Genomic DNA, 71093 nt, shown 5'->3' with positions numbered 1-71093 from the left:
TTTTGTTAAAGCGTAAATGTTTAATATATGTTTTAATAATAGAGTTTTAATTCCTTTTTTTGATCTTCCTCTGTGCTCATGTTCTTTGGCCTAATTCTAATTTTATATGGCTTGTCTGGTTTTATTTCCTTTGGTAAATTAATTTTAACATTGTTAAGAAAAGTGCTATATAAATAAACTGTGTTGTTATTATTATTATATACTACTTAACTCACACAATTGTCCTTGTGATGAGTGTCTTCCTGTTTACGTAGTTTATTGCTCTTGGTTAAACAGTGCTATAGATGTTTTTAGTGTCCAACTCACAAAATGCTTTACTAGCTAACCCTAACCCTAGTTTAAAATTAGTAGGTAATAAGATATTAGGAAGGACTTAATTTTCAAATTCGGTAATGGATTTATGAATAGCTGAGGCAACACAGTCCTCCAGGTGTATTTTAGACTGGAACTGAATATTTAATTAAATATGTGACCTGAAAGAGTCCACTCTATCTGTTTAAATTCTCTCTGTAAAATATAACAGGACCAAATGCTCATAATGTCTGTGTCCACCACAGGAAAAAGAAATGGAGAAACAAAGGCTCTTGTACCAGCAGTCCAGACTTCATAATCGTGGTGCTGCAGAGATGGTCCTGCAAATGATCAGTGCCTGCAAAGGTAGTTTTGCTTGCCATCTTCAGGCAACACTTAATTTTACCCTCGCCAAGTTTAACACTTTTTAATGCAGGTGATACTGGACCAATGGTGACTACAACCCTTAAGCTGGGTATCTCTATCCTTAACGGCGGAAACTGTGAGGTTCAACGGGTATGTGTTCTGAAAACATTATGTAATTTTGAATTTGAGGTTACCTTTATGGATTACCCTCCTCCCTTTTCTGTCAGAAAATGCTGGAGTACTTGAAGGATAAGAAGGACGTAGGTTTCTTTTTGAGTATCCAGGCATTGATGCAGACATGCAGGTCAGTTTTTAATTGATAAACACAATTTTCAACTTTTAAATAGTCAAGTAAATTTACATAGAGTGGAGAGTGCATATCTAAAAATGTATTTTGTATGATCTCTGCAGTGTCCTGGATCTAAATGCCTTTGAGAGGCAGAACAAGGCAGAGGGGCTGGGCATGGTTTCCGAGGAGGGCACTAGTAAGTATTCATACTCTTTTTCAACCACATCACTTTTTCACAACTAATAGGGCAGAAGATACAGCAGGCAAGACATCACACCACAACCGTTGTTTAATATTATCATGTAATAGATTATGTGCATTATTTCAAGCCGCAGATTACATTGTTAAATACACTTACCTCACCCGTTTTATTTCACACGACAGTACACAATCACCAACGAGGGGACACAAGGGAAGATGGCACACATTTTCTCTGAATGAGGAATCAAATGCTGTAGACCAAAACAACAAAGTAAGCACATTCTAAGTAAATCTGAAAGAGGGGATTTTAACCCATCAGCACAAGTAATGATAGCAGCACTCAAATTAACAACATTTGCAACGTGGGCTACATTTAACACCCTTTAACATCTAAGCAGATTACCTAAAAGTAATTCATGCAATTGTATTTAAAAATGTCTTATCACCTTGCAGTACACGTTTTGGTGACACAGAATTTGCAGCTGTGCATAGCATAAACTAGTTCAAAACCATGCTTATGGTTAAAAAAACAGTTCCTACCCCTACATGTGTAAGGGGATTGCAGATCAGAGACAACCTGTGCTAAAAACAGCTATAGTTTTGAGCAACATATACATTTCAGAGGGATAATTATGCAGCAGACAACTTGGCTCTATCCAGTGTCAGATCTTACAGTATAGTGAGTCAGAATGGTTATGAAGAACCCAAATCAAGACTTGGCTGGTCAAGAGATGTTTTGTTATGTACTGTAAATATGGAATATTGAACCATTAACATAGAAAATCAATTAAACAATCAAGATAAGACACAAATTAATACATTTAATTCTGAGCTTCTATTAATAATTTTCCTCTAAATGTTTTCCACCTACAACATTCATTGTACAAGTTATTTTGTTTTAATTGAATGATTAGTTTTTCAACATTTAACATAGTTTTTTTTATATTAACTCTTGGATAAGTGTTAAATGATTAGATTTAAGGATTTGCCAATGTTTCTGTACAAAGTGTTCGAAGTTGGGCCCTCCTCCCCGGCTCAAGGAGGGAGAGAGAGAGAGAGAGAGAGAGAGAGAGAGAGAGAGAGCGAGCAGCGGTGGTGGAGCAAGCTATTCAATTTCAATTCAATTTTATTTTTAGTATCAATTCATTACAAAAGACACTTTACAGATAGAGTAGGTCTAGTACACACTCCAGAATTTACAAGGACCCAACAGTTCTAGTAGTTTCCTCCAGAGCATGCAACAGTGTGACAGTGGCAAGGAAAAACTTCCTTTTAGGCTGAAACCTCGGACAGACCCAGGCTCTTGGTAGGCGGTGTCTGACGGGCCGTTTGGGGTTAGTGGAAATAACAAAAATAGAAAAAAATAGTAGTTTGTAGCAGTTGTTTGTAGTAGTTCATGGCATAGCCGGGCACTGTGCGGCATTACAAGGCACAGCAGGGCGTAGCTGGCCACCGCAGAGTGTAGCAGATGAACATGGCATCGCAGAACGTGGAGCGGGACCATGGCGACAGCTGCTACCATGATTTTGGAGCCTCTCTGATCCGAGGGAACATGCTGGGGAAAAAAGAACATAAGGACTCCGGGGAATGACTCCCCAGAGCTAGGTTAGTAACAAGCATTTCTGGGACATGGATGCACATAAATGAAAGGATAGAAAGATAGAGGAGAGAGGAGCTCAGTGTATCAAAGGATGTCCCAAGCTGTCTTGGGAAGCTAGAGAGTAAATGAAGACAGGGAGTGCCGTCAGCAACAACAAAGCAGGGAATCAGAGGAATTAAACCTTATTTTCTGATTATTTCCCAGCGGTAATGTTCAAAGCACAAATAAACACAACCACACTACCGCACAACACATTGCTTCCCCTGCTCCTAATGTCTCTTGTTTGCGTGACAAAGCGGCGGTATTGTGAATATGAACGGGCTGCACACCTTGCATGCTGTTATTGGCTGGGGGTTATACACCAACGTAGGCTCTTTGTTGACGAAAACTTCCCCCACACAGCAAAATAAGAAGAATATACAGGCAGAGGAATCTTTTGCTCATATATCAGCCACAGGCTTCTGTCAATGAGCTGTTATCAGGTTGTCATCTATCTGTGCACTCTTGCTTGCTTAGTTGATGTGAAGTATCTTCAGCTGTACAGAGGATTGTTGGTCATAAAAGCCAGAGAAGTATTTCCGCTTGCTTACTGACAAAAACGACTGGATGCAGTAGGACACATTAGAATTTTGCATTCTGGATTGGACATACTATGTATTGGGCTAAATCTTTTTTCTGGCATGCTATATAATATGGGTATGGAAACGCACCCAGGGTATTTTAAGCAGAGAAGATTGTAGATGATTAGCAACTTGCTGTCCCACACTCCGGTAGTTAGAGTTCCGACAGCAGCCATAGGCTTCTTTCAGTAAGCTGTTGTCAGGCTGTAATCTGTCTGTGCAGTCTTGCCGGCTTAGTTGATGTGAAGTGCCTTAGGCTGTGCAGAGGATTGTTAGTCAGAATAGCGAGAAAAGCATGTTAGCTTCCTTACTGACAAAAACCAACCGGATGCTGTAGGACATTGTGGTATTTTGTTATACTGCATTGGACATACTTAATCTTTTTCTGGCATGCTATATAGTACACGTATTGAAGCGCACCCGGGGTATTTTAAGCAAAGAAGATTGGAGATGATTAGCAGCTTGCTGTCTGACACCTGCACACCTGATCCCACTCCTGTCATTAGAGCACAACACAGACAGAGACAGTTCTAACCGGGTTTTAAAATAGGATCTGACTGGTTGGATCCCAAGGGGACCGCTCTAAGTACAGGTGAAACCACTCTCAAGACTCATTGAGATCCAATCACTCCAACCAAATCTGTCCACATTCTTATTGCTGACGGGTGTGTGTCCTGGGCCACTTTAAGGGCCACCTAATCAACTGTGAGCGGCACTAAATACTCAGTAAAGATATTTCTCATGTCACAGAAACCACTGAAAGTGGATGATGTGTTTTGGATGTTATTATCACACCGCCGGTGATGTGTCGCTGGTTTTGTTCCTGGGCTGCCTGCTCTTAAACCCCGGCTGTCTGGAGCTCTGTGCCTCGCTGTTGCCTTGAAAAGATTCCTGCAAATAATGCAATGTAATATAAAAACTAAACTTCAAACCACAGGGATTTAGTTAAAAGCTACAAACGCGTTAAGAACGGAACACATAGACATTGAAAAACCTCTTTCTCTGCACAGTTCCCGCTGCCCGTCAGACCTAATGTCCGTACACAGACAGTGCCTTTTTCATTAACGTTAGTCATTGGACATTTCTCATGGAGGATTTATGTGAGAGTAGAAAAACTGACATTTATAAACCCACTCACACACAACCAGCACATATGCAAACGGAAATGATGTACGTGTAAATTTGCATAAAGAGCGGGGAAGTAAGATGCAACAGTGACAAGTGGTTATTCAAGATGCATTTGTTGTGACCAGGTCAGAACAGGCCCAGAGACACGGGAGAAGCTCCTGGCTGGGGGTAGACCATTATCCTGATTTTAGGATGTAATTTAACACTTTTTTTGAATTTGAATTCTTTTTAGATGAGAAAGTGATGGCAGACGATGAGTTCACGTGTGACCTCTTCCGTTTCTTGCAGCTGCTTTGTGAGGGTCACAATAACGGTGAGAATGACTCAAGTTTCAAATGAGAGTAAAATGTAATTCATACCAAGTTATGAATTTCATTGAAGCGAACATTGTCAAGGGTTACTAGTCTTCATATGATCTTTACTTTGCTGCAGATTTCCAGAACTACTTGCGGACACAGACAGGCAGTACAACTACCATCAACATCATCATCTGTACCGTAGATTACCTCCTCCGTCTCCAGGTGCAACTTTTAATTTTGCCAAATTATTTAGTTGTTGTGGTACAACGGGATATGCGATTTACTGTGAAGCTATAGTTTGCCTTTTAATCTTGAATTTTAAGTTAATTTATAGTTCCCAAAGGCTGTTTATTTGGTAGCTCAGTAATCAAGAAAGATGAACAGGACACTGTAAGTACTTTGTATATAGCATTTTAAATAGAGTAAAAAGGGATAGACTGTATTTGATTGTTGTTCTATTTATTATTTATAACTATATATTTATTGGAATACTCTACTGACCTGTTTTTTTTTTCAACCAAGGAGTCTATCAGTGATTTCTACTGGTATTACTCTGGGAAGGACATTATTGATGAACCAGGGAAAAAGAATTTCTCCAAAGCCATGACAGTGGCAAAACAGATTTTCAACAGCCTAACTGAATATATTCAGGTACAATTTGAACAAATCAGGCATTTACACTAGCTGGTTGTTTACTATGTATGTAACACATCGGTTCTTTCTTCAGGGCCCATGCACCGGCAACCAGCAGTCCCTGGCCCACAGCAGGCTGTGGGATGCTATTGTCGGGTTCCTTCATGTCTTTGCCCACATGATGATGAAGCTGGCACAGGTACGTTCAAACAATTTAACAAACTATACTTGTTAAATTAAATTGTTTGCTGTAAACATACAAAATAAGAAAATAAAGGAAACACAAACTCTGTGTTGCTTTTGTGCCATGTGTGGACTGAGATGCCTGACCTTAAATATACAAATGTGATCAATTTTGTGAGATAAATCTGTCATACAACTTTGATCTTGACATATTTTACTTTCAATGACCATGATGAAAATCAATGCTTTTTAGAGCAAGGTGTCACCCCAATTGTACAATGATGCTCCTGTTCTGTTTCATTTTGGCTCTCTGTAGTTATCACAAGTCGCAACAGTGAGACTCAAAAGAGCACTTATTGTGCATTATGTTAGTGGAAGTTCACTAAATTGCCCCATCCTTTCCAAGCCTTCAGGATTGTCTTTCTGTGGAGATATAGTAATTCTCCTTACATGTGCATGCAAAAAACTGTCACACACCTAATAATAAACATGCTTGTAATTTGCTTGTTTACTGCATACAATCAGCCTGAATATTACATTTAGAGAGCAGCTTATTTTTACTTCAAGAATGAACTGGTTTCAAAGTGGTTCTTCACATTCATATCAATTCTGAATAGAATTCTTTCACCAGAAGACATTTTAACATGTCACACTAGGACAATCACAACTGTAAATACAATGAATGATGGCTGAATTCCATTATGTGCTTCAGTTCAGGGTCCTGGAATTGTGCGTGCTGGCTTACTGTCACACTTTTACATGGCAACTTGAATAGAAAATTGTTATCTTTAACATTGTTAGTTATCAACTTTTTTTCCAGCCAGTTCTATACTGTTTAGTTTTTGTTAATATTATAAAAATAATAAAAACAGTAATTATTATAAAATAAAATTCACTTTTTAACAAACCAATCGGAGTGAAAGTGTGGAATTACATTGATTTCAGACTACATGGTGCAACTTTATTGCTAGAAATAAAAGGTTTTCCACTCTATGCAGTGTAGTCATCCTCTCTCTCTATTGGCATATCCAGATTATTAGCACAACAATCTGCATGAATAACCCTTTAATGAGTTAAGATCCAGGCCACAATTGATCCATGAATTCCCAGCTCAGCATGCATGTTAGGAGTATGCTGAGCTTAGAATTTATGGATGACTAACACAGAATTACTTTCCTGTGCACGGTCCTTCTTGACCTGATAGTCTAAGAATGATCAGCTGTTCTGTCTGTCAGTTTGCATATTTGAAATACTATAGTAAACCAGTAACTGGGAATGTTGGAAATGTGTAGTTCCAAAAAGTTAAGAAATAACTGAATATGATATTTAGTGTGTTAATATATACTAGCCCAAACATTGTTTTACTGTCAAACAAAAGAAAATATTTGTCAAACACATGACTATTTGAAAATGTAATTTTTGCATTTGTTTAACAACTGAATAATGTATCTATTATTTAAACTGTCTTCCACATGGTCAATGCAGGGTAAAGTATGTATCCATTTTATTTATCTATTAATGTGATATTGTGTTTACTAGTTTTCAATTTATTCAATGTTGGTTTCCCTTATCAGGTAGTTTTATTCCCACCTGCTTCTAAAGATTAAATAAAATTTGATTTGAAATGTCTCAATTAGGGGTTTGTATATCATAGATCTAAAAAGGCATTAAAAAACAAACCACTTCGTGTGTCACAATTAAAAACGTATTCCATTGTGAAAAGCAAAAAGCTAAAAACATTTCCTTTAGATTTTTTTACATTTAATTAAGACACATTAATGCGTACTGTACATACAAACAAATAACGTAACAATATGTAGTATATTTAACTTTTTTTATTTGATTTTTAATTAGTTTTAATTCATTAGCGTTTGAAATCTAGCAGAAAAATTAGAACTCAGCAAGAGCCCGTATCTTTCCAAACTAAACTGAGCACAAGGTCGAAGGTGGAAGGTTTTAAAAGGCAGATGCTTTGGCGCCGCGCAATCTTGTTGAAAGGCTTTTATTTAGAATAGCTACATCAGATAATTCTTGAAAAGTCACCAAGATGATTGTATTTGCATCAGGAATGTAATGCAATGCTTAAATGTTTTGCAATAAATAAATAAAACATGTAATAAAACTCAAATGTGATCTGAAACTATTGTATACCACACAGATAAATCATTAAACCATATATGTGATCTTTTTATATAGATTTGGTAGTGTATTTTGGACTCTCCGAAATTATCTAACTATTATAACCGAAGTTCAGCATTTTTAAAAGCAAAAATGTACTTATGTCTCATAACTCATAAAGAAATATGAAAAGTATGTATTGTGTGAGACTTAAACATTCCCCATTCTGCAGTTACTAAATCATCTATATCTCAAAGTACACCGAATTATTGTGAAATTCTACTACAAATGTCAAATCAAGACTTTACATAAAATATTGAATATGAATTTTCAGACACAGTAAAATTAGTTTTACAGCAAAACGTTTTGCCTTGTTAATAAATTACAGGTATTATGTACAGTGTGATAATTTTAAATCAACCATATTGTAATTGACAACAAACATTTCTTTTGCTAAATCACATAATTCATAAGAAAAAAAGCAGGTGACTACAAAACTTCCTGAGAGAGGGACTGACCTTTAACCTACACTGTTGAATTATACACTTATTTGGTGTTGGAATATACATTTTAATGTGACATCCACTCTGTGTGTACACATTTAACAATATTATGCCATTATTGCCATTTTCATTCACTAATAAATAACCTGAATAATATGCTTTTTTATTTGTGTTTTGTGACTTCTGGTGTCTTTGGTTATGATAGTATTAAAGCACTAACATAACATTATTATTTATTTGTATAGTAGTGTATATATACAGTGTGTGTATATATATATATATATATATATATATATATGCCAAGATGTTTGTTCTTTGTCAGAAAAGCTTCAGCTATTAAATCTATTGCTCAATGTCATGGATATTTAATCACTATTCAGAAAGGAATAGTTGACATTTACCCTGTTTGTATTTCAAAAATAAAAATATATACTAATAATAGTATACTAATACTACTAAAATAACTGCTACTACTTATAATAATAATAATAGCAGTATTATTATTATTATTATTATTATCATTATTATTATTATCAATAATAATAATAATATTAAGTAAGTAATCAACAAATACATTGAAACCACATTTGTAAAGCTGGAGGAGATTGATTAAGTTTTGATTCTGAAATTCTAGTTTCAACCATTTTTACAAATTCTCTCAGCATGAGGGTTTGGTTATTTAACTTTTTGCAGCACCGTCTTTGTTGTGAATATAAGTTTATGCAACACACAGTATCTTTACTGTATGTTAGAATAATGTGAAATAACTGTTGACACTTTTTCATTAATGACTCTAAACCTCTAATGTTTTGAAATGATTTCAAATCTGTTTGTTACTGTAAGATCTTGTGCATCTTTTTATGGACACAGGACTCCAGCCAGATTGGTCTGCTGAAGGAGCTTCTTGACTTACAGAAAGACATGGTTGTTATGTTGCTCTCACTATTAGAGGGTAAAAGAGTTTTATTGAATGTTTAGTTTTTCAGCATTTTTCATATCTGTTTTGTCCTTTTAAAATGTTTCTTTTAATGTGACTCTGAATATTCAGGAAACGTGGTAAATGGTACAATTGCCCGCCAGATGGTAGACATGTTGGTAGAGTCCTCCAGCAACGTGGAAATGATCCTCAAGTTCTTTGACATGTTCCTCAAACTAAAAGACATTGTGGCTTCGGATGCTTTCCGTGATTACGTCACAGACCCTAGAGGGCTGATCTCCAAGAAGGACTTCCAGAAGGCCATGGACAGTCAGAAACAGTACTCGCCTACTGAGATCCAGTTTCTTTTGTCCTGCTCAGAAGCAGATGAGAATGACATGATCCACTATGAGGAGTTCGCAAATCGCTTTCAGGAACCTGCCAAGGACATTGGATTCAACATCGCAGTGCTGCTGACCAACCTGTCTGAGCACGTCCCCCATGACACCAGGCTACAGAACTTCCTAGAACAAGCAGATAGTGTGCTGAACTACTTCCGCCCATTCTTGGGCCGTATTGAAATAATGGGTGCCAGCAGAAAGATTGAGCGCATCTACTTTGAAATCAGTGAAGTAAACCGCAAACAGTGGGAGATGCCCCAGGTCAGAGAGTCCAAACGACAGTTTATCTTCGATGTTGTCAATGAGGGCGGTGAATCAGAGAAGATGGAAATGTTTGTCAACTTCTGTGAGGACACCATCTTTGAGATGAATATAGCCTCACAAATTTCAGAGCAGGAGGAAGAGGGAAAGGGGGAAGAAGATGATGAAGGAGATGAAGGTGGAGGTGAGGGAGGACCAGGAGGGGGAGCAAGTGGAGGAGGTGACGAGGACAGTAATGGAGAGGAAGGGCAGCCTGAATCAAGCTCTGCCTTTGCAGATTTCATAAACAGCATGGTAAGCTTCTTCAGCATTTTCACCTTCCGTAACCTCCGCAGACAATATCGCAGAGTGAGAAAGATGTCCTTCAAGGACATTGTGGTGGCTTTGTCCACATTTTTCTGGACCATCCTAATGAGTATACTGCACTTGATTTACAATGTGTGCAAAGGCTTCTTTATGATCATCTGGCAAACACTGTTTGGAGGTGGCTTAGTGGAGGGAGCTAAAAATATCACGGTGACTGAGATTCTAGCAAGCATGCCAGATCCCACACAGGATGATGTGCATGGAGATGGACCGGGGGAGCCAAGGACAGGTGAAGAACAAGACACTGGAGGTGTAACAGACAGTGGGGAGACTGGGAGTGGAGAGGAGGAAGAGGAGGATACCCAGGAAAAGGAGGGTGGGAGGATATCGGGTATTGATGCTCCAGGTGGACTTGGAGACATGGGTGTAGAATCACCTGTTGAACCTCCAACTCCTGAAGGAACCCCCATAACAAAAAGAAAAGTGGTAAGTTGTATGCTCCTTGGGTGAATAACATATGTATATATACTTTTTTATATTGCCAGATCCCTGAACCTAAGACATAAAAAGATCAAGTCTTGTACCACATATTTGTTAAACAGAAAGGAAGAGAATTTGAAAGAAAGCTATAAAGAGGGAAGAATAAAGCATTGGTGGTTATTATGTATTGTTTTTTTACACAGCCACCAGAAGAGACTGATGCTAGCCAGAAACCGGCTGAACCTGTTCCTGTAGAGGTACCTCTCCCAGAACCTGAAAAGGCTGAGTAAGAGTCCTGACTGTTTTCTTGTCTTGATTTGCTCTCAACTTAGCTTCTCTCTGTCATGGTTCTAGATAACTGACATGCCTTTTAAACCAAGATGATATACTGTAGATACAAATGTTTTAATCATATGATTTTGGGATGCAATGTTTGCATTCTGACGATTTCCATGCAGCAATTTCTTGTGCTAGCTCCAAAAAAATGTACCATCAACAGTACTAGCAGTATAATGTACAGTATTACTATGAAGTATCAGGCCTCTCGTTAGGGGATGTGGAGAGGAGAGACATAAGCAGACCAAATGCAGATTCAGACGGTTGAACATCTGCAGCAGTAACAGCCCTACATCATGATCTGATTTTGATGTTGATGAAATACAGAAAGAAAACAATGACCCCACTGTGTTCTGGTTGGCAGTGTTGAAAGTGGAGAGAAAGTAGAGAAAGAATCCCAGAGCAAGGAGGAAGAACAACCAGAAGAAAAGAAGAAATCTGCCCCCAAAAAAGAAAAGAAGCCAAAAAGGGCAGGAGGTTTTCAAATCTGGACTGAACTGGAAACCCAGAGAAATAAATTTATGGTGACAAATTTGCTAATATTTGTTTCAGAATTGATTTCCTCGCATAAACTCAATGTCACTCATCACTTCCCAACTCACTAGTCAGCTGAAACATATTCTCTGATTTGCAGAACTACCTCTCCAGAAACTTCTACAACCTGCGTTTTTTGGCTCTGTTCCTCGCATTTGCGCTGAACTTCATTCTGTTGTTCTACAAGGTAAAAAGATAGTATTGTATTTAAATTACTATGTTCTGCTTGTGTGCTCAATAATTCAGTCTTCTATTTTTCTTAGCATTTGGTACTTCAAATAATAGATCCACTGTATCGAGCTGTCTTGTCTGTAAATGATTCTGTTCTGTTTAGGTGTCTGACACCCCACGTGAGGGTGAGGAGATGGAAGGATCTGGACTGTCTGAGGGAAGCGGGCTGTTCGAAGGTTCCGGGTTCTTTGAAGGCTCAGGGGAAGAGGCTGAGGGATCTGGAATGAATGAAGGAGATGAGGATGCGGAAGACGTCCCAACTTATTTCTATTTAGAGGAGAGCACGGGCTACATGCAGCCCACATTGTCCTTCCTTGCTGCCCTACACACAGTCATCTCCTTCATCTGTATCATTGGCTACAACTGCCTCAAGGTATGATGGGCACACAGTAAAAACAACTGTTGATTTAGTGAGTAACATTTGATACTTTTGCATCACAATAAAAGAAATAAAGACAATTTTTTTTAATCTACTGTATGACCCATGTTCCTGCCTTATACTAGAAGTTGATTCCAAACTATACCTCAATATACTTCGTTTGTTATATATCATTTGCAATTATGTTTGTCAGATTCCACTGGTGATCTTTAAAAGGGAGAAAGAACTTGCAAGGAAGCTGGAATTTGACGGCCTCTACATCACTGAGCAGCCTGAGGATGATGACATTAAGGGCCAGTGGGACCGACTGGTCCTGAATACGCCGTATGTGAATAAATAAATAATTCTTTCTGATTACGTTAATATTCTTCTTAATAGTATCAAGATGAAATAGGTAAACAATACATTTAGTTCATACCAATAGGTTTTCTTTCTTAATTTAATCAATAAAAAATTTCCCTTTTCTGACAGCTCTTTTCCAAACAACTATTGGGATAAATTTGTCAAAAGAAAGGTGAGTTGTGGTAATTTTGGTCATTTTGAAATGGGCTCTGTCAAGCCTGTTAACGTGTAATGTGTAATGTCCGTGTGCAGGTTCTGGATAAGTACGGAGACATTTATGGCAGAGAAAGAATCGCTGAGCTCCTGGGTGTTGATTTGGCCTCCCTGGATGTGAGCCAGCAACATGAAAAGAAACAAGAGGAACCAGACAACTCCGTGTTTGCATGGTAAATTACACATTTAGCCGACACAAATTAGATAACACTTTTTATGGACCACAATGAAAATAAGCCTTTGGACTTATGTATCATCCCTGAATATTTATGTATTTTAATGTATGACCCAGAGTACTGTTTTGTATTTTATATCTAAGTGGTCAAACAAAATCAATCGATCTATTCTCCAAAATTTGAAATTGAAATCAACCAATATTGTATTTCATTAGGTTGACATCTATTGACATCAAGTACCAGATCTGGAAATTTGGCGTTGTGTTCACAGATGGTGTAAGCAAACCCATATTTACATGTTATTGCACAATATACTATACTGTACAGTGCTATACTATACTATGTGAACAGCACTTTACCTCTGAGAACTGAAATAACATTCCTTGTAATCTCTTTGTAGACCTTTCTATATCTCTGTTGGTACACAATAATGTCCTTGCTTGGACATTACAACAACTTCTTCTTCGCCTGCCACTTGCTGGATATTGCCATGGGTGTCAAGACTCTTCGCACTATCCTGTCTTCAGTCACACACAATGGCAAACAGGCAAATGCAGGGAAAAACTCAATATTTTTCATTTTGCTTCAGTGTGGATGTACCAACTCTGTTTTCCTTCTTGTCTCTGCCAGCTCATGATGACAGTAGGCTTGCTGGCTGTGGTGGTGTACCTTTACACTGTGGTTGCCTTCAATTTCTTCCGCAAGTTTTACAACAAGAGTGAGGATGAAGATGAACCAGATATGAAATGTGATGACATGATGACTGTAAGTCACTGTCGAAAACAAAGTGCAGTTTGACACATCCCTGTCCGCCCTGTCTCTTAAATGATGTGTATTTACTTCACTTTACAGTGTTACCTGTTCCATATGTACGTGGGTGTGCGTGCTGGTGGAGGCATCGGAGACGAGATAGAGGATCCCGCTGGAGATGAATACGAGCTTTATCGAGTGGTCTTTGATATAACTTTCTTCTTCTTCGTCATTGTCATTCTACTGGCCATTATTCAGGGTAAAGGCAATGCTGGTCCCGAAGACACTTTAAGAAATATCATTGTCACGTCAGTGGGTACTAACATGAGAGTAAACTTACAAGCAAGGAAAAAAGGAACAATGTGAAAAGTGTTTTGGAGATTTACTGTTGATATAGGGAGGGGATTTTAAAGGCATGGTTGGCACTTGACAGATTTTATTTTTACATGTCTAATTATAATGTTACTGCACAAATACTGTAGGTCTGATCATTGATGCCTTCGGGGAACTCAGAGACCAACAAGAGCAGGTCAAGGAAGACATGGAGGTATAATACTTTCAGTTGACACTTAACCAATTTATGCACAACGTAGCTTTAATCCTCATCACTGATTTTTGCACAGACTAAATGCTTCATATGTGGCATTGGAAGCGACTACTTTGATACAACACCACATGGCTTTGAGACCCACACTTTGGATGAACACAACCTGGCCAATTACATGTGAGTGTACTGTGTGTGTGTGTGTGTGTGTGTGTGTGTGTGTGTGTGTGTGTGTGTGTGTGTGTGTATGTGTGCAAAAGAGAAAATATACATTTAACATGTGGGTCCTTTTCAGGTTCTTCTTAATGTACCTCATCAACAAAGATGACACAGAGCACACTGGGCAGGTCAGCCTGAATTGTTTTGTAACAGTTTTTTGTATTGGTGTTTTGTTTATTATTAGAATTCCCACGGACTGAGAACACTGTCTTCTCTCTTTCAGTTTCTTGTCTCATGATGTGTCCTCGTTTAACTTCTTGTTCTGTTTTAGGAGTCATACGTGTGGAAGATGTACCAGGAGCGTTGCTGGGACTTCTTCCCTGCTGGAGACTGTTTCAGAAAGCAATATGAGGATCAACTTTCCTAGCCAACAAGTACAAGTACACGGCATGTGGAGGACAAATTACATCTATTGAAGCACTACTTTTGTTCATCATTCCTGACAAAACTCACAACTTTGTCACGAAAAACAAATGTCATGAACAATTAACAGCTTGAACATTATTTCAAACTTTGGTAACTTCCACGCAGAGCAATATTCAGTACATCAACATCCTCATTAGCAGATGTAACACATCGCAGTGTCCTGGAGGTGGCTGGCAAGAAACTGCCAGTAAAGACTTTTTTTATGCAAATGGTGTTAACGCTAAGTTGTTTTTTAAGTGTAATCATTTATTTAATCATATAGCAAATTGCATGGAAATGTTGCCTGTTTCACCAATTTAGGGAAATAATCCGTTTCCATAAATTTTTTAAAATTTGTTTTCCCCTAAAAAAATAAAACCACTGTTAATGTGACAATGGGATAAAGTGCCTAAGCAATAATACAACCTGTATCAACTACCACATACGGAAAAGATTAGAGGGTTAAACTTTATTTGAAGGGATCTACATTAGAGTGACATGACACTGTCATTAACTTATCATAAACATTATAAACAGACACAAACGTTTATGACATAATGCTTTTTTTACTAAGTGTCATTTGGTTTTGTCATGATGGTCAGGGTTAGGGTTCATGTGTCATGACTGTTATGTAGATACCTTCATATTAAGTGTTACAGAATATAGTTTTTAGAAAGTTGGCTTTACACCCTTCTGTCATATTATGTAATCAAGGATTTTATTCACAGTAATTATGTATTTCCTTTGTGATTATTGTCACTTTCTCTTAGTATATTTATATTTATTTCTCTTAGTTTTCTTCAGATACTGTACCTTAAGTTTGATCTTAAATTGTTTTATTTATTGTTTTTCAAGGCAACTTCTGTGATGATGAATACATTATGTAAAACATTGTAATGTGATTTGACATTGATTTAATCTTGTACTTGTCAGCATCATACTGTATGTATATGTATTTATGTGATAGGTGGTGGTAGTGCCTGGGAATCCTAAAAATGTGCGTCTTTGTCGGCAAAATTTACAGTATGGATTCAATTCAGTGATCAAGAAATCAGATCAAATGGTATTTACATTACATAGATTGTCAATTGGCGCATTTGTGAAGCCACAGAAGGTTGAGCTTTATTGACAGCACTGATATGTTTTAACAAATCTGCAGTTTTTCCATTAAGTATGTTATGTATGTTTGTGTCAGTAGTACTTATTGTTGTCTGACCAGATAACAGCCACACTTTAGGATTACAGATGACAAGACAAAGGAAAAGACTTAACATAACCTACTTGTCTTTTCATGACTGCTTAAAATGTACAAAATGTTAGCAAAGTTTTTGGGCCAATAGTGAAGTTCTGGCCATTATTTCCTTATCGTTTACAGTGATGGATTGATTTCATTTACTAATTTAAGTAGATGTCTTAGCTGTTGTTTGCTGGATTTGGATTTGAATGAGACGAAATGAGCCCAAAAGATTTTGTGAAACTGGCACAAAATCACTTTTAATTCTGTATTATGTAAAACTGAGTTAATAATAAAGAGAAATATTTGAAGAAACCCGTTCAGAAATGCTAAGTCATTTTACACAGTAACTCTGCACACACTGCAGCAGTTTGGATGTAATGTAATAGGACTTTTCACAAAGAGTGTCAATCATATTCAGTCAATCATCTGCAAATGGATCTCCAAGCTTGTCAGGCTGAGAGATACAGAAAAAAATTCAGCTATCATATTTGTACATACAATTTCATGCATTACATAAAATCAAACTCCAATTGATTGAATACAGAGTTGTTCTCTGTTCATTCACAGCTCATATCTATCCTTCTTTAGGGAGTATCTTTCTCCGCCTTTGTCTGCTTAGAGCTAAGGGTTGAAGGCCAACTCATACTGTTCTTGCTTCTGATATCTCACACCTGGGAACTGATACAGGGCAACGGTTTCACGCCAGAAACAAAGAGGACAAAGTATCACACTATGTATTCCATATGACAGTATATCATAAGACAGTGCACATGTTAAAATATAAATCTCAATTAATATAAGATATAATATGTTGTTTTACAGTAATACACTACAGTAAAGTACTACTAATACCACACTGTAAAAAATACTCTGTTACAAGAAAAGGTCCTGCATTAATTGCAGATGTGGCTAAATGTAACGTTCTGTTTGTGTTGCTTCTAGTGGCTGCTTTGGACAAAAAAATTATGTTTTTACCGCACCTGCTGTTTTTAAAGGTCTTTTCTTTAAAGGTCCCATGGCATGAACATTTCCCTTTATGAGTTTTTTTAACATTAACATGAGTTCCCCCAGCCTGCCTGTGGTCCCCAGTGGCTTGAAAAGGTGATAGGTGTAAACCAAGCCCTGGGTATCATGCTCTGCCTTTGAGAAAATGGCAGACCTCCCCTTTTCTTTGCTTTGCCCGTCCAGAGAATTTGGCCCACCCCTGAGAAAGAGAGAGACATCATGGCTTTCAAATGAGCAAAATGGGATAAGGCCACAAGAGCACCATGTCATGAAACCTTTAAAGTGCTTTATTTTTTGTGACTTTGCAGGAATAATAAACCTGGACAAAGACATTAATGAAAGCCAGGGCATAACACAGCATTGGGCCGTGTAGAAAGGCATTCTCTGTGGGCCCCTCCCTGCATCCACAGCCAGTCATTCTAGCATCATTTTGGGCCTTCCTCACATGAGGGCTCTGGGTACTCAGCCCCCTTTTCCCTCCCAGTCTGATGCTCCTGATAAAAACTATTGCATTCTTCTCACTGCAAGTCTTGTTTTCTTTTCCAGGTCATTTATGATCATCAAATGGAAAATTGTACAGTTTCAGAAATATTTAAAAGTTACCTTCAATAAAAGTATGTAGTCACCAGTAAAATGTGCAAAGTATGCTAATTAAAGGAAAAGTACTCCATGCAGAAAAATCCTAACACTTCAGAAACTGGTAATAATCAAAACAGGTTTAATCGTCTATTTCTTTCAACTGTAGGCTACTTGTAGGCCGTTATATTGATTATTTTTAGCTGAATGATAAAGTGTTACATGCAAAAATCTTAATTTGTAAAGCAACAAGTATCTAAAGCAATATATGCCTCTAAAATGTATAGTGGAGTACAATTAGACAGTGGCCTGAAAGGAAAAGACTCAAGTAAAGTACAGGAACTTCAAATTTGTACTTAAGTACAGTCCTTGATTGAATTTACTTAATTACATTCCACCACTGCAGGAGACACACACGCACTTAGATTCCTCGATTTATATTCAAAGTATGGTGATGGACTGGTAGCTGGAGAGGTGCCAGTTCACCTCCTGGGCACTGGCAAGGTGTTCTTGAGCAAGGCACCAAACCCCCAACTGCTCGGGGCACCTTTCCATGGGTAGCCCCCTCACTCTCTCCATTTAGTGCGTATAGGTACTGAGCATGTGTGTAGTTCATGCCTGTGTAATGACAACAGAGTGTAAATTGTAATTTCCTCTTGCTGGATTATTAAAGTATACATTAATATAGAATACCTAATTATTATTATATCTAGATTTTAGGTGAATAAAAATGACGTGGACATTTTTTACACTTTTTACTTGCTTTTATTTATACTTTTTTCATATAGTTGTTCACAAATAAATCACTTACTAATGACTGCAGTGACTTTAGTGAGCTAGATTTTGATTGTCATTGCACAATGTGACAAAGGCCAAAGTCTTCTAAAGACAGCATGACAGCAGCATTCTCACTGGAAATTAGGCTATTCACTCTAAATATAGCCCATCAATATAGTGATCACTTCCAGTCCACCAAAAATACAATCGCCTTTTTTACGGTTCCTTTTCACCTGGTGGACTCAAAATCCATTCTCATGGTCCGCCGTTGGCACAGTAACATGTTGAACGCATCTTTGCTGTCCAATGAGGAAGGACATGGCTCTAAACTCTGCCCCTTCGGGGTTGTTTTCGGTCACAGATCAAAAGGTTCTATTATGTAAATGAGAAATTCTAACAAAAATACAGTTAATCAAGATTGTATTGTCTTAGTCTAGTCTAAGACTTCAGGGGGTAGGAGACAAAAGGTTACTACCTGGTGTGAAGAAAAAGGCTTCTTTAAGTTAAGTGCCAGACTTGACTTGCTGAATTCTTTAGAGTCAGAGGGAAGGTGAGAGCTGGTCTTGACCTCTTCACATCCATGACCTCTGCATATTTTTCTAACCTGGCTCATACATAAACAGAAATACATTGTTTTCAAAACCTTGTTTTTAACTTTACACATATGACCTATGAGTCTGGAAAGACTTGGATGTAATTTGGAACTTACTAGACTAGTTGATCCAGTTTTCCAGATCAAGATTGATCAAGATTGAGCTGTTGTGGGTGACTTTGTCACATGGAGTGACTAGAACCATCTACAGCTTAAAGACTCCATGACTTTCTGCTCAATCACAGCAGCACTTTCAGTGAAAGACTCATTTTCCAAAAATGCACCTTAGGGAGCCACAGGAAGTCATTCCTGCCTGAGGCCATCACACTTTATAACGCCTCCCTCTAAGTGTCTGCGAGGTTGAAACTGGACAATAATTTCGGTTTTGTGCAATAACACTGGCTTGAAATGTGTGCAATACTTTACTGCTACCATTATTATTATTATTATTACTGTTCACCATTACAACTCCTTAACTATGTAAACACCGTACATATTCACACTCCTTATATTTCTTTAGTTATATTTCTACTTGATATTTATACTATTTGTGCAACTGCAACACAGAATTACACTTCGGGTATCAATAAAGTATTTCTGATTCTGATTCTGATTCTGATTGGCAAAAACAACAACGTAGGCTAGTCCACTAAAGAAATACGAATCATTTTGGCTTTTGACTCTCATTATTACTTTGTGATTACGGAAGCGTATGTAAAGCCGTGGATGTAAATAAATTGATGTAATCTACTCGTCTCTTGAACTGGAATGGGACTATGCTTTCACCATTCCGCGTCGTGCGCCAGTGGAAAGACGTCGAAGGAAGATATCTCTCTTGTCTCATCTTTGACTCTCTGCGCTGTCAACACATCACCGGAGTACCGCACCGCAGCGCGGAAGCCACGCCTGGTTTGGTAGCACGGCCCTACCTCTGTCTCTGCAGATACTCGCAGCCGGCCTATTCCCAGGCATGGATGAAGGTTGCACTCAGACATGGCACTGCGACATTATACTCTCGACTTCAAGCTCTCTACGGCAGGTAAAATGAGCGCGTTGAGCGTCTAAATACAGTCAATGCAAGAATTTAAGTTAACAGTTAACGCTACAGCCACTGCATCAGGGCTGCATGATAGCTAGCTAGCTGGCTAGCCTGCTAATATCTGCTAGTCTGTCACTGTCCTTCAAAACAGTACGCTATATCGATTTTGATGAAACATGGCCAGTACTGACATACAAGTATATTGTTTGATAAGTTGGGTTTAAAGCTGAAAGTAATTGTCGTATAAATATATTATTTAACGTAATTTGCATGTTTGTGTGTGTATATAAATATATATATATATATTTTTTTAAGTTAACGTCTATTTGGTCTCATTGCTTTGGATGGAGGCTCCTCTAGTTTACAATGTGGAAAGTGTGTTAACCGAACGCTGTCGCACAGGATCTCGCGCATTTTCAGCCATTTTTGTAGTTTTATGTGTGCTACGAATCTAACGAACCGTAAAGGTGAGTAGTGAACTGATGCCGAGACTGGTAACAGTGTGAACGAGGTCTTCGACTGCCGTTAGGCCAGCATTAACCCACTTGCCTCAAAATAGGAGTTGACGTTAGTGCTTTAGTCATCAATAACCCCTCGGACCTGGTAATTGTGTCACTGAGTCACCGAGTGATAAAGTTCCACCATTGGTCAGAATGAGTTTTTGTGTTTGATTGTGTTATTTATCGTAAAATAAGCTACCCAACTCTATTAGTTCAACTTTCACCAGCTACAGCAGTAAAATGCTGCTTACATGTTAATCCATCTATAATAATTAAGTGCCAATTCATCAACAATAAGGGACTATTTTAACTGTGTAAGGAGCACATTTTGTTCATAATAGTTCTGTTGTAATAGGGAATTTAATAAAGGATCTGAGTGCTTCTTTCACCACTGATGCAGAGAATATAAATAAAATAAAATATTTTTTAGTTTTTAATTGGTCCACCCTCTCTCTTTTCACAGTTGACTCTGCCACGACAGTTCCTGATATACTGTCCATATTTCATGAGCAAGAAATGACAGAGACTGTCCATGAAACAAACGGGCATGGATACCTCGGTACTTTTGTTGGCAAAAATGGCCGGTAAGAACACCATTTCTTGGTTGCCATATAATTGAATTATTTTGTCTGTAGTAAAGATGCAAGGATTTTTAGAGAAATCTCCAAGTTGTGTAGTTTATGACATATTAATTTTACATTTTGAATAAACGTGAACATTAGATCTTAATACTGCCACATGTCGTCACATTTCTATGATATCTGTTTTCACTATGTCCAAAGAGATTGGTTGACAGGTGAGCAGTCCGTCAGTGAATGTGAAATAAAATATTCAATGCACAGAAGTGTGGAGATAAAATTTAGATAGATTCTATTTTTACAAAACACAATGAGGCATTGTGATTACCTGCAGCTCATTATTGATGGCAACCAGGTCTTGGACTGCCTAACTTCTCTCAGATGTTGAACTTTTCTATGACTTACTCTTAGACGAAACAACTTGGTAGTTCTAAACTAGGGACCCCTTAATTATTAGGTGTTTTTCCTGACTTTGCCAGTTAGGAGCTACGTTAAGTCTCGGTACGTTTTGAAAATATGTCTTTAGATGTATTATTGTACAAAGAGAACGTGCAACTAAATTCAGTTTAATGCATTTACCAAAAGTCTGGTATCATTATCCAATATGAGTTTTAACTGTCCAATATGAGTTTTAACTGTCAACATAAAAAAATGGTAGTTATTGTCAGATGAATAACTACCAGGTGTTGCATGGATTCCCAGGCCAAAATCACGTTGCAAGCTTCTGATGCGCCTGATGGCTGAAGACTCAAAAGTGTTTTGACACATCTAGTCCAACCTTGTTTAATTTTTGGAGTGTCCAATGAGGACCCATCAACCAAATCTATATTTTCTGCAGCCACACCACCTCTTCTTATGTGGGTGATACACACCATGGTGTGGTACATACCAAACCATTCCCTTCACTATTCACAACCTCCCATGGTTCCAAAGCTTTGGGCAGTTCAGTCCAGTGAGATGTCCTATATCCTTTTCAACAGTAGTAAGCGGAACTTCACTGAGATATGACTATCGCATGATGTCTCCTTGTATAGGGAAGTTTTCTTTTGTAACAGGAATCTATGAGTGGATGTTTACAGAACTGGAATTTGCCGTCTTGGGGACTGCATACTTCTAGACCAGTAATTATGTAGCTGCTAACCGGTTTCTCCTGTCCCATCGTTTTTAGAAGAATTCTTGTTCCCTGCCTCTGGGCGTTAAGTTAATTCCTAAACTTGTTGGTACAGAATGTTGCAGTACTTCCAGAGTCCAAAAAGACGGAGGTTGTTGGAGGGTTTTGTTTTAACAGATGTCACAAATGTGCCGCGTTGTAAATTCTCTGCTCATAGCTCAACATAGGAGCAGAGAATGTAAAAGGCGGCACAAAGTTTAAAAGGGAGTTTGGAAATAATTGTTTTCAGGTTGGAAGGTGTGTTTATCTCTTCTATGTACTGACTACTTTGTAGTACATTATAACATCCTCTTTAAAATAGTCCATAAGAATGCACGACCTTGGCATCTTCAACTTTTATGGTAGGCCAGCTGAGGGCTTTCAATGTAGGCTGCTCTGATTTTCATACCATGGCCAAAATAAGTCAGTAAAAGCCTCCTGGCCTCCCGGTAACCAATTAAAGGTTCCAAGTGGAGACAACTTTGAACTAGAGCCTTTGCTTGTCCACTTGTGAACTCTTCTAAAAAGTAGAGTTGGTCTTGGTTGCTTTCAGTTTTACTTTTAATGCAGTGTTCAAAAGATTGAATAAAAGGCTGATACTGTAGTTCACCAGAGAATGACAAGACAAACCTGTTGTCTCCTCAACACATTAACCAGAGTATTCTTTTCCTTATTGAGACTCAAACCTCTGAGTGGTGCCACCAGGTTGCTGCTGTTGACTTTGACCAGTCCTGGGTCTAGCACCGCCTGTAGCCTCATCTGAGCTGGTGTAGATGGGGCCTAAATGAGGGATGCTGTTTTGACCTTGATCTTCTGATCATGTTGTTTGGAAAACCTCGCCAGCGTTTTCAGTGGTCTTTTCTGTAGATTATCCATTTGCTCAATACAAGCATTCGTGGCATCAGGCGGGAACTTCCTTACATCAACTTGAAATGTTTTGAGAGGAAACTTCATATTCTTCCAGTACCTTTTTTAATTTTGCAGTGGATTCAGCTAGTCTAGCTTGCACTTGCCTTCTTTCCTCTTTTGTTTTGGAGCTTGCTTCTTCTATATCCATTTGAAGCTTCTTTTCAAGCCTATTTGTACAAACTAACAATTACTGCCTCAAACTGTGCCTTTTAATCTTCTGGTGGTTGAGGATGTAGTGCTTCCAACATTGACATCCCCATGTGAAGCACTGTCTTCTTGCTGCATGTCTGGAAGCTCTTCAGGTTTATTAATTTGCTCCTGATAAGCAGCCAACTCCATCTTTCTCTCCACATTATTCCCAAAATCTCTGCACCTCTCTATCTTATGCTCAAACCAGTTCATTTGGTTACACTCTTGTTCTTCTTCTGACTCGAACGTTTGGACAGAATTTTGAAACTTGATAAATTCTTTCACAGTTCAATTTTATGGTATGTTTGTCAGGCTTTACAAATTCATTGTCCATACATGCTTGAATCTCCTTCTGTTTACGTGTTGACACTCCCATTATTTCTCTGCGAGAGCGTATTAATTTCAAAAGAGTCATATCATCATCATCAGCAGCCTCAGCGACCTTCCTTTTAATTCTGACATCCCGACAAGTTGAAATATCACTATAGAAAAGCAACACCGGTCACATAAAATCCGACAGTTTATTAAGTAGCGTTGATCCGGCTCAGTTATGCAATGTAACGCTGTCACTGCTCCACAATAGCAAGCACTCCAGCCAACACAGCGTTTCCTTCACGAGACATCAACAACAACAACACTTGATCGCGTGTTCAAAATAAATAATATATTGAGCACACTGTTGGTAAACTGAGAGTTGCATTATGCTGCAGATGTGTGGTAGTGTATATTTTGATAAGGGATGTCCTCTGATACCAATTACACTGGACATTTTACACAAAAAGATATTTGTCGATGATGCTCAATATCTGTAGAGAGCTTCCTTTGACCTCTGGCCTCTCCAGTCGGGCATTTGCTGGGGGGCCGGGCTATTAAGAGTTTTAGAATTTGATCAACCTATGCACTGATATACAAAAATGAACAATAAGCTTATATTTCTATAAAAATGTGTATGCCCGAACACTGAAACACCAACTACCACAGCAAGCCTAGTATTGATGCTTTCCACTGTAAAAATAGTTGTGATTCATGTTTTTTTGCCAAAGAGAAAACCACAAAACTGTTGAGCCATTGTGGGTTTTTGAAAATGTAGATTTTGGGTGGAGTATCAATGTTAAAAATGTTCTACTCACTTTATTGCTTTGTGTCAATCTCTTTATCTTTACCACTTCATTTCTCAGGCTTGCTATTCTGCGTGTGCACTCCCATGCGTTGGTCACCATTGATCTGCAGTGTTATGAAGAGGATAACATTGCACAACTAGACAATGTAGGTGATTTTACAAAAAAAAAGATTTTTTTTATCCATTACCTTAAAGCCAAAACACACAGGACACAATAGCTTTTGGATATGTAACAGAACTATAAGATGAGGACCAGTGTCCTCACCAGTGTCCTCAGTGTCCTTAGGGTCGCAAACAGGCACTTTCTAATGGACAGGACATTTAGCAGTCATCTAAGGACAACTGTGCCCCTAACTGCTGTGGACCACCAGAAGATACATGCAGGGAAACAATATGGCTGCTTCAATGTTTTTCTGCCTATGTGTTTTGGCGTTCAGTGTTCATGTAGCTCTATAAAGTATCCTAGTAGTTGACAAAAATTGTTGTGCACTTAAGCTTTTATGGTGTTTCAGAATCACTTTGTTTCTCCACAGCTTTTAAATGCACTGGAAACGAAGCTTAAGGTTATCCTTAATGGCAATATTACAAGGATTAAAAGGTACGTATCTGGAGGTCCATGGCTTTGCTCACAATGTTAAAAGGCAAACGCAGTAATATTGATTAATTGTATTGTTCACATTCACCCCAAGGCTCCCAGCCCTTGTACGAGGAGCAGAAGTTGACAGATACTGGCCCACAGCTGACGGTAGACTGGTTGAGTATGACATGGACCAGATAGTGTACGAAGAAGATTCTGCATACCAAAACATAAAGATATTGCACTCACAGCAGTATGGAAATGTCCTCATACTCGATAATGACTTAAGTAAGTGTATACAAAGCCACAAAAATGTTTGTTTTTTTATTTTGAGACTCAGGATACAGTTTGGCTGCATAAATTGATGATAAAAAAAGGCTTTAAAGTGCACTGTTAGTGTGTTAACCTACATAAGTGTTATGTAATGTACTTGATTAAACTTGCAACACTTTAGTCAATGATGATGATTGTATTTTTATTAGAATTGATCAAGTATTTTAGTGTTTAAGTAATTGATTTGCCTTACAGACCTAGCAGAGAGTGATTTGGCCTACACCCAAGCCATCATGGGTAACGGAAGAGAGAATTATGCTGGAAAAGAGGTGCTGATATTAGGAGGAGGTGATGGAGGCATCATTTCTGAGATGGTCAAACAAAAGCCAAAGATGATCACCATGTTGGATATATCCTTTATGTGTTCTGTTCTGCTGCTGAAGCTTTTTTCTTCCCGTTTTGTGACTGTTTGATCCCGAAGGCTATGTAGTTTTCTCTCACAGTGTTTTACTAAAAGGTATAATTGTACACCACCTGATTTACCATTCCTTAACAAAGTGTGTACATTGACCAGAAGGTGATAGATGCTTGCAAAAAGTACATGAGAGGAACTTGCGGGAGTATCCTCGACAACCTGAAGGGAGACTGCTACCAAGTGAGTGAATGAATGTTCATGTTACTTCCGTAAAATCTTTGTCTCTTCACTGAGCCTATCATTAGTGCACTTTAAAAACCAGTATTATGAAACAGGTTTGTTCAAGGACCAATATGTTTAACTGACAGCTAGTCTTTAAAAGTCTTCTGCAGTACAAACCCAAAATACTGGAGAGATGTGTCTCCCCTGCCCCCTCCTCCCCAGACTGAAAGTTCACGTTGGTGGCCAGGCTGAGACCACAGCATCCAACAATGTTGATAGGTGCTTGTCTCACATAGCCAGACATTAATCCACAGCACAGCGGAGTAGCTAACTTTATATACTGACTATGTTCACATTCATAAAAGCCCGTGCTCACACAGAGCTCTGTACCCAACTGACAGACACACTTTTTCAGCTTAGAATAAGAGACGGAACCGCTAAAAACAACTCTGCAACCTCGCCATCATTTTCCACCCAACCCAAATACACACTTTAATAGCTTAGAATTACGGCAGCAATCTCGAAACACTCTGCAAACTCACGGTCCTTTCAAAAGTAGAAAATACTGGCATTAGCGTTATTGTCAGAAAAGATAGTATTTCAACTTCGGTATTTCCGATCCAGCACATCCATGATTACTAGCTTGCAGTCTTCTTCTTCCCTGTCTTCCCTTCTTCCCTGGCGCATCGCAGCATTTGGCTTGTCGCCACCACTTGTTGATCAGTGTGACACCGTTGTTAGAACTGAGTATTGGGCCATACATGACTGCGTGCACTAGATAAACACAGTGGTGACAGTCTGAGATTCTACTTTGTTTAAAACGAGAGCAAAATTATGTATTAGGCACATTTTCTAAATGAAAGAAACAAGAGGAAAGTTAAGTGGATTCTCCTCGTCCCCTGCATTACAGATACTAGTAGAGGACTGTGTCCCTGTGCTGAAGAAGTATGTCCAGGAAGGAAAGACTTTTGATTACGTCATCAATGACCTGACTGCAATCCCAATATCTACACAGCCAGAAGAAGGTTTTAGTATTTAATTTTTTATACTGTATAGTATTTATACATATACTCTGTAATAGCTCTTTGAACTTGTTTGAACTTGTCTGTTTATTGTAGACTCTACATGGGAGTTCCTGCGTCTAATCTTAGATTTGTCAATAAAAGTCCTGCATCCCTCGGGGAAATATTTTACACAGGTGAGTCAATATTAAAACTTTTGCATCGCTCTGCCAACTGAGCTATCCTGGCGCCCGAGGGGTCATTTTTCTGACACATGCCATGTTTCTGGTTACCAGGGGAACGCCGAGACCCTGACGGAGGCACTGAGTCTGTATGAGGAACAGCTGGGGAAGCTCTCGTGTCCGGTGGCGTTCTCCAAGGAGGTGACATGTGTGCCCTCCTACTTGGAGCAGTATCCTTTTATCGGTTCTAATATTTCCTAAATGTTAATGATGTTACTGAATTAATTTACAAAAATGTATTTTGTAAATCCCATTTATAATTTTGGTTTGAAAACATCCATAAGAAAAACAACCCTAAAATGTTTTATATTTTACCGTCAAACGACAGACAATACTACAAAAATGTGACCAAAGTTGTGATAAACTAGAATTATCCGTAAATATTATTTGCTCATACATATACTGTTCATTTAAGCAATCATTGTATTGGCTCCTGTGATACTATTAGGAATCACAAAATCCTGCTAATAGTCTATAAAGCACTTCCAGCTGTACTCTGCATTAGATCCAGGTCTGGGGAGGGGGCTTCAGTTACTGTGGTCTTGCTCTCTGGAACAAGCTGCCTGATGACCTGAAGTCCATCACAACTGTGTCTACATTTAAAAGTATACTCACAACTTTACTATTCTCTCAGGCATTTGATTAATTACATTGTGTGTGTGTGTATGTGAGTGTGAATTTGTATTGTCACACTTTTTTTTTTCTTTGACGATTGCTGGATTGCATCAAGGTTTTTCTGTGTTGATTATGCTTACACTGTACTCTTATTTCTGTTTTTGCTTTGTTTCAATATTGATGCTTATATTACTACATCTTGTTTTTTAATGGAAAGCACTTTGGGTTTACAAGTAATGAAAGGTGATACAGTGCAAGTACATTGCAGTGTGCATGCTGTCATATTTTGATGTGTACAATCCTTAATTCTATTGTGTCAGATGGGTTTTCTACTCCATCTGGAAGAAGTAAAGACCTCCAGTTTTCTCTGTTTTAATCCTCAGCAGCTGGAATGTGAATGCTCCTCCCATTTCTGCTGTAGCCTTAAAGGTGTGGTCAGACTGAACGTGACATAGAAATCAGATGCAACACAAAGTTTAGATAAAATTATGGGGGCTTCACAATTTAAGGAGTTTAGCTGGAGAAATATAAAAAGAGATTCAAGAGGTTTATTGTATATATATGCACAGTAAAGACAACTTAAACCATGTGATGACAAGCTTGCTTTGCAAGACTTCCTAACACTACCAATAAAGCTAAAACAAACTATAACCAAAAAAAAGTTATAATACATAGTTTGACAAAGGGGCAGGATTTAAAAAAAAGAAGAAAAAAAAAACAACGTAAAAGAATAAGATGTATTCTAGTGCACTGTTCCACACACTTCCACACTTCATCTAACATCTGTACATCAATTGGCTGTTTTTAGTTAATAGACAAGGATTGCAAAAGGCTCCAGCAGTCAAGATACTGTGAATGAATTAAGATGAAATTGACTTTACATTCAGTCTGACCACATTTTAGGGGTACAATGGCGGTTTTATCCCCTCTTTAATAACCCCATTCTACCCTAATCTTATCCTCCTTGTTTTAGTTGTTTTACCATTGTTTGCTACAACGTATTTGTTGTATTTCATTTGTGTTTCTTAATTTGGAGTGTCCATTTGCATGTACTCTGAAGGAACTGTTCAATGTTTAAACGGTGATTAGACACACTGATAATGTGGTGTAACCAATCTTACATCCTCAACACGTGTGTGTTCTTTAGGTTTTTTAAGTTCTTTCCTTTTGAGTAATGAGCTCATGTCGTGTGATAGGCCAATATATAGCCTCAACATAGCTGAACTGAGTTGCTTTTACGCTGTTTTTGTTACTGCCTCTCAAATGTGATTTGATTATTTCGGATTGTATCAATGCAATGTGACCATGCCCAGTGAGACTGAAGTGTTTAAGTCCAAATATGTTTTAAAAGGGAAACGATTCCACCACTTTGCCACCTTTTTGTGCTTGTGCTATTTTTATGTCATGTTTTATTAGCACCTTTTGGTTTCTCCTGATATATTTTAAGTTTTTTTAAGACTATATGAGGTGCATGTAAAGGACAGTGAATGTAGCTTGCATATACAGGACACAGCACGTTTATTCATGATCAACCCTGTGGGACTCGGTTACATTTATTTATTCAATATAATTTAACCAAATGCTGTTCGGTCACACTTGAGATACCTTCTTTGATCTCTTCAATAAAGTGTTTTTGGGGGGAAATGTTGTTTTGTTTTCATCCAAAAGAATTGATGAATAATAATTAAGGACACCCTTGGAATATTTTAAGGAAAGCATGTCAATATGAACAGTGAACAGGAATACCATGCAGAAACAGCCAATGATAAAGGTTTGTACAGTTGTGTTAATGATCTAGTTTGTTGCTCTAATTAGTTCAACTGAATGTGGATGTAATTCCTTCTGACATTTAGAAGTACTTTCATCAAAAGGGCTTTGGCAGCTAAGAAAACACAACGCTTAAATCTATAATTAGAAATGTAGCTGTAAGATTTATTTTCAGCATATGGGAGTTTAAAACTTTCTGGACCACTTTACTGCACCATGGTGTCCCTTCTGTTTGAAAGCTGCAATAACTATTGTTTTTGAAGTTGTTAAACTGAACTTGGACCAGTCTGTTGGTCTGTTCTCATATTGACTTGTTATTCATGGGTCAAGATCACTGTATGCAACATACCATTGGAATATGACCTATTACATTGATAAGATAACTGTACAACAACAAAAATGGTTGTTTTGGTTCCTTGTGCTTATATATGTAAAAAGAAAGTTATGGATGTATATGACATGCAGATGTACAGTACATAAATGACTCTATCAACATACAGAAGTATTTCAAAATAAGGTGCATCAAAAAGTCTGTCTTTTTTGGATCAGGGCGCTTGTTGGGTTCTGTGCTGCCTGTTGTTCTCGTTGAGGACCACATCCCTACCGGTCTTCATCTGCTGTGATTGCTCTGTCTCCAGATGGGTTACCTGTAACACAGCACTATGGCTTTAATTCAATTTTTACAATAGCATTGTTAAATTGACCACTCAATTACATGTAGAAAATCTGAAATGTTCAGCTTTAGTTTTTTATATACTGTATACATTTTGCAAGAAAATAAAATGACAGCAAAAAGTTTAAAAGCTTTAATTACGACTTTAGGCTAGTTAATATTGAAATTGTTAGTAAATAAAATATAGAGCTTAGCAACAACCCACATGCAGGTTTGTTCTGCTACTCGTTTACAATTGTAATCCAGTAAAGACTCTTTACCGATGCCATTAAACGGCTCTGAAGAGTCATTGACGAGGAAAGAGGAGCTGGACAAATTGTTGGATTGGGAAGAACTTGAGGAGTGATGAGATCTTTGTTTGGTCACTGATGACTTCTTCATAGTCTTCTGTGTTGCAGTGCGGCTCCATTCTGTGAAAAGAAATTTCACATGCTATAAGCTGAAGTGTTACATAATATTTCATGTGTAATTAATTGCCATCATGTATCTAATGCACTTGTTTCTTTTCTTTAAAGGAGCAGATGTCCATATTCAAAAGAATCAGAAACCAAGTAGAGCAGTGCATGAGTGTGAGACGTGTAAAGCGTTCTGACCAGACTGATAGAGTTGGGAAATGTAAAGTGAACATCTTTCACCTGAGTTCTCCGCTAGTCTCATTTTGCCACAGCACAAGTAGGTCCTCCACTGCTTCCTCACATTTTCCTTCACCGCACAGTAGAACACAAATATAAAGAAACCTACAAGACAGAAAGAGCATCTCTTTATTAAATTCGTACATGTATCTATTCACAAATTTTACAGTCTGCTAGGGATGGTGTTTTGCAACAGACTATTTGTCTTTGGGGGTCTGTGAGATGTCCTATTTTTGACTGAAAATTATCATATAGTGATGTTACTAAACAGTTTAATTACAACTAAATCTGGGTTGGAATTTATGGCTCTTCTAAAGCTGCAAAACAACACATAACTGTCAAACTTTTCTTCACATTCTGTGTAAAAGGTGAGTGGCACTGAGACCTTATTAAAGCTTATAAAAGGATAATTCCGGCTCATTACAACTTGGGTCTTATTGTAGTTTTAATTTGTACAGAAATTGTTAATAATGTGAATTGCTGAATATATTTAATATGCAATTTTCTGTAGCTGGCTGAGTAACACTTGTTTTTAAAGTGTAGTAAAGTAGAATATAGTAGTCAAGCTAATTGGATTATATAACCATGCTATTATCAACAAGTTGATGTTCTACAGAACATTAATCACACAAAAAAACATTTCAGCTTAATTGTTTTTGTGCAATTATTGTTAAAGTCCAGACATAGGTTGCATCCCGTGATAATTATGAACTACAGCCTCAAATGTTGAAAGACAGAGCAAGACAACCTTTCTGCTTCAGCATTCAGAACATGGTCAAGAAGAACAGGGGATACTTTATTTTCCTCCAAGGTTCAAGTTGATGCTCACTTAAGGGTTAAGACCCTTCATTTACCCAGTGTTTGGGAAGCAGACACAGGTACTTTACTAGGGTCTTGAGAAGCTGCTGTATTTGAACATTTACTACCACTTTACTGTTTATTTCTTCTCTTCCCTGATTGCCAACACCTATCTGCGCTCTGCAGTACATTATTCTCTCTCTAGCAAACTGTGTCAACATATAGACTCAAAAAACAACCCCTGTTCTTTGGGGATTTTCTATCCATGGGTAGACCTACTGGGTAATGTTAACCCGGTATTGTGTACATTGACGGAAACCTATTTTACCCAGGGATTTTTTGTGTGTACAAATAAAAGACCCCAGTTGTAATATGATACAATGTCCATATTATGCAGTAAAGCTACCCTCATGATAAACAATGACCTAACACAGGTTTTAATGGAACCACTACTCACGTGAACACCTAGACCCAAATAAGTCAACTCACCTTGCAACGAGTTAAAGATGGTAAAGAGGTACATGAATGGCAGGTTCAAAGGGCCCCAGGCAAAAAAAGCAAAGCCCCAAGTGAGGCCCAGGAGGACTGTTATCCCCCCAACGCTTCGCAAATCCTGCATCGTGGTGCGGTGCTGCAAATGTTGAGGGTTCTGTCTCTTAATCCGACACAGCTGGACCAACACCACAACGAACATGACAAGGTTAAACAGAAAGATGATGCAGAAATAGGCCACCACTGCCACATAGAAAGCAATGTCATTTTTCAGCCAGCAACTGTGGTGGAGGAAATGGGAGGGGAGAAAATCAAAGGGTTAGTTTTATGTTTTTTGTGCAGGTTTTTTTCATGTTTATTTGCATAATGTCTTTTAGTTTGTGTAGAATAATGTGCATGTTACTGTGAAGGCATCTGTCAGAAGACTCACAATTCATCACTAGAGCCATCAGAAAACCTTCCATAGGAGACAAGACCGTAGTTATTCTTGTTAATCGCTATGACAATAATGACCACAATCATCGGGACACCCCAGCCAACCAGTGAGAACTTCAGCATGTAATGTGATATGTAGCGATTGAAGACTTTCACGATGGCCAGGTACATGTGGACGGCCTCAAGTCCCATCCAGGTGAAGGTAACCAGCAGGAAGTAGTGAAGGAACCAGGCAGTGGAGATGCAGAGGCCCACAGCGTCTGGGTAGAGAGCCAGCCATGAATCCAGCAGGAAGACCAGGTTCAGCAGCAGCAGAGCCAGGCACAGCTGGATAAGGATTTTGGATGGAATGTCCTTCTGCAACTTCCTGCAGAGTTCCAACACAAAACATCTCAGTGGACTTCTTTCAATTAACAATATGTCTACAGTAAATAGGGCTTTGTCTGTATACAGTCGCTCGGGAAAAAATGTTCAACATTAAATCACTAGATGATCTGCCATGAGACTGGAATTTAAAATCCACAGTGCACGCTACTGGAATGGTGATTACAAAATGTTGGATGGGTGTAAATGATCTTATTGCTCTCAATACTCACTCAAAGGCCAAGTAGGTGAGGAGGGTGATAGACAGGAAGATGGCAGAGAGTCCACAGCCAATATATGTGATGAAGGTAAGAATGGTGTTCTGTAGACGACTTGTTACAGGCTCTTTGGAAAGGTCCTGTAAGAAAAAGAAAAAAAAGAAGTTACAGCCGAGTGGAAAGATTTTCACCAAACAAAAAGATGCATTTATAAAGATTAGTAAAAGTATGCTTTTCTCACCAGCAGTATAGCAAAACTGGTCAAATGATTGCAGCCACAAATTGTCTCGTTGTCTGTGCTGTTTTTGACAAAACAGCCTTTTGAATTCCAACCACCTGATCCATCTACCAGTAGAAAACACAGACAAACCATGTTTTCATCCATGTTTGTATTTACTTAATTCTGATAGACTTAGTTTGAAATTTTACCGTTTAATATGAAGTCCCAGAAAACGCACGTAGCCACGAAATTAGCCTGTAGTTTGGGAAAAGGCACAAGAGCTTGGATCAGTTTACAATTTCCAATTGAACATCATGATTTTTTTTCTTTGTTGAGAATGGCTTCTTAAAGCATGTTTGTGGCCTATCTGTATTTAGTCATCTGCTCAAACATTTGAAAATGTCCCATTTGTCCTTTCTTTGTTTGACCACATTTGTAGAAAGAAGACATTTGTATAGTTAAGTGTATTTGTAGTCTATTTTACATAGATGTATTGCTTTCCCTCTTCAAACAGTCAAGCAAGCACATCTTATTTTCCTTAAAAAAATAATGTTTTTTTTAAACTGACTTACGGGAATGGGCTCTGTGTTCCTCAGTTGAACTATAACATTGTCCTGCAGTTTTGTGATTGACAGGTTGGCCACAGTCGCTCCCAGGATGCCACTATTAAGTTTGCGTTTTCCCAAAGATTTATCCTGCATGGCCATTTAGAGACAACACAAGAAACGCAAGTTGTCAAACACAATGTTATAATATGTCATTTAAAATGTTGAACACTAAATTAGGGATATAATTTAAAAAAAAAGATGATTAAAGTATTTCTGTATTGTAATTAAAATCCAAGCGTCTCAGCTCTGTTTTTTTTTTCTTGCTTTGAATGGGATGTTGAATGTATAGACCTGGAACACTGTGCTCTCCTGGTAGAAAGTGAACTGGACTCTGGAGGCCAGCCGTTGTTGCTCAGCAGTCAGGTTCTGTGTGAGAGAGGAGGGCAGCGTGATGGAGCCCTGAGGGATGGAGGGATTTGTTCTCACACTTCTTCTGAGCTTAGGACCTCCACTGACCTGCAACACACATGGGACACAAACAGAAAGATGCAGGATGCATAGATTTGATCATCTTGTAACACCACATCAATCTGTCAGAGATCACTACTTGCATTAGCTGAGTTGTAAAAGCCAGGGCCCTGGAACTAGTACACGGAACTGGAAAGTAGCTGTAAAACCATCACTCATGTCATAAACTACACATGTGCTTTTGATGCTGTGATACATCAGCGTTTCTGTTTGCATTACCAGAGCTGTCTCCCCACAGGGCTGCGGAGGGAGGTCTGGCTAGTCCACAATTCTCAGAGATAGGCTCTGGTCTGGTTTATTGTCATTTCTTTAAACCAATCACAACTGTCTTGGAGGGCGCTGAGCGCTGGACCGTGCCTCTACAAATTAGCCTTGGGAAGAAACATGGTTGATAAAGACTACCTCCAAAGGGTCACAAGATACATTTGAGGGGTGATAAAACAATTGATGGGAGATGGAGAAAAAAAAAAGAATTCCGTTACACAAGCCTGTGTACATATTGTGGTATTTTCCATTGCAAAAAGTTAAGATGGAAAATGACTCTTTAATGAAACAGATAAATACTTAAGACATCTGAAACATGGGCCCCAAAGACACAGCTTTTTTGTAATGGGTCAAATGTTAAAAATCACTAATTTAATCTAATCTAACAATGTGCTGCAGTTCCCCATAAAATGTAGAGGAGTGGAAGTTTTAAGTAGCATGAAATGGAAATATTGAAGTAGTAAGTACTCTTAAGTTGTACTTAAGTTAAGTACTTCTTACCACTTTTAAGTATGTAGTATTTGATGTCCAATGGACATTTAATTTTACTAATTTCAATTCTCTGAAGGCTGTCACTCAAGAACTCAAATTACCAACATATGCTGTAAAATAGTAGGCCTACCCTACAGGCTCATTTCAAACAGCATTACTAATGTTTTAATGTATACAATCCTGTATACAGATGTAATAAACTGACTTGCCGTACCTGTACATCGGTGGGGTTCAAGATTGAGAAAATTGTTTCCTTAAAGTTGCTGCCATCTACTGGTTTCACAGACAGAGACACATCCGGGGACAATAGGGTATTAGTCCGTCCGTTAAGGACCAGCTTTAACCCCACTGTATCAACAATTCCTATAATCCTGATGGAAGAGGAAATTAATTGGTATTTTGCAAAATATGAATAATTTGAGGCAATTCAGCAACACCAGAGGATCCCAAGCCCTAGGGCACAGAAACAGTTTCTACTGGGCTACGAGGAAGCAATGTGATACTGTAAAAAAAAAAGCTGAATAATTACCTAACGGGGTAATTACATTAAAAGTAGTCCCGCCAGTGCTGCCTTTTTCATCGCAACATGTAGGTCATTAGTGTGCAAAAAAAGTCCAATATCACAACATTTTGAAATTAGATACTTTTAGAATCACAAAGAAACTGATGGAATATCCCCTTTATATATATGTCAGTTTGTGTAGCAATAGGGTGTGGAGAACATGTATAGGCTCCAAGTTGGACAGCCTGCAACAAAACTGCTACTAAATAAATGCTTAATGTGCAAAAAGGTCCAGAGTCACAGAGTTATACCATCTAATTTCTTAACAGTAAGAGAATGTCAAATAAAGCAATCTGTAACCTGTTGGAGGAGGCTGACAGCACCTCAGGAGAAGCACCCAGGAGATTGCTGACGATGGCAACGGAAGTGTTCCCCAGTGCCAGACTGACGCTCGGGCCTGACAAAAGTTTCTCCAGCTGAGACACCAGCTGATTCACCTGGCTGGAATTCAACCTAGACACATTTCTGGTCAACTCAAGCAGTGCGTTGGCTTGGCTTTCATCTGCAGTCAATACAATTTAAAGGGGACATTGTAATTACGCTGTTATGATGTAAATGTTGCAGCAGAACCTTGTGCTGAGCAGATAACAAACCTGAGGCCGTGATATTAGCAGCAGTGGTGGTGGCATTCGGGGCTTGAACTGTTGTGTTAAGCGGGGATGAAGTCACATTTGCAGACACCGTGGTGGTGTTTGGTTGTGCCGTTGTCACATTTGGGCTGGGTGTAGTAAACACCCCCACACACTGCTCTTTCATTAGCAACACCGCATTTAATCCCTTTGGACTATAAAGAAATAGAACAAATTAATATCTTGGGTAAACGTATTTGTAGAATGTTCACATCGGGTGTTAAATGTTGATCAACTACAATATAAACAACTCTAAGGATTTAGTTAAGTTAGTGCATAAGATCATACAAACCACGTTTGGTTGCCAAAACCTATTCGTGTTGTACAAAAGGCAGCAGGCTTCACTTGAACCATAAGCCATACAAACTCAGAGTTTAGTGGATTGTCGCTGACTTCTGAATTTCCACAAATTGCTGTGTGAAAAATAAAACATAAAACAGGAGTTTTAAAGCACACACCTGGAGTTACTTTCTTGACTGTATGAATTGATATTGAATTGACTTGATTCCCTAGTTGATATACACACCTACTCGGGTCACTAGTCCATTGTAAAGGATTCCTCTCTCAGATTGAAGCACATGAATCAAAGCTGCTGACACGTTACAGATAGGAACCTCGTGGCCAAAGCGTAAAATGACTTCGCATCTTTGAAGACTAGAATTTAAAACAATCACAAGTGCACAAATTTAAATCACTGTTCAATGTACAAGTGCATACAAATGTTCGGGCAGCTAGTAATAGGATAGACTCACTTTGTTTCTGTGATTCCACATTCCAAAATGGCATCCTGAGTAGAGATTTCCATTTTAGTCTGACTATCTCAAGTGATTATATTAAAGTAACACATTAAAATATGTTTGATACGCTTTGAATGGAATATGTACTCATAGCAAACACATTTTTCAAATGCTATTTGGGCTTGAAATGCAAAAAGTTTCAATTAACTACCAAGTGTATTTCATGAACAAACTGCTCAGTGTCACAAAACGTGGACAAGTGTCATAAAGTTGCACATAATGCATTTTTGTGACAATTTTTTGTGGACAATTTTCTTAATGAAATTACTCATAAACAAGATATTTCCTCGCACATTTCATTTGGATAAGCATTAAGTCAAGTAAATCATAAGCTACAGTAAAAAGATAGATTTTGTTTTAAGCAAATCCAAAATAAAATGAATTAATCCCTTGTTGTTGTTGTTGATGATGATAAAAGATGACAATTTGGTGGCTGATTACCTGGAATTCAGATGCAATGATGGGCAATGAACATGAAACACTGCAAAGAAACATTAAAATGTCATTTTTAATTTGATTTAAAAGTGTTTATTCACGTGAAATTTAACCTGTACATGCTTGAAAAATGGCAAAACTCACCCTCCACTTGAAGGGCAATTTGTTGGTTGATTAACCTTAGAGATCTGTAAAGATCCAAGAAATTATAGCTTGATGCTACATTGAATATGTATAAATATTCAATACATGAATCATGTAATGCTAAATGGATAGTTAAAGACAGATACTAAAACACATGCATGCATGCATGTTCTATTTGTGCCTGTACACTTACCACAGATAAGATATATGAATCGTTAATATTGGAATCTTGAATTGAAATTTGAAAAGTATAGTATGCATCTGAAAACAAAGAAACAATATTAAGTTGTAAAAACCTTTCACTCTATCTCTATTTAGGATAATAATCTGGTGGTTTTGTTAGGTGCTAACACACTCACCAGGTCTACTGCAATAAGCAGAGCAGTTGCAGTTGTTGTTCTCCTTGTCTGAAACAAAGTCAAAGCATGTCGTAGGTTGTGTTTGCAGGACTAGCTTGTTACTATTACTACTATGTGTGACTTGCTTGGACTTCATGTTGCGTCTGCTTAATAATGTCTCGATGTCTACTTTGATATTGTGGGTTAATCTACAATCATTGACAAGGGGTTGAATACTTCCTTTACATTCAGTGTTTTGAAACTTTGAAGACGTTTGAGGAAAATGTTCAGAACTCACCTGCACCACAGTAAGTTGAGTTGCGTTGAACATACGCACTCTCCGACTTGTCACTGTTGAAAGATTTTGAATTGATAAACAAAAATTAGTGTGTAGCATCCAACAACGTCATAAAATGTTACACAAATGCAAAGACAATTATGCAATACACGACCATACCCTAAAGATCAATTCATAAATGTTGCTTTAGAAAACATTGCTTTTCAAAATATAAAGTAATGTCACTGTGTTTAATTGTTTTTAAAGTTCTTTTAATAAATTTGTTGGGTGGTTACAAATAAAAAAAAAACGTGAACACCATACATCTTACCATGATGCACCGGCTTGACCAGTATAAATGCAACTGTTCTCCTCTGGCCTAGTGTTATTGCACTGATTTTGTAGTGGATCTGTTTAATGACACAAAGGTTGATTGCATTATGGGAATTTATTAAGTAGGTAATTATGAATTAGAATTTCAGATTATGAAACACTCACTCTGTAAATCTGCTGTTTTTCCCACCACACGAATGTCAGAAGATGTTTTACTGGCCGCACAGAGCGTCCTCAGGATACAACATGATGGGACGCTCTGCTTCAGCTGTAGCATCACAGAACAGTTGGTGTTTCTGAAGTATAAGGTCGGTGTTAACAACAAATAAATTATTGTTCAAGTCATTTTAAAATAGTTGATTTCACTTACCTTGTTCCAGTCGTTGGGGTGCATGAAACGTTAATTTCCTAAAACATAAAAAATCAGTCTTAAGTCACATAGTCCTTATATTCACACACTGCGACCCACAGAAATATTCAAATGGTAACTTACTTGAAATAGGCCAGTTGATATGTCATTTCTGATCGCACTGAAATATACATTTAGACAAGACTAATGAAAAACAAAGACGAAATATCATGTTCTCAAATTTCAAAGTTAAATTCATGTTATTGCTTAATTTACAGTACACCCAGGGACAGTGTTGCTACAGGTTCAATTGTGGGAATCTGGGGATCAACAGAAGGTTTATTTTATCAAAGTATGGACTTTTGGGAAACCATCACTAAAATCCACCACTGTAACAATGCAATTTGTAGTTTACGTTTTATTCAATAATTCTTCTTTTATTCTTAGAATTATTCTTCCTTTCCACAAAAATGAACATTTCTGTACTAAATAATGAGACTTTCTCTGGTAAAATCCTGCTGGTTCTTTACTTTGAAAATGGTGCGTCATTCTTTCGTTCATTTAATAAGAAATTGTTGCATTCATACCTTGTTTCTCTCACACTGTTACGAGCTATCCTCTTTCCTATGCTCTGTAACACTGGGGTTGCTGCAGTTGTAGGTTTGTTGTTGTTCTCTGGCTTTGGGGTTGCTGCAACTGCAGGTTTGTTGTTGTTCTCTGGCTTTGGGTTTGTCTCAGCTGCAGGTTTGTTGCTCTCTGACGTTGGGGTTGCTGAAGCTGCAGTTGGGTTATTGCTCTGTGATGTTGGGTTTGCTGAAAATGTAGTTGGGTTGTTGCCCTGTGACGTAGGGGTTGCTGCAACTTTAGTTGGGTTGTTGCCCTCTGATGTTGGGGTTGCTGAAGCTGCGGTTGGGTTATTGCCCTGTGATATTGGGTTAGCTGAAGCTGTAGTTGGGTTGTTGCCCTCTGACGTTGGGGTTGCTGAAGCTATAGTTGGGTTATTGGTCTGTGATGTTGGGTTTGCTGAAAATGTAGTTGGGTTGTTGCCCTGTGACGTAGGGGTTGCTGCAACTTTAGTTGGGTTGTTGCCCTCTGACGTTGGGGTTGTCGAAGCTGCAGTTGGGTTATTGCTCTGTGATATTGGGTTAGCTGAAGCTGCAGTTGGGTTATTGCCCTCTGACATTGGGGTTGCTGAAACTGTAGTTGGGTTATTCCTCTGTGATGTTGGGTTTGCTGAAGCTGTAGTTGGGTTGTTGCCCTGTGATGTAGGGGTTGCTGCAACTTTAGTTGGGTTGTTGCCCTCTGACCTTGGGGTTGCTGAAGCTGTAGTTGGGTTATTGCTCTGTGATGTTGGGGTTGCTGAAGCTGTAGTTGTGTTGTTGCCCTCTGACGTTGGGGTTGCTGAAACTCTAGTTGTGTTGTTGCTCTCTAACGTTGTGGTTGCTGAAACTGCAGTTGTGTTGTTGCTCTCTGATGTTGGGGTTGCTGCAGCTGTAGTTGTGTTGTTGCTCTCTAACGTTGTGGTTGCTGAAACTGCAGTTGTGTTGTTGCTCTCTGATGTTGGGTTTGCTGCAGCTGTAGTTGTGTTGTTGCCCTCTGACGTTGGGGTTGCTGAAGCTGTAGTTGTGTTGTTGCTCTCGGATGTTGGTGTTGCTGCAGCTGTAGTTGTGTTATTGCTCCCTGATGTTGGGGTTGCTGCAGCTGTAGTTGAGTTGTTGCTCTGTAATGTCGTTGCTAAAGCTGTAGTTGTGTTGTTGCTCTCTGATGTTGGAGTTGCTGCAGCTGTAGTTGTGTTGTTGCTCTGTAATGTCGTTGCTGCAGCTGTAGTTGTGTTGTTGCTCTGTAACGTTGTTGTTGCTGTCATCACAAGTGTCGTCTCATTTGAAGTGCTTGAAGAGGTAGTTTGTGGAGAGGTAGGTGTGGGACTTAACAGACAGCTCTGCAAATTGTTTTGGAACACCTGATTCAGCTGAGAAAATGAACATGAGACTCATATTTATTCACAGGATAACAACATCACACAGTATTTTAATTGGCAACTAGTCCATGAATAGTTTCCCTACATACCCAGGCAGTGATTTGTGATTCATTCTGTTGTCCACTGAAATCCACGGTGACCTTAACTAAGAAGTGCACTGATGTAAGGAAGAAAGACAAAACGATGATGAGACAGATTTTTTGAAAATGGTCAAAATCACTGCAGTAGAGATTGAGATATCCTGAGATGATACAGATGGTATTATCCTTACCACAGAACCACAGAGTAGGGGTTGGAATCACCAAAGGCCCCACAATATGATAATGCCACGATACTTATGTCAAAATAAAATATTATTGTGATATTGTGCGATATATTGCAATTTATAATGTTCCAACTTCAAATTATGTCCCGAAAGGAAAACTTTATCAGAATCTGGTCCGTCTAAAAATATAAATTTCTCTGTTGTTCATCTCACTTCAGTTTTGTTCAAAAAAAGCAATTGATTGTGTTTTGCTATTACAAAAAAGTAAAATTTCCATGTGCTTTTTATATAATAAAAGATCAATACTAGTCTGAGTATTGATACACTATTGCCAAGGAAAATATCGCAATACTATGCTGTAACAGTTTTTACCCCTACCAACAAATCCTCCAAATCATTCAACGATAAAGGTTGTTTATTCTTACTATCTAATATGACCCACAGGAGCATTTCATAAATTAGCTCCACTAGCGGCCCACAGACCCATAGGCCAAATAGCTACCTTAGTTTAGAAAAAGATCAAGGTTTGGGTTAAAATTATCGATGTATTATACTAAATGGATACCGGATCCAGAACGGTGTCTATTCGGTTCAATGGAGTTCCTTGCCTGGCACCTATGCCAAAAAAGGTTCTAAGCTTCCAGTTTTACTTCTGTGGTATGCGGCCCATTGAATATGTGCACTAGATTTTGCCAGCTGGCCCTGCCCGCAAGTTCCTGCTTGGCCTATAGACTTTACATTGTGATGACATCAAAGGTTTTGAAATCACCTTTCTTGGCAAGAGGGACGTTTTTCAAATATAAAAGGTCCATTGTTAAAGTTGATCCAGAAAAAAAAGAGTCATAACCGACCTTGTTTGGCCTGTGGGGAAAATTTTTGTTTAACCACAAGGGTATTTTTAGTTGTAATACTTCAAATGGCCACTTGAGAAAATTGGCTTCAATGCTGAGGCTGGGGGCCTTTTTTAAATCTGTTACATTACTTAAGATCTGGTCACACACGTGACGCAGAACATGACATGGTTCCGTGTTCAGTCTTTGTCACCTTACTTCCTGCATTGCTCCCATCATAATTGTTATGGCCATTAGAGGTTGTTATCACTGTAAGCATTAACATGAGTTGTAATTGTTGCTTGAACAAACAATTTATTGGGGCGTTTACCAGGAGAGGACATTCTCAATTATAGTTAGTTTCACAGGCTAATTTGTTTTCTCCAAAATTAGTAAACGGATCTTTAAAGTAGAACTACATTTTTTTAAGCCTCATGTTAGCCTCAGCTAATAGCTTCTTTTAGATTCAATGAGGACCCATCACTTATGTTGAAAATGTACACATAAGTACTAATTCAAAGGAGCAGGAGTAGTGTGGGAAGGACATTGTGATTTGTCGGAGGCTGATATGACTGTGATTGGGATGATTCCAGTTATGCAAAATAAAATATACATGTATTCATAGGCTACTTTACTTTGGTACAACAGAGTTATATTTTCATTTTCAATACTTCCATTTTAGGCTGTATGTTCTTTATATTTTAGCCAATCAGAATCCCAAATATAGACAAGTGAAAATGTAAACACAGGTCGCACTTTGGTGCAGGTGCAAGTTCGGCCGCGTACTGTAATTTTGGCTGCGTAAACCTTCGTTTTTCATAGTTTACGTACATGCAAACGTGCAAACAAAGTTTTCCAAAATCTCCACTCTGGCCAGAGTTTTTAGAAATAATCGTTTTCAAAGGTGAATTCTCTGTTTGCGTATGAACAAAGGGCACAAATGAAGGGAAAAGTCTCAGTTTTTCAAAATAACTATGTAGGCCTACGTGTAACTGGGGTACATAACAGATGGGTAAGAGCAGCAGTGTGGGGATAAAATAAAAAGTTGTGATGGACAGTTACATTTCTGATTATTACTGACACTGTCAGTGACTATGATGATTCAGTTGGCTGTTGCAAGTGTACCTGAAGTCTGTGCATTTGTTGTAGTGATGGAAAGAGTGGAAGGAGCAGCAGAGGTCCCATTACAGGAAGCCTGACCTGTTGGCGGGAAACAAAGAATAATTAGTTTTGGATGTGATGAATCACTGACGGCAGTGATTATTGTGACTCACTGTAATACTGCATGGTAGACTCTGGACAGCAGTGTGGACATTCTTGTATTTCAATCCCACCCATCATGTTCCAGTTCTCTGTGGTAAGGTTATGTTTCACTTTTCCAGTTTTTCAGTTATTTGTGTACTGCTTTACAGACACCTCATGCATACTGACCAATGTTTCTACTTCCAGTCAACTTCACTTCCTGCCCTTGTGTGTTTTCCATCTGTGTGATTAGTTCCACCTGTGTCTAATCACATTCCTTTCCTTGTGTATTTAGTCATTGTCCTCTCCTCCCTTTGTCTTTTGTCAGTTCATTATCGTTCTTAGTATTGAAGCAGTTTTTTTCTTGTGTTAGAACTATTGCTTAGTGTTCTTTTCTATCCTGTCCCCTGCCAGCAGGATGTACCGCTGCTCCTGGATTTTGTATTTCTCGCACAATAGGTTGATGAGGAAGCAGCACGCAGTTTTCAATGATTCAATCAAGTGAAGCTTACAAAATCAGGAAAAGGAAAAACGGAGCAATAAGCAATAGGAAATGGGAAAACAACAAGGAAAAAAACTGCTTTGACACAGGTTATAACAATGAAATGCACAAAGAAAGGTGGGTGATTAGACAACTTTGGAACTAATCAGGGTGGTGCACTCAATCACACAGGTGGGAACACACAAAGGCAGGAAGTGATGGAAACACACATTTCTGTAAAAAAACTGAAGTGAAAAGCATAACCTTCACATAGAGGGCTCAGAAACTATAACATGCTGTTGACTGTTCTTCTGTTTTTGGTTTTTTATTATCTTGTCCTTGTGAATGTGTTATTTTCAGTCTTGTCTTGTACATGTTCTGTTTTATTGTGATAGTCTGGTTTTCTGTGGTCTTCCCGCTCTTGTCTATGCCTTTTTCTTTGGTGGGCAAGATGACAGCTGCCTAAGCTGTCATTCTCTTGGGCTTACTGTCACTGCGCCCCCTGCAGAGATGGCTGAATGGTTTCCACTTGGTTACAAAGTGGCACAGGCATTAGAGGAGGAAGGAGTTGCTGCAGTGCCTGATGGCTCCGTCTCGACGGCGAGAGTTTGCATCTGTCGGAAGGGGTGCCCGTGGGCTCTGTTCCCTTTTCAACGGGTTGTCATGACAGATGCCTGCCTTTCAAGGTGAGATGTAGTGCGGCTAAACAGTACAGTTTAGGGCCTGTGGTGTTCTCATTAGCTCATCCATGTGCTGGAGCTACGAGCTGTGGACCTGGCTCTGCGGCATTTCCTGCCTTACTTGAGGGGATTGTACATGCTTGACAGGTCAGACTACATCTTGACAGTCTGTCACACAAACCACCAGGGTTCCTGCAGACCCCCCTGAAAAGTGGATGGTCTCCTTCTATCCTACAAGTCTATGAGGCTGCCATTTTGTTGCAGCAAGTTGCCGTTGACAATATCCCTGTTGGGAGCCACCGGTCGTATTCCCCTGCTTGAATGTGGTTCTGGGGTTGCATCCCTCACGCGCCCCAAGGGCTCCTGCCGGGGTCCTGCCCCTGGTGTTAGACGCCATGTACTCGCCTCCCTATGAACCATTGGCACAGGCAGAGCTGAGGTTGTTGTCAGCCTAGGCTGCGTCTCCTTGCCATTAATTCCGTGGAGCGCGTTGGCGGGCTACATGCCGTGAGTTATTCCTGTTTGAAGTGGTATTTGGATGGCTCCGGTGTCACTTTGTGACTTAATACGGCATTCCTCCCTAATGTGCTGGCACGCTCATGCCTAAATCAGCCTATCCACCTGACACGTTTTGACCCCCCCTTCCGGAGGTCCAAGTGTCGAGTCAAGTCTATTGTGCCTAGTGTGGGCCTTTAAGGTTTGTGTGGACACTACCACCTGAATCTGTTATTCTGAGCAACATTTTGTCCCCCCGAGCTCATTCCCACAGAATCTTTTAAGATTCCAAGTGATCAAGAACTCTGCCGGTCTTCTAAGATTCGTAGAACCGTAGTTACATTCGTAACTTTTGTTTTGTGTAGTTAGGAAACAGACAGCCATCAGAAGAATAACTGGTTATGGATAACTTAGGAGGGAAATATTGTGTATGTGTGAACTGAATGACAGGTATGTCAGACATGTTAGACATTGCAGTACATAACTAGGGTTGCAGAGTTGTTAGCACAAAGACACCAGACAACAAAAACATCAAACTGTCATTGCTGATGTCATACCATACCTGCAAATAGGGCGAACAGCAGAAGTATGTCCAACCAGTGTAGATGTGAGCCTGGTTTCTTCATTCTGTAATATGACAATAATACAATTTAAACACTTTTCAAATGTTTATATGAAAGGAATATGTCAGTTTTTAGCTTAATTATGGCAACATTTAGCTATTTTGATGCCTATTGTTGAACTGCAGTGAGTCATACAAAAGACTTCTAAGACTAATCACAAGCACCTAGCCCCATCACACCCATGCCAATAGACGCTTCAGGCCTTTTTCCTGTAAAAGGTTTTCTCTTTGTTAATTCAATCAATTAACCATACTTCACACAATGTTCTGAAGAGATGAATGATGTCAAACACTTGAATGCATTCCTGTGTAGGCACACCTTTGAGTATAATCAGCATAGTACAATACAATGGAGCAAACACATTACCTTCATCACAGCTTAGAGAAATTGCAAACAGTAGTCTATAGAGTAGTATTGCATTGTGCAGACAAACATGTTGGTTTCCATGAACAAATGGTGACTGTTTGCTAGGGCCAAAGCTTTTCAGAGGGGAACATGTGTTCTGAAGCTATGCTAATACCATGCCATGTATTTAAAAAATACCACAAATAAAATGGGAAAGCATGTAATACATGTAATATTATGAGATACATATCAGTATAAATAAGGCATAGGTATTGCAATACTGCATGAGTGACCACAAAAAGATACATAAAAGTGATTAGGTTAGGGGTTTAAATAAAGGATTAAAGAAGGAATGGATTTAAATATATCTGTGAATAGACAAGTTTGGTAAATAATCCAGATTCAAACCAGATCCATCTGTGATCCCAAAGAAGATAACACACAACCACCACCACTACAACCACTACCACTTTACCTGGCAGAGTTAGCGAACAAGAACTGACACGAAGATCCATCAGAACAAACGCTGGTAGATTTCTTTACTTTTTCATCATTTTCATGGAACATAACTCCCTGTCGGCAAACTCCAATCTGGACAAAAAAGCCAAACCACAAACATTAGATGTGCCTTTACTTCTCTTACCCCACAGAAATTAGTAGTTGGCAGGCTGCTGTGTGAGCTCAGTATGACTTTCTCATTCAAGATCAATCGCTGACACATGTGGCACGCCCCTGAAACCTCAACCTGAAATGGTTGGCTGCCTGCATTCACTTTACCTTAATCTCGCTCCACAATTGTCCACCTCCTGAACAGATTTTTTTTATTTTACACCACATCAGAAAAGGCCAACAGTGCTGTGCAATCATCCAAAATGATGTTCAAAACAAATGTCTTTCAAGGTTTTTAGAGGAAATAGATTTGTCTTAGTCTATTTTTGTTTGACAGTGAAGGTGCGCCTTGAGGTGTGTCCTAACTGTGTGAGTGTTCTTACTGACAAACAAGTGTTTCCAGGGTAACAATATAATCTTACAGAGGGCTGGTATTGAGACAATTACTGTTCAGTCAGTCACGCACATTACCAGCATTATTTGTCTGTCATGTTATGCACGTCCTTTTCAAACTGGAAAAGGGCTTGTCTGTCTACTGTGCTCATTAACAAACAATCAAACACACATGCACACACACACACACACACACACACACACAAAAACACACACACACACAATTATTTTCTCCATTGTTGGAGCTCTAAATAGACACTGTAATTAATACAGTTACACCCTGAGTGCACTCACCTGAGATAAATATAGGCCTTTATCATAAATGAAAACACAAGGAGGAGGCCAAACTGTCAGTGGGAGGGTTCATTAACTAAATAAAGTTATAATTTAGGAAATAAGGATACAGTAATTAAAGGGAATTGATGCTTCATGTCCTAGCAACTCAGAGATTTGTTAAATGCATTATAACTGATAACTGTTGATCCAAAAACCATTAATAATTTAAAACTTGTAATTATCCACAACCCTTATGAGTACACCTATTGTATAGTGGTACCAAACAGATTTGAGGCTGTACCAGCTTTAGTTCGCTGCAAATGAGATAAAGATGGATAAAGAAGAAAAACAGCCGTAGTTCTCTATATATACACCAGGGGGAGGCAGATGGCTAAAGATAATCACAAGCCAAGTTTTTATATCTGTTTGAATCTAACAGTTATAAAAGAACCAGTGAGTTAGATGGTCGGGGAGCATATTGATGGCAGAGTATATCCAAATAATGTCTTTCTTTCAGTGGTGTCTTTATTCTGTTTGAAGGGAGATTTAAAAGGGTTTAATTGCATTATCGCTTTAATTTCTGCTGCTCAGTATTTTGCATGATGTCCCATACTGCAGCATTCACCTCCACCAGAAGAGATTGCCAAGTGCAGTCAAAACCTATTAGATGCATTTCTCAAATTGTCAATTGTTGGTATGACTTGTATAGACCACTGTGCAAATGCAAAGGGGGTTAGAGAAAATATTTGTTTTATTGAAGCACCACCCAATGTATGTTGTTTGTAACTTCTAACATTGGGTGCAGGCTGTTTTCCAGTGGATACTTTTATGCCAGATATAAGCGTTTAAATAATACTGAGAAAAAAAATGGCATGAAAAAAAGGCCTCGAAATTTAAAAGAACTTGTTAATGGTTGAGTGCTTTTCTCTAAAGAGAAACACCAAACCAGAAAGCCCCTGTAACAAAAAACACCAATTGGTGCACAAAGCTGTTTTCCTCTGCTACCACTCCTTATTCTAAGCCAAGCTAACTAGCTGCTGGCTGTAGCTTCATATTAAGAGATGAGGTAGGCCAAAAAGAAAGTAAGCATATTTCCCAAAATGTGAAATTATTCCTTTAAAGGGAACGTTCAGGATGTTTAGACCTGCAGTGTTTTCAGAATTACAGTAGAGCTTGTTGTGGCATTCATTGTATTTAGTTATAATAAGGAGCTCTCTGATTGTTCCCAAACTGGGTTTAACTCATAGGGGCGGATCTATTGGCAGAAATGGATTACAGTTTTCATAGATGTTTTCATTAGTGTATAATCACCTAAAACAGAGAATATTTCTGTTTTTGTCAACTCAGAACAAGCTCTTCATATTTAGGCAGGGGATCCACTTCTAGGTCCTCTTCTACTGAGTCCGCCCTGTTGCATTGCCATGTGTCTACAGTAGCCCAGAACGGACAAGAAAAACACTCGCTCTAGAGAGGTCATTTGACTTTTTTATGTTACCTGAAGGCCACTGTAGGTTCTCTACATGCTTGGAAGGGGAGATGCGAGCGGAGGAGCATTCATGCATTTTGCAACCTGTCTGCTAGACGCCAATACATCCTACACACCTGTCCTTTAATACCTAATGGTCACTTTTAGCCACAGACACACACACACACACACCAGGGCTCTTGTCACATTTCATCACATTATCCATCAATCACCTTTGATTAATCTGACGTCCTGCTGGCTTCATGTACCATAGCATATGTTATGCAAGCAGAAGTAACTGACTTAATGGCATTTAATACCCTCCTCTCTCCATCTTTTCTCCAGGATGGCAGGTGATTGTTGAGTGAGAACACTTTCACTCAGCTCCCCAAGTGTTTGCTGGCAGCTAAACTGGGCTTGTGTTTTTGGCTTTGTGATTCCAGGTGCGTATTTTCTTTTCTCATTGTTGATAAATTGTGTAGATAACTTTTCAACAACCATCTATCATTCTTCCTTAGCCCTCTTAACATCAAATGTTAATCCCTAACTCCAGACAGAACATAAGTGGGTGCTTGTCTGGGATCTGAGTGAGGTGAGGAGATTGGCGTTTTCTTTTTGTCAAACCGAGCATGTGTTTAAGCATTTCCTGTGGATGCAGTGGTGAAAATTGGCGGGTGTTAATTGTCTGGTTTTAATTGCCAATTAGAGAAACAGCTTCCTCAGAAGAGTTGGGGCGAGTGATGAGCTGGGCTGTCACCACCTTTCCTTCAAACACTCCTTTTATTATTTTACCCTGTCTTGATTTCGAGGTAATCCTGGGAAGGGGAGTGAATCTCCCGAGCCTGGCAAGCCTCAGAAGATATACAAGTGAATTCAGTAGGGTCTGGGGAAGTTTGTGTGTGTGACACTCTGCATTTGAGCTATTACTTGTGTCAGCTGGTTAATGTTGTAACTCACCATAGTTGTACAGGCGTTACATTAAATATACATATGACATACATGATACAAACCCCTTGTGTAACACATGATCTGCTAATTTCTATTTTGCATAAATCCGCATAAAATGTGGTCTTTTTTGTATTGTACACAGTAAAGCAAAACCACAAAATACATTTTGCACTATTAGGGATATTAAAATATTACACTGAATATTTCACTGCAAACACTGAGACATTTATATAATACAATACAATATAAACTTTGAAATATTTATTGAATACGCAGTGTCAAAGATCAATTATTCAAAATGTTATGGCATCACAAATGTAGGGTTAAAAGCCTCCAGCCCAGGCAAATGAAAGCTTGCATCCTGAGTCTCATGCATGAACTGTATATGTCTAATATTGTTGCCTTGCGTGCATGCTGTAATCCAATGATTGTGTGTGCATGTGTGTCATGCGTCTTTTCTATACATGGCATTAATAGTTTAAAAAATAATCTCACCTCAAGGTCCATTTAGTAGCTCTTCTAGAGCTTTTCGTCATTAATTGCATGATTATCCTAAGCAGATGGAGGTATGGCTTTGATGCTTTAGGTATTAAATCTTTTCTCCACTGCTGTTTACACGGTCAATAATGAACTTTAAATCCTCAGCTTTTAAGCCAGCATCAACAAGTCCTTAATGAATCACATGACAACTTGTATGTGAAAGGAGTCACTCTTTAAAGCTTCGATTAACTCATGGTTTGGGTTTTAAGGCTGCACCTTTAGCGTTTAGGCTCAATCTCAGCTGGAGACGTGGACCATAGATAAAAATTAGTCTTGTAGCTAAATCTCACACATGTACATAACATTGATGTTGTGTGCTGATTGAGATAAACAAAAAACAAAATAAAGTAGTAAATAAATAAAAGTAATAATAAAAATAAAAACTTAAAATAAATATTTGTCAGAAAAGGTTTAGCTCCACACACATCTTTAATATCATCCATGTATTTTACAAGACAATGTGATGTTTTGTGTCTAATTAAGAAATACATACTGTGTATGGGCCTATCTGTTTGAATGAACTGTTTTTGCTTATAAACAGGCATGCCAAAAACACACGGAAACGTCCGCAAGAGTAACAGACATCCAGTGCAACAGATTTAGATTTTCTCCAAGAGACAACTGAACACTCCTTGAGTAGAAGACATCATGCTAGATATCTGCTGTATGTCCATCAGATGACATTGTGAAAACATGAAGTCAAATCCCACAGGAGAACAGCTTTTTTTTTCAAATTGTCTTATTGTAGCCTGTTGGTGTTGCACTGTTTAATGGTGAAAATTGTCAAAAAGGAACACTGTTTGCTGCATAGTTTGTGTACTATGTATACATACTCCAATAAATAATGTTGAACAGCAGGTAAGCCATGGGAAATATAACTCTGGAGTAGGAGTCGATCATGTAGCTGTTGCTCATAATGAAGCTGAGGTTTAGCTTTAAAGGGTCTTTGCGGCGTAGTCTAGTGCCTTCTGTGGGTCCGGAGACAGTAGAGTTTCGAGAGTGCGTGTTCCTCTCTGTATTTGGGGTGGTGGACACCTCTGGAAAAGAAGTCAGGTCAATGTCATTGTCATGGAAACAGCCATCAAACGCCATAGCCTGGGCGGCGTCATACGAGTTGGGGATCTGAAGCAACAATAGAAAAAGAGGAGAGTTCAGATGGTAGGAAATCATTTTCTGCCAGACTAATATGATGACTTTAGAAGATGTTATATTCTAGGCCACATAAAAACTTAATAGGGATGACCTTTGCCCTCTTGAGCTTCTTCATCTCCTCCACTGTGGTGAAGTAGTTGACAGCAGCGTACTCGATGACAGACAGGAAGACAAACAAGAAGCTTGCCCACAAGTAGATATCCACGGCTTTGACGTAAGACACCTGTGGCATAGAGGCTGAGACGCCAGTGATGATAGTGGACATTGTCAGAACCGTGGTGATGCCTAGATACAGAAAGCACCAATAAAACACACAAGTATTAAAAATGTTATCCTTCAAATTATCAGTTAGAAAGCATTAGGCATTATGAAATACTCAAGTTGCATGTTAAAATTGGCCTTAGTACCAATTAAACAAATAAGATGTAATTATTATATTATTATTATAACTATGTAATTAGTGAGCTGCAGGGGTGCTGGTAGGCAGAGCCAGGCAAAGTGTTTTCCCCTGTTTTCAACCTTTGTGCTAAACTAAGCTAAACAGCTACTGGCTGCTCTTCATATTTGGCATAAAATAATGAGAGTGGTATCAATCTTTTCTTTAAATTCTTGTAGAAAAGCAAATAGGCTAATTTCCTAAAATGTCAAAGTATTCCTTTAAATAAAACAGAAAAAACTAAGTGTGGTCAAAATTTTTGTACCGATTTTGGATAAAAATATAAGTAGTATAGTATTTTCTGAATACATATGTCAACATGTGTTAAAGGCCACATTGACACGTGGTCCCAGTACCCAGAGAGACACGGGCAGGTACGGCCCTCCTGTCTATCCAGAAAGACACCCAGGACAGCATCACCATTAGCATGGTGGGAAAGTACGTCTGAAGCATGAAGAAGAAGATATGCCTCCTGAGAATGAAGTTTATGTAGAGACGATTGTACGAACCTAAAACAGAAATAAATGGACAGAAATTGGAGGGGGGGAGGCAGGGGGAGAAGCAGGGCATTATGGGTGGGGCAGCAGAGAACAAGACAATCACTGCAAAAAAACACAAGACCAACAGGCAGAACCTAGAACTTAGATGAGAAAGAGATTATTTTCTGGGGCAGATCTGTCTAGAGCTGATGTTATATAACAATCTTAAAGCGGATAGGACCCCAAGCTTATTTCACATTGAAAATCTCCCTGGCCCTATTTCTATCCTTCTTTCTCACACTTAAAATGTGGCAGTAGAAGCATGCAGTGTGTCAAAAAGTAGGCTTAGCTGAAAGTAAACATATTTCCCCAAATGTGCAATTATTCCTTAAGGATCTTTAGAACTACAGTGTTACTGATACTTCGCTACAGAATAGATTGAGGTGAAAGTTCTCTGAAAGAGAGACCCAGTTTTATTTTGTTATTTTTGTGGACATGACTCTGATGCTGTCATAAACTAGTCATCATCACACTTGTCTCCCTGTTTTCCGTAGGTGTAAAGGTGAACAAAATATTAGACTGGATGTGTAAGTATAAACGTCTAATATTTTTCAGAAAAACAGTACAGATTGTTGTGGTACACCCTGTATTTAGTTTAAATAAGGAGCTCTCTGATTGTTCCCAAACTGGGTTCAACTCAGAGGGGCCCTCAAAGCCCTAACTTCACATACCAGTACTGCTGTAGAAGGCAAGCCCAAAGGAAGGCTGGAAGTCTTCAATAAAAAACTGAGAGAGCACGATCTCGTCAGTCCTTAATGAATCGTTCCCGTTCTTCCAGTAGAGCATTAGGTCGTTCTCATTGTAAGCATCTTTAAGAGAGAAGAGAGGGGTTGTAACACCTTTACATGTTGGTTGTCATGGATGTTTTTCTCAGAGGAAAGGAGAGGGCACACAGAAATGGGACTCCTGACTTTACTCTGAGAACAGGATTCATGCTTAAATCTATGTATGGTAATCATAGAGAAAAAGATAAAGAATAAGGATTAAGGATTACGATTTATTTAGTCAAAGAGAAGATGGCAATGATTACTGTGTGTTTATGAAGTCTATAATGCACTGGACACTGTGTGTTTTTGTCACATAAGTATCATTAATAGTGTTTTTGACCAGCAGCATGGATCCCGTTGTATGCACTTTAATGAGCTCAGCAGTATCACTAGCCAGTGCCTTTTAAAGTATGAATCAGTGTATTTAAGGTTGTGTGAGTTCCAGCAAAACATGCCAAGCACGCACTTTAGGTGAAGTCGATTTTTGTGCAAATTTAATGCAACATATTAGACATAAATCATCTGAAAAACTGCTTTGGGAAACTTATAAGGCATTCATAAAAGATGTCCCAACTGAAGTTTGATACTCACAGCTCTCTAGCTCCAGAGAGCAATTCTGTGTGTCCAGAGGGAAACTACTGAAGTCCATTGAGCAAAGTGCAGTCACAGTGATCCTAAAACACAGCTTACAGTTAAAGAAACACCCAGACAAATCAAGCAATTCAGCATCTGCTACTGTGTTTACAGAAAATCTTATATTCATTTTAAGATGCTTAGGCTACATTAATCTCAGTCAACTAGTAAGACGTCAAAAGGGATCTAAAGCAACATTACTGAACTGATGGTAGAGCTGACATGAATTTGTTGATTCACTACTATGTCTGTGCCCGACCGGCTCAGTCAGAAGCATAGCACAAAATTCTGGGCCCTCTAGAAAGGCATTTTCTATAGGCCCCTCCCCGCATCGACACCTATTCATTCTAGCATCTTTTTGGGCCCTCCTTGACAGATGGACCTGGGTTTCATAGATCTGAAAGCGTCTAGATCGTCATATCTACATACAGTTCAGGTACTGCTCACTTAACCTTACATTCTAGTATACTGTTTTCATATCTCGGCTGATAATTTAGTAAAAGTTAAATCATGACTCATGGACTTAGATTTATATGCACAGGTGAAGTTAAAGAGAGATTATGTAACTTTTTTTAAATAAAAATGTCACACTCTACTTTTCACAAATATACATTTGAATTCATATGCACTTCTGTATACTGTATACAGGATTTGCTGTTACAGCCACACCGCCATGCTAATGTTAGCAAACTGTGTAACTTACATAATTGATACATTTTGTGGAATGTACTGCTCCTCTCTACTTTTCCTCCCCTGTCATGCAAAATTTTAACATGTCACAGATACACATAATGTAGTCTTTAAATCAAGTGAGTAAACATTTGGGAAATAAAGTCAAGTTCCATGTGCCATTATCCTGTAATCACCATGTGTGGCCACGATAGGCGCTGTTGCTGTTTAGCAAAAGTTAGTCTTGCTTCAATCATTCTTGCTTTGATGATAATCTCCTTAAGAGTAACGTAAAGAGAAACTAGTTTTGTTTTACCTGACACTATAGAGGATATTGCCATCTGGGAAAACCCTCAGCATGATGTTCTCCATGGTTGTGTCATGGATAAAAGAACGCTTGGAGTGTACAAAGAACACGTCAGGAACCCAAATCTTCTTTACAAGACGTGCATCAAAGGTGCGACTCTTGTTGTTGCTGGAGGGGAAGGCCAGCCGATCGTCCTGCCAGTAATGCCTCAGATACAAAGTCATGGTGAAGTCCTGACAAAACAAACAAACAACAACAGTGGTGTTCAAGCAGAGAGAATAAGATATGATGTACTTTTAGACAAACTGGAAAACCCTATAGTGGCACGTACCATGTTCACTTCAGATATGCTGTCAATGCTCTCCACCTGGACATCGATACCGACAGGAATAGCCGTGCCTGCAAAAAGTCAAACGTTGAAATGGATCAGCTTTGAGCAACAGCTGGATCACATTCTCTGTGAACCTTGTGCTGCACATCTGTCAGAGATTTTTCATGTGTAAATCCCATTGCTGAGCTATACAACAAAAACTACATTTTGCAGACTACAGAAACAAAAGGTTGATGAAAGGGATGACATCATGCTGGTTCTTAAGCGTTAGAGTTGCGATCATATAATCTTTTAATACATTAGGCTACAACATCACTTCATCAGTTACAACTGATATGGTTTATACCCTCATCATCATCTCTACAAGTCTGCTGCACTCTAAGTATGCACAAAAAGGCTGCAAAATACTAGAAGATGTTTTTTTATACATTTTACAATATTTGACTGGGCACTATACTGTTTCAGAAAAATTACAAACATTGTATGTTTGTAAAAGATTACAAATTATTCTGCTTTTAATGTGCTCACTAAAACAACCATATGTCCTGGAGTAGAGCCAGACAAATACTAAGAGAAAAAGTCAAAAGGGGTCAGAGCCAGGATATAAACCAAGGCTTGTTGTTGCTATCCTGCACTGGCCCGATTACTGAAACACTGTTACAAATAGGTTCAACTGAGACTCCAAGCACAGGTGCCCGTGCTGGCTGGGTAAATACAAACATTTGGTCAAGAAACTGAAATGTTACAATGCCATTTAAATACCACTATATTGTACTCAATAAATATCCTATGTAGATTGCTTTTTTGGAAGGTGGTGTTGGAAAAACGTCTAACAGATTCCCCACAACTATATCTGTTGATGGACACTCTGCTCACTAAAGCGGAGTTTGGACTGAGCCCACATAGGCTAGAGTGTACAGAGTGGCTTAAACTCATGACAGAGAGTGGTGCCTTTGAAAATCTCTCAATTTCTCAATGTCTCAAGCAAAACTAGCCAAATAAGGCAAATGTTTACATTACATGTTAAATGTCTTAGAGAGGCCGCATGGTACTTGTGGACAGGATGTGTACGTCTGTACACATTTACATACTAAACATGTGTATGCATGTATATGTATATGTACATGTGTGTATCTAGGAATTCTTGGGGTGTGCCTGTCCTTTAAATTGGGCGTTTTTATGAACAAAGTTTACATGTTCAAATGAATACAACCTAAATATAAAAAAATGACCAACGTGGTGTGGTGTCTTTGTGTCATAGTCCAGTAGCAGAACACTGTAAATGTATGATGTGTACTGTAAACATCCTGTTCTCTCTGTGCCATTATCTAATGAGGGTTAGCACTCAGAACCATCAGTCTACGATTACAGCAGAGAAGGGAAATGGGGGGAGGGGTAGATTACACTGAGCAGGTAGGGTCCTAGAGGTCTGAGAGTGTTATTTTTATTTTTTCCAATGTTAGGTCACTGAGGTTATGTATGAGCATGAAACTCTCTGATACCAACAAAGAGTGACTGCAGTGAAAGGTCAGAGGTACAAGACTATAAATACAAACCTGAAGGACTACAATAAGCAAGGCACCGGGAAGCAATCCCAACACATTATTTTTGACTGGATTTACGTTCATGATTCAGTAACAGCTAAATGGTTGACTATAGGAATCAGTCTCATTGACCATTTTCTTCAAAAGGTTGGTCAAAATGACTGGGGTGAACTCGTCACCTCCACTAAAGCTGTCAATTATTCAAACAACATGTGGTAGAGAAGTACTCGAGTGCGAGGGTCTCAAACGTGCAAAAAGAAAATCAAACTGTAGGCACATTGGTACACATCAATTCAAGGGTTTTATAGTGCAATCAAGCCAACCACCCACACTAATGATGCTAAATGCTAAATGACAGGTCAGAGTCACAACTCCTTGGAGGTTTGTACTCAGAGAGGCCTGTTATTTGGAGCGTCTGCTGCATTTACTTTTCAAGAATGGTGTTCAATGGTGTTCACAGAATTCACTTGAATTAATAGAAGAAACAACATTAAAACAAAATCTAGCTTAGCTTTTAGACACAGAAAGAATAAAACGCATGCAGTATGTAGATTTGCTGTACATATTCTACAATCTCAGATATGGAAATTAAAATTAACATTGTTGTTTTTTGTTTTTCTAACATCATGCTTTCCTTTCCCCCACACAAATAAGTACGCAGTTCAGATTATTTTATCTGTACTACTGTCTGCAGTCATTGTCTCACGCCGCAGACAATCTAGGTCACTAAAGGTTTTTTTTGGTAGACGTAATACCAAAGACAGCACAGTGACCTACAATAACCCTACTGAGTTGCCAGGAAAGCACACAGCCTTTAGAAATGACAAAATGAAAATAAAAAGAAAGAAGAATAAGTAGAATAAAATATTTATACTGCATACAGATAGACAAACAAGATTAGATTTGTGTCTTACTTCCAAAGCCGGGCCGCATTGCAAAGTCATGGTCTTCAATCCGAAGCAGCTGCTCAGATTTAATTAGCAAAGACTTGGTGCTGTCCAGCTTTTTCATCTTAAGATCCACCCTTCTGAAAACCCAAGAGAACAATTAATAGCTTAACGTAGAAACTCTTTCTCTATCTCTATCTGTCTCTTTCGAACACAGACACACTTGAAGCAGAACTAACATTTGGTCCAGGGAGTTAGTGATTGTTATTGAAATTGCAACCAAAGGCCTGACTATAGAGAAAATACAACTTCTTTATCGATTCAACACAATTGTAACTGGGTCGGACATGTTGTGGGGCCTCTCTTGTGCCTCTTGTGTGCTTTGACCTTATTTTTTTGAAAGGCCAATCTGTCTGCACTGTCTTCTATAGAACTCCTCATGACAAGATTCATGTGAACCAAAAATATATTGTTAAATTATATTATTTTTGTTCATTTTAACAAAGCGGTATGTTTAACAATATGTTGACTAAGACTGAACATCATTTTATAATAAAAGAGAAAGTCAGTGTAGTGAAATGCACAGATCACCTTACAAGATATATTGCCTGCTCTCACCTTTCCATATTTGTTGGTCCATATTCTTAACCACATTTGTGATGACATTGTAAAGAAGCACCCAGAAAAGCCTCCCATGTAGCCGCAAAATAAAGTTAACCAAATAAAGGTTTTCTAGCAGAAGCTGCTCCACAACAATGCAAGAAATACCACAGATATCCCACTTTGGCTTACCCTCCATGCTTCTGTTTGGTGTTCTCTACGTACTGTTCCTTATGTCTCCTCTTGTTCGGAAGGTGGCTGCTGTTGTGGCTGACGGGCCACAACCAGGCCAAGCACATCAGTCTTAGGCCCAGGAGGGCCACTCTCATGGTTGAGCTAAGCTTGAAAGATGAGAGGAACCCAATCGTTCCTCTCACTGCGTCAGTGTCTTGCCCAGGGAATGCCACAGCTGTCCCCGTCCTCTACCAGCACGTCCATGTCCCAGCAGCACTCATTCTGCCCCACCACAAACACACCAAGCTACTTCTGCATTATCCCGCTGTTTCATCTCCTCTAACATGGTGAACATCCGTCAGATATCCAACGCAAAGGCATCCCCCTGGTTGAGTTTGCTTGCCACTGTGCCATCCCTCCGCTTACGTCTCCTGACACATCATGTTGAGCCGACTCCCCACTGTCCCCACCCTCTGATTTAAAACCAAATATCAATTTATTCCTATAATGACAAAGGAATACCATTAATTCCTCTCTAATCTTCTTATGTGTGGTTGGTGAAATCTTTCGGTAACCTACAAACTGGAGGCAGCAGAGGGCGGGGAGAGGGATAATACAACCAGCAGTTTCATCATCATTCTGAACAGATAAAAATAAAAATCCTGTGGCTTACTTGTATACATTGCAGGATATTCCCTCGAGTTGTACACTACGGTGGTGGTAGGTTGGATCCCATCCAGAGCCGGATACAAGCACATTTCTGTGCCACATCTGCAAATGTTGCACTTATGAGCGGTGAATACGATTCCAAAACTGAGGCTCTGAACTGTTTTTCTCCTCTTCTAAATGTTAGAACAAAAGGATTATGAATAAAGTTGGTGTTAGTGTTAGTCCAACTGCTACCATGATCCCACGCAGAACAACATCACTCACAACATGGAGTCAGATCATAAATTTAGACATGAAAGGTTTTAATTAAAGGTTTTGTATTGTGTTTTTACATGCTTGACAATATTCACAGAACTGCACCTTCCTTCGTGATCACGCATTTAAATCTTGTTGAAAGCCACAAGAATTATGAAAAAATGTATAAACTAAAGCAATGCTTAATAATATGATGCAATCCAGATCAATCACAAAATATACACTGACAAAAATATCATACAGCTGATTAAAGTCCAAAAAAGCATGTGTTACAAGGCTCCTCTTTGTACGTTACTTACGTGACAAACTACATGTTTATGATTATGCAGTTTTTTGAACCCCACTGTGTCACTTCATCACTTCATGGTCACATCCATGATGGACACTGCCTCACACAAGAAAAAAAAGCAACTGCTGCAAGTTTAGGGGGGCTGCCATCATGCCCATAATGTATACATGTGTTGATGTAACTGATGTTTCTCAAAGAGATTAGATTAGATCCCACAGAGGGAAAATTTCTTTATTACAGCAGCAGCATTTTCTACAATAAGAGCAAAAACAAACAAATACACAAGTAAACACAAAACAAGCAAACAGCAGACACTGAGCAGAAGGTATGGCTGAATATAAGTGGCATCAAGTAAAAGTTTTGTGATGCAATGGTACAGAAAAACAATATTGCAGTGTAAGTGAGTGACGTTAAATTAAATTAAATTAAATATGAAAAGGAACTTATTTAACAATTCAAAACTGTAAAGGAGACAAACAATGATATCGCTACTACTACTTCTACTGAGGACATGGAAAATATCTAATAATTAAAACATCAAAAAAACGATGAGAAAAAAAAATAAGCTCAATAATGTTTGATGATACTGTAGTAAAGCAAGAACAAAATCCTGGAACAGAGAAAGACAAACTGTGGAATCCACGATATAATCAAAATACAGATGACGGGGCTCCATTGAAGTGGCATGGTGCCTTTAATCTGCGATTAAAGTTGATTGAGGGCAGACATGAGCAATGCTATCTTGAAGAATCATGCACGTGGACCTTGGCTCTCTTGTACATGTGACCCTGCAGCTGCTGGACAGCAGGCTGCCATTCACATATGGAAGTGACATGTCATCGGTGCCCTCTAGATGTCATCAACTGTCAAAATATGTTTAGAGCTCTGTAGCGCAGCGTTCTTTAACGTTTTTTAAGCCAAGGACCCCTTAACTTAGAAAGAGACGGAGCGGGGGCTCCATACTACATACATTGTACAAAAGGAAGTTGCATAATATTATGTATCTATTAATGTGTAAGGTGGCCTAAGGCCTTTATACATACATTTTTGCATTCAATATTAAGCTATTAAAATTTGCTTATAATTGGCATCTATAGGATGAACATTATCTGTGGATGGATATCTAAGTGACTACAAAACCTTATTGACCAGTAAGCCTATCAAAAGTGGTGGGGATTTACATTTGCTAACAATACGTTAGATTCATGTTGAGACTTTTCAATTGTTGAAAAAACTTTGAAAACAATTTACAATAATGTTGAGGGCCCTCTGCATTGACTCTGAGGACCCCCTAGGGGTCCCAGACCCCCGTTATACCATTTAAACTAAAGATATCTTTAGGTTTTGACAAAAGCTTTTGTTAAAAAATACCATACTGATAACATACTAAGCATGTCTTTTTTTAGAATATGTCCTTTTTAGATAAAAAATACTGTGTCTTGTTTAACTTTATCCTTTCATACACTTAAATGTTTTCCTCTGCTTTTTCCGTACTCAGCCAGTCACTGTTTTCTGTCATTAGAGGATGCGTGATTCATAGGAGTTTCTCTTTTCAAGATAAAATATACTGAACATTTTCAGACAGCAGAGATGGCATGTACTCATGAATGTGAATACAACATAACATTAGAGTGGATGTTTCGGTGAACGTTTTCAGTAGCGGTGTTGTGCAGTGAAGCATTCACAATGAAGCTGGTTAAACTTTTACCTGGCTGGTTAATTAGTCTGTGTTTCAAGTGTTAGGAAGGATGTAAAGTGGAATCACACAGAAACAGTTCACTGCACCCCAAACACTGTTACAGGATTAACAACTCAGCGAAGGCCGTCTGACATGGCAGAGACACATGGACTAATGATCATGCTGCTTATTATCTTAGAGAAATTGTTACTGACAAACTCAAAAGGTATTGTAACACGCAGCATCTCTTCCTACAATTCACAGAGGAGTGATTTATCCGCGGCAAAGGAAATTAAATAGATAGGATGCTTTGAATAGATTGCTGTGTATGCTGTTTTTGTTCAGTATTTTCGAAAAAAATGCTAAACTGTTTGGGTTCAATGCCTGATTTGAGATTTATTTTGGAATTATCATTGGCAGCTATTTTTATGCTATCAATTTACATAATTATTAATGTTGTAAATGCAAGACAGGCCACAGTAAGAGCACTGCATAAATATACACTAGATTTAATTAATATGTCAAGAAGTTGGTGTAATGTATTGTCAGTATGTGTTAAAGAATGAAACCGGGATTTGTAATTACAGCTGTTGCAGACAACATTAGTTTGCATTGATTTCCACAGCTGCACTGTGTTCTCAGCCCACATTACCCAGCTGTAACAGCTGCACACATCTGGGGGACTGAGCAATAACTTGGGGTAAAGTGTGAATAATGAAAAACCATTTGCAACAAAAAGCTCATGTAGTTATTGGACCATAAAACACAGAGGACAGAAACTCTTTTGTAAGAATTTTGCATTTCTTTTCATGCTGTTGTGAAATATCAGACACAGAACCACAATTAAATGGTGCAAAAAGTCGAGAATTACAAATTTTGCCACACTGTTGTTGTTTTTGTCGTCGCCGCAGTAGCAGATGTGTCTTTGAGGTCAAATGAAAAAATAGGGAAAGCATGAGCAGTGCAGCAGCGGTGACCTGATCACAAACAAAATATTAATACTCTATATGTATATTTATATGTATATATTCTTAGATTTCAGAGTTGGACAGTTGTTTTTCTAAAGTGTTTGTGAAGTCTGCAGACTACAGACTTTTAAACATTGCAAATCCAAAACACCACAGATGTGGCTGGAAAAGCCTACAAAATATGCCCACAAGAATGTGTATTTATTAAGGAATTTGATGGTTACTCTTCTTGTTTTTGTTATACTGTAGAGAATAAACTTAAAAGACAAATTCTGAAACACGAAATTAAAACATGCATTGTACATTTCTTAAAATACAGAATTTTAGATAAAGATATAGATAACAGTATTGTCCATTAGATTTGCAGAAAATTGAAATTTGGCACTGACATACAGAACAAGACAAGGCACCATAAAAAAAAACAGTACGTAGCAATTGTGCATCTTAAAATCAAGTGACAAGTGTGGTTCTTGTAGCAAGACAGTAGAAACAACAGAAATAAACACAGATAAGCATAAATAAAAACAGAAATAAATAGTAAGAGGTAAAAACCTAAAATAGAACAGAACAGAATGGTAAGAAAGAGAATTTGGAGACAAATGACATGATAAAGTAACAGTGGTGTGATGAACAACAGAGTTGACAGGTCGCTGTAGCGTGGAAAAACCACACGGATGTGGTTAAGAAATGGAACTTAAGTGTTTTTCTGTAATAATATAACAGAATATAGAAATGTAAACTAATATTGCACAATGCACTGAACATTACATACATGAATAAATGGACCGTACATTAAGTGTTTCACAGTAAAAATGACTAAACTGGAACAGATGTAGCAATACATTTATTTTGATCAGCAGAACTCTAAACTGTTAAGTTAGAATTACAAGTGTGTAAACAATGCATTGCTCTTGAATCTTAACAGTAGCTTTATCCTCTCTAAGTCTTGTTACCAGATGCCAACGTCACCTGCATCATCCCTGACGACTGCATCCTGCCCTGTAGCTTCAGACCCACCGGCACTGTGGTGATCCACTGGTACAAGCTGCAAATCCCTGTTCACAGCTACTACTACAACAAGGACCAGTTTGGACTCCAGAACAAGCACTTCAGCGGAAGGACTTGCTTGTTCAACTCCCAAATCCCTCACGGCAATGCCTCCCTGCTCCTGAGGAGGGTCAAAGTTCAAGACAAGGGCAGATACAAATGCTACACGAGCACACGGAAGGGCAACCAGGAAATCTTTATCAACCTAGAGGTGAAAGGTGAGTAGAATTTGACAGAATTGCAGTGTTAATAATTTTGCCAATTTCACTACTCTTCCGTGTTGTTATGGCTTTTTTTCTTTGATCTCAAACTGATGAATTGAGTACTGATAAAGCTTTGAGTGGTAAAGCGTCTCCATTCATAAATTACACTCAGGGACGTGACAACAAGGTGGAACATTACACATTCTTTTTTTCCCACACTACTGCCCAGCAGAAAGGCTCTTAGCTGTGTCTTAACCCTTGTGTTGTCTTCCCATCAAAATTAAAAATCAACACTTTTTTGCGGCTTCTAATCAATGTTTTTGTCCCTTTTTCATCACTTTTAACGCTTTTTTTCCAAGGTTTAACACTTTTTCTGACATTTTCAACACTACGTGACACTAACTCATTAAGTTTAGTTTTACAGTCATTTTTGGCATTTATGGTCAACAAACCTTATTAATTGAAGGTAATGTAGTTTAAGTTAAAAAAGCAGAAATTAGGAATTGTTTTGACTAAAATTAAAGGAATGTATGTTGATAGATAATCACAGACTGGAATATGTCAACTGTTACTCAATACTATTTCAATACCACTTCAATTTGTTTTTCAAATGCTGTAAAATTGAACAAGACACCCTGAAATTAATGAAAGTAGAGATTTGTACTTGCCAAATAGCGATGTGTGGATTCAATCATGTTACTTTGGTTAGTTAAAAAAAACATTGATGTGGGAAAGTGGGTCAATTTGACCCGAGGACATCATGAGGGTTGATGGTAAAGCAGATGGAAAGCAGACAACAACAATTAATGGTGGATTGTCATGTTATCATACAGAGAAGTTATACACTTACACACGGTTAGCTGTTCAAACCGTTTTAGAGAGGTGTCGATTCAACTTTACTGTTATTTTAGAAGATGTAGTCTGTGGTGCTTTTGAATTACATTGCAATTGAGTGTATTTTTAAGAAAAGAAGGACATTTTGTTAATTGTTTGAATGTTCTGGCATTTTACTAATTTTTTTATTTATTTGTATTTTAGTCTTTTCAATGTTTTCATGGTTTTATCTTTTTGTACTATTGTCTCTTGGGTGTTCTTTGTACTTTGTAACTTGTTTTTGAAAAGTGCTTTACAAATAAGGATTATTATTATTATTATATTGTTATTAATGAAGATAACTGTAAAAGAGCATTGATGCATTAAAGAAAAGATTTATAGAATTTTTGCATTTTAGCAGGATTTCTAACAAATCCTGAGAGGAGACTAATGCTGAAAACATCCACAGAACAATGGTGTATAAAAGGGTCAGTTTGTGACCTGAACACTGCAATCTAACAGTCCAGTTTTCACTTTAAAACCTTCCATTGTGTGTTAACAACAAATGGATGGATACAGTCAGCAAGAGTTAGGCTGTGTTAGCCATCTGCCCAAATATGACCTACAGCATAGCAAGTGGACCAGGGCTTTGGAGTGCAGCAGAAAGCCCCATCTGTAGGAGATTTGTCTGACAGAGCAGCTAAAGGGCAAGCACTGTAAGGTACATGAGTGAGAGAACAACATCTTGCAACACGTGACGTTTCTGGCACCCTATTCACTTCAAAACATACAAGAATATGAGAATCACACTTCCAAAGTTGTTATAACCAGTAGCCAGTGCCACAAATGTGACCATATCCCCATCAAACAGTGTTAACACATTGTCTTTTCTGCTTTTCTCCCAGCGCTCATCCAGTCAGTGACCATGGAGATGACTGATGAGATGGTCACCTGCTCCTCTCACAGCATCTACCCCATCCCTCAGGTGACATGGGCCACAGATCCCCCCTCTGACCAGGAAGCACTACAAAATTCAACCATCAAATTGATAGACCACAAGGGTCTGCTCACTGTGGAGAGCACACTGAGGATTCTGGGTAATTTCTCCAATTACACCTACATCTGCTCTTTCATAGCGGCTGACAAGACCCAGGTGTGGACTGCCTCTCGGAAAAACAGAGGTGCGTTTTGGTTACATAATAATGTAGTTTAATAAAAAGGATGATTTCTGACAAATAACAGCAATGATCTTTCAGAGGGTATGACACAGGAAGAGGGTCACGCGCTGACCATCCCATGCATCGCCCCACACAGTCTTCAAAATTTCTCCCTCACCTGGACCTTCACCTCGTCCGCTGAGCCCACAGTTATCTTGAGATATGATTCAAAAACCAGACACACCTTTAACCTGTGGGAGGGTCAAGCTGAACTGGACCAGGACCAGCTTCTTCTGGGAGACGGAACTCTTCTGCTACACAAGCCAGACATTAAGGAGCACTCTGGGACATATACCTGCACCGTCTCAGGCCTGCAGAGCAGACACATCGTTCAAACCAAAGTAAACATCACTGTTGCATCAATGAGTGAGTATAAGAGTCTTCTGTTCTTTAAACTACGTGAATCCAAGACAGAAAATAGAAAAAAATGCATTAAAAGAAATGTGGCGTGTTTGCCCTGCAGGTGTGGACGAGCAGAGTGTGCAGAGGTCATGGTGGAGCACAGCTGCTTCTGCAGCTTTTTTCTTGTTCACTATTACTGTAGCTCTCCTTCAATGTGTAAGGCAAAGAGGTATGTAAGATATTTACTCTGTGATGTTCAACCCTTTGTGATGAAAGGTGAGTGAATGTATCAATTGTAGCTTAGAAGCATGTCTATGGTTCAAAGCTGTAAAGTAGGTATTTGATTATTTTATGGTAATACTATAAACAAGAAAGCATTTAGAGAGAACAAACCCCAACACATGCCAAAGCCGCATTATAATCCTTATGTAGAAAAGTTCTTAGTGCAGGAAGTAAAACTGCATCCTGATCCTGATCTGCATCAAAGCACACAGTTGCCTCTTGCCTCTATTGGGAAAATATTATAATTATATTTTTCTGGGCAGCTCGTATTTTGAGTTTGTTAGCAATTGCAAAATCACAATTTGCTGAAAATGATTTTTTACAATAATATGTTTGTGAGCGTAAGTCAAAATGTTTTACAAAAAACATAAAAACTGGAAGAAAGTGTCTTTATTTGGAAATGGGAGTGGCCTATGTTGACAAAAAGATTTTGGCTTTTACACCCCAGAATGCAGTGCAGATGAGTGCTTTGTAAATGGCCATGTTGTATTACTGTCTGCACCAAAAAACTCATCAGTTTTCAGGGTTGATGGCCAAACTTTTATTTACTAATCATCTAACAAACATCCTAATGGGTCCATTAACAACCTTATTGGTGGAAGTGATAATGTTGCAAATATAACAGCACAACCTTTTAATCGACTTACTGTAAGTATTGCTCAATGTTGTGAATATGTGATATCTCAGTGTCTTTCAGCTGTTGAATGACTCACTTAGATTTTTATCATACAGGTAAAGCAGTTGAGACCAGAAGTGCCTCACATGGATCCAATGGAGCTGGTTTTGCTGAAGGTGGGCTTCACAAACATCTAAGTGCCACAGCTTCATACATAATTGGACAACATGGAGTTGAAAGTAACAGACCACAACTTCAGTTTGAAGCACAGGACAAACTGGCAGGCAGTACGCCAAACACAGCAGACGACTTTACTGTGGCTTTACCACCAAGTACGAATATAGAACAAGAAGAAAAACCTGTGGGACCACCTGTGGAGGGAAATGATGGGCAGCATCCAGTAGTATGGAAAGGGATGGAAACACTGAGGCTGGGCTTCATATAGCATGAACTTCAAGTAACTCACAGTGGAGGATAATGCAAGTATAAACTACCTCCAACAAACCTCCAGATCAAACATGTGATTCTGTAAAATCCCCCACTACTGTAAGAGCATGTACCTCGCCTGTCTTCATCAGTGTACAGTACCTGTGTCACATACAGTGAAAAACGGTTATTGCCATTGAGTGTAAGCTTACTGCATTTGAAATAAAAACTTATAGAAACTTATTGCACCACTCCAATTTAACTTGTGTCGTACCTTTTGTCGGTGATAAACAGAAAGCAATGTACAGATTCACTTTCTGCCGTTTGACATCTTAATCATGCATAGTTGGCAAGAATGGTTAATGACAAGTAGAGCAACATAGGTTGCAGAAGTAGCTAAACATGATGCTTTGTTTCAGAGTGCACAAATATGTATGTCTCCAAGGAGTTCTTTCCCAATAACTTCAGCCGTTATCTTCTCCTGGAGGAGGAGTGATGATATCACCATGTGCAGCAGCATGCAGAAAAGCAGCAGCTACCAGTCCAAGCTTTCCTGTATCTTACACTACCATTACCTTCACACCCTTCAAAATGACTCATTTGGGAAGACGGAACCAGCCAATGGAGGAACTTGCTTGCATGCCAAAAGTTAAATAGCCCACAAGAAAACTACAAAAGGTCTTTGTTGACGGACTGCAGTCTGATTTTGACTACGAGCAAATTGCCACTAAAGATAGGGACATGAATACATTGTCTTTTGTCTACAAACATGACACTGCCCAAAGATGTCCGGACCACCGCCTACATTACACCACAGCCACATAATTATTGGCTCAGTGGCATAACAAACACTCAAACATCTTGTTTTGTGGTTTCAAATGGGTATTAAGCCAATTTTCTATTTAAACTAAATCTGATCCTCCAGATAAACCCTGCCACTACCTTTGATGTGGGTTATCTTCACTATTGGCCCACATCCTGATAATTTTCTTCATGATATGGACTGCCAGTCTCAAAATGTCTTTGGGACTGTCAGTAAGTTAATAAAAATCTTTCAATTGAAACAGGTGTGTGAAGGTTGAGATGGGGGTTAAACATATAGATTAAGTAGCCAAAACCAGGTGAGAAACATAGTTATATAGACAGAACAAAATGAAGGATGAGTCAACAAGGCCATACGTAACTACATTTAACACCCAAAATTACCCAATGACTTTGGCCTCTTGTGATTGGGTGAGACACTGGAGACTTTTCACGCTGTGACTTAGACCTTCCGACAATTACCAGAGTTGATCATGCGCCCACTCCCACAATCTGACACCACTTTTTCTTCCATCGTTCCTCCTCTACCCTTTGCTTTTTTCCAGGAACTTCACTCAAAATCCTTAGATTCCCTCTACACATGGTTTCAGTCTATAATAAAAAACAAACAACTGCAAATGCACTAATTTGCAGCAAATGGGCTGTTGGTGTGGTTGCTTAAAAATCTTACCTTTTTGAAAACTTTCTTTGGACAGGAAGTGGAGTAACATTACAGCACTCTATGACCATTGAATCTCTCTGTTGGCAACACATTTAAAGTGACCCACCTTTCAAATGAGAGCCTCCTGGGATTTTTGTGTCATTTTATTTCCCTGGAATTATAGAGAGAGAGATAGAGAGAGAGATAGATAGAGAGAGAGAGAGAGAGAGAGAGAGAGAGAAAAAGCAAGAGGCAGACATACTTGTGTGTGTGTGTGTGCACATATGTATGTTTTTATGACAAAGACCCCGTCTCTGCGTCTGGAAGTAATCATCTTGTCCAGGCTGCACTCCGCAGCCCCCTCCCTATGATGTAATTGGAGTTTTTGTGCATGATGGTTTAAGAATTTCAGTGGGATTTAGGGGATTTTTCCAAAGTAAAGTTTCATTCATTCTACTACCTGAACTTTATGCTCTTCATTTAAATCGCTTGTTTTATACCTGCATGCTGTTTGAATCAGTTTGTATAAGAAACAATCTCTTAGTGTAGATCAAATAATGATGGGAGTATTTGGTTTGTTTCATGTTGCAGTGTGGGTAATGTCTCCGACTGTTAGGGGTTTTGACTCTTTGCAGGCCCATACAGGGGGGAGTGAGGTTGGCTCTGTTTCAAACACAGCGAAGGGGCCTCCTCCTGCCTCCACATACTGCTGAAACAACAATCTGAGAGTTGACTTTATTTATTTTGTACAACGTTGAGCATTAATGCCTACTTTTGGCTTTGTGTGAGAACCAGGAATAGTTTATATTTTTGCAACAAACTGGATCGACAGCAAGGAAACTGTTGCCATTACAAATATAATGTTAAATGTAGAGTGCAAAGTCTATGATAATTGACTCTGATACATGACAAATACAGGTTAGCAGTAACTCACTCAAACCAGTTTCTTCATGCTGGAATATGATAGAATGATATTATGATGTTGCAGCTTATTGATCATTGTGAGGTCAGAGGTCTAAATCAACTGCAGAGAGAAAAATGAAATCTGTGCTAGAGGGTATCAAACATATTGATTCATTTGAAGATACCTATAATTAGAGCTAACAGCTTTAATACTTCCTAATTTCCTTCCTTCTTGCCTTTTGTGTCTTTCTCGAGATGACAGCAATCCCCTATCTAACCAGGGAGAGGCAGCAGCAGCCCCTGATGGCAAAAAGTAAACACCCCCCCTACTGGGGAGGAGAGTCTGAGCTAAAAGTTGAGGTTGGATGTGGGATCCTGTCTGATCCTTTGTCATATGAAGACTACTCTGCTGTTTCATAAAGAGAGAGAGAGAGAGAAAGAGGGGGGGTGAGAGAGAGAGAGAGAGAGAGAGAGAGAGAGAGAGAGAGAGAGGGGTTGTGAAAGGAGTGCAGCTTCAGCAGCAACAGGCACGCTAAAGAAACTTGCAACTATGTGAATGGGACAAAAAGCAAAGGTAAGTCGCTTTTCTTATAATTGGATAAATAGATTCACTCTGCTCTTACTGTAAATGTCCTGGTCGACACTAACAACAATGCTCTCGGCTTTATCTAATTTACACTGCTATGTAAGACTTAAAGTGGCCTAGGATTGTTTATCACATGCTGCATGCACAGTTATTGCCAAATGTAGAGATGTGAACATATGCATACAATGACAAACGACTGGAACTGAATTGTTTTTTTTGTAAGTCAGGCAAAAGAAATGTGCTTAACGTCAAGGGAATGGAATTTGAGCAGTGACATTTCTCTGGTTTGGTTGAGGCTTAAAGGGGTGGAAATCATTGCTGGAAAATTACACAACCAATTAAAAGTGGATGAAAGCCAACGGTGGCTATTAGTAAGTCAGTTGACTGCATCGTGTGTGTTCTTTTCATGCCTTATATTGAATCAGGTTGTCTTAGTGTAAAAGCAGCTGCATTGAGATAAGAGCTGAAATGATTAGTTGATTAATCAATAAGTTGATCTAATCAACACGTTGCTCCAAAACAAACCTTACTAATATGAGTATCTGCTGCTTTTTTTCTGTGTTTGTATCATTATAAACTGAATATTGAGTTTTGAATTGATGGTCATTTGATATTTGAAGATGTCACTATGGGCTCTAGGAAATTGGACCAGCTATCACTGTTTTCTGACTTTTTATAGACCTATGATTGAACTTAAAATATTTGTAATTTGCTGGCCTAATTGATTTGAAGCTAATTTATTTTTGCAAACATCTAAGATGTCCATTCTAATTTTTCTTTTTAAATTTTCATAGAAATATACATGTTTGTCTGGGGAGTGTGTGAAACTTGTAAGGCAACAATGGCCTGAGACTTGCAATGTGAAGGTATTTATTTCAGCAGATTATCCATGGCCATTCCTCAAACTGTTTACTTTACATCATTCTGTGTTTATGACTTGCGCTGTCCTGTGAAGCTGGGGTTTCCACCGTCCCCCTTTTTTCAGGAGGTCTGGAGAATGAACTTATGCTGATTGATTGTGTGACTGTGTAAAAGGATACCTTACTTCCTGTAGGCCCTCTCTCCAGACAGCAGGAGCAGAAACTCCTGAATC

General features: G+C 38.7%; 5 protein-coding genes across 17 annotated transcripts in view; 3 read left to right on the top strand and 2 right to left on the bottom strand.

Moving 5' to 3' along the window:
* The window catches only part of LOC117955843 (ryanodine receptor 1-like), a 46876-nt gene extending 32114 nt beyond the window's left edge, over positions 1 to 14762 (top strand). For 4 of the 7 annotated variants that reach the window (XM_034890585.1, XM_034890582.1, XM_034890580.1 and 1 more), the window contains 26 exons: positions 558 to 657; positions 728 to 807; positions 885 to 961; positions 1069 to 1142; positions 4728 to 4808; positions 4928 to 5016; positions 5317 to 5445; positions 5522 to 5626; positions 7096 to 7101; positions 9102 to 9183; positions 9280 to 10601; positions 10799 to 10881; positions 11296 to 11455; positions 11566 to 11652; positions 11800 to 12069; positions 12269 to 12399; positions 12547 to 12589; positions 12670 to 12803; positions 13022 to 13082; positions 13207 to 13353; positions 13437 to 13571; positions 13659 to 13815; positions 14039 to 14103; positions 14180 to 14280; positions 14396 to 14447; positions 14591 to 14762. In XM_034890585.1, the coding sequence (XP_034746476.1) occupies positions 558 to 657; positions 728 to 807; positions 885 to 961; positions 1069 to 1142; positions 4728 to 4808; positions 4928 to 5016; positions 5317 to 5445; positions 5522 to 5626; positions 7096 to 7101; positions 9102 to 9183; positions 9280 to 10601; positions 10799 to 10881; positions 11296 to 11455; positions 11566 to 11652; positions 11800 to 12069; positions 12269 to 12399; positions 12547 to 12589; positions 12670 to 12803; positions 13022 to 13082; positions 13207 to 13353; positions 13437 to 13571; positions 13659 to 13815; positions 14039 to 14103; positions 14180 to 14280; positions 14396 to 14447; positions 14591 to 14686 (3867 nt within the window). In that variant the 3' untranslated portion in view covers positions 14687 to 14762. The remainder of the gene's footprint in view (positions 1 to 557; positions 658 to 727; positions 808 to 884; positions 962 to 1068; positions 1143 to 4727; positions 4809 to 4927; positions 5017 to 5316; positions 5446 to 5521; positions 5627 to 7095; positions 7102 to 9101; positions 9184 to 9279; positions 10602 to 10798; positions 10882 to 11295; positions 11456 to 11565; positions 11653 to 11799; positions 12070 to 12268; positions 12400 to 12546; positions 12590 to 12669; positions 12804 to 13021; positions 13083 to 13206; positions 13354 to 13436; positions 13572 to 13658; positions 13816 to 14038; positions 14104 to 14179; positions 14281 to 14395; positions 14448 to 14590) is intronic. The other 3 variants (XM_034890586.1, XM_034890584.1, XM_034890581.1) reach the window with 1 other exon arrangement.
* Positions 14763 to 19714: 4952 nt separating this feature from the next.
* sms (spermine synthase) lies at positions 19715 to 28368 on the top strand. The gene is made up of 11 exons (XM_034889971.1): positions 19715 to 19950; positions 20914 to 21034; positions 24455 to 24542; positions 24930 to 24994; positions 25086 to 25261; positions 25502 to 25656; positions 25812 to 25901; positions 26794 to 26908; positions 27002 to 27081; positions 27181 to 27296; positions 28062 to 28368. The coding sequence occupies exons 1-11, from the start codon at positions 19905 to 19907 to the stop codon at positions 28090 to 28092; spliced, it is 1083 nt and encodes a 360-aa protein (XP_034745862.1). The 5' UTR covers positions 19715 to 19904; the 3' UTR covers positions 28093 to 28368.
* A 413-nt stretch (positions 28369 to 28781) lies between these two features.
* On the bottom strand, positions 28782 to 46824 carry LOC117955449 (pneumococcal serine-rich repeat protein). The gene is given in 31 exon segments (XM_034889970.1): positions 28782 to 30114; positions 30116 to 30155; positions 30442 to 30591; positions 30817 to 30918; positions 32101 to 32384; positions 32534 to 32905; positions 33135 to 33259; positions 33361 to 33464; positions 33549 to 33594; positions 33912 to 34034; positions 34239 to 34403; positions 35386 to 35542; positions 36034 to 36235; positions 36327 to 36517; positions 36655 to 36775; positions 36889 to 37016; positions 37115 to 37149; positions 37601 to 37640; positions 37739 to 37782; positions 37932 to 37999; positions 38098 to 38145; positions 38375 to 38427; positions 38685 to 38763; positions 38852 to 38982; positions 39057 to 39094; positions 39180 to 39216; positions 39623 to 41004; positions 41103 to 41170; positions 43234 to 43308; positions 45569 to 45633; positions 46450 to 46824. Coding segments are annotated over 31 exon segments (4626 nt in total). The 5' UTR covers positions 46542 to 46824; the 3' UTR covers positions 28782 to 30053.
* A 4113-nt stretch (positions 46825 to 50937) lies between these two features.
* gabrr3a (gamma-aminobutyric acid type A receptor subunit rho3a) lies at positions 50938 to 58399 on the bottom strand. The gene is made up of 9 exons (XM_034890551.1): positions 58263 to 58399; positions 57498 to 57610; positions 55040 to 55107; positions 54718 to 54941; positions 53691 to 53773; positions 53004 to 53141; positions 52150 to 52302; positions 51449 to 51642; positions 50938 to 51327 (listed from the first exon to the last, which is right to left on the bottom strand). The coding sequence occupies exons 1-9, from the start codon at positions 58397 to 58399 to the stop codon at positions 51025 to 51027; spliced, it is 1413 nt and encodes a 470-aa protein (XP_034746442.1). The 3' UTR covers positions 50938 to 51024.
* An 11364-nt stretch (positions 58400 to 69763) lies between these two features.
* The window catches only part of phldb2a (pleckstrin homology-like domain, family B, member 2a), a 14357-nt gene continuing 13027 nt past the window's right edge, over positions 69764 to 71093 (top strand). For all 7 annotated transcript variants that reach the window (XR_004659108.1, XM_034890283.1, XM_034890282.1 and 4 more), the window contains exon 1: positions 69764 to 69988. The gene's annotated coding sequence lies outside the window, so the exon portion shown is untranslated. The remainder of the gene's footprint in view (positions 69989 to 71093) is intronic.

Source organism: Etheostoma cragini, chromosome 13, assembly GCF_013103735.1.
Source record: "Etheostoma cragini isolate CJK2018 chromosome 13, CSU_Ecrag_1.0, whole genome shotgun sequence".
In the NCBI taxonomy this organism is placed as follows: Eukaryota; Metazoa; Chordata; class Actinopteri; order Perciformes; family Percidae; genus Etheostoma; species Etheostoma cragini.
The sequence above is the reverse complement of the archived record's forward strand: the minus strand, read 5'-3'. Positions and strand labels throughout refer to the sequence as shown.

Coding starts and splice junctions, on each gene's coding strand:
- sms (XM_034889971.1), top strand. CDS start 19,905: ATGGCACTGCGACATTATACTCTCGACTTCAAGCTCTCTACGGCAG. Junction 24,995..25,085: donor AATATTACAAGGATTAAAAG/GTACGTATCTGG, acceptor ATTCACCCCAAG/GCTCCCAGCCCTTGTACGAG. Junction 27,297..28,061: donor GTGCCCTCCTACTTGGAGCA/GTATCCTTTTAT, acceptor CTATTGTGTCAG/ATGGGTTTTCTACTCCATCT.
- gabrr3a (XM_034890551.1), bottom strand. CDS start 58,399: ATGAGAGTGGCCCTCCTGGGCCTAAGACTGATGTGCTTGGCCTGGTTG. Junction 55,108..57,497: donor AATGCGGCCCGGCTTTGGAA/GTAAGACACAAA, acceptor GACTTTTTGCAG/GCACGGCTATTCCTGTCGGT. Junction 54,942..55,039: donor GCATATCTGAAGTGAACATG/GTACGTGCCACT, acceptor TTGTTTTGTCAG/GACTTCACCATGACTTTGTA.